The 66,290-nt window shown below is 40.3% G+C and overlaps 1 protein-coding gene across 1 annotated transcript; it reads left to right on the top strand.

Annotated features, from left to right (window-relative positions):
• Nucleotides 1–6,147: 6,147 nt before the first annotated feature.
• On the top strand, nucleotides 6,148–40,165 carry LOC140244397 (fibronectin type-III domain-containing protein 3A-like). The gene is made up of 16 exons (XM_072324035.1): nucleotides 6,148–6,170; nucleotides 9,069–9,261; nucleotides 14,901–15,025; nucleotides 17,392–17,554; nucleotides 20,982–21,068; nucleotides 21,789–21,927; nucleotides 28,168–28,233; nucleotides 29,012–29,130; nucleotides 29,711–29,816; nucleotides 31,205–31,383; nucleotides 35,319–35,507; nucleotides 35,982–36,316; nucleotides 37,164–37,376; nucleotides 38,239–38,405; nucleotides 39,259–39,392; nucleotides 39,751–40,165. Exons 1-16 carry the CDS (start codon nucleotides 6,148–6,150, stop codon nucleotides 40,069–40,071), a joined length of 2,559 nt encoding a protein of 852 aa, XP_072180136.1. The 3' UTR covers nucleotides 40,072–40,165.
• The last annotated feature ends 26,125 nt before the right edge of the window (nucleotides 40,166–66,290 follow it).

Raw genomic sequence — 66,290 nt, 5'->3', positions numbered from 1 at the left:
AAACCTTGCAATCTTACATGGAGATTATCTGTGAAGATACATGTTGCATCCTGTTTTTAAGGTTACATTTTATTCATCTGTCTGTATACAGAATGATATTTTGAAGTGTCATCTGTATTGTACAATATAAGTGAATTTGTTACTATTGGGCCAAGAACACCCCACCCCTACCCCCCCCCCCACCCAAAAGGGGGGAAAAAAAGAAATCAGCTTACACCTAAAAATCAATATTTTTTGAGTGAAAATCTCACAGATGGATGACATCCTCTTAAGGTCCGAGTTTTCAAAGTACCTTTGACATAGTAATATGAACAGTCACCATTGGTAAAGACAGAGGTACTACTAGTGAGCTTTCATGAAGGCATGTCAGCTTACTCCTCAGAAACACACCAGCTAAATTCCTAATGACATTGTTTATAAATGTGTTGCCGATGCAACTGAAGGAGTTAATGGCTGGGAGTCAGGACAGTGCCATCAGCATCAGCCCGTATCTTTGAAAGAGATGGTCATTTGGGAATTCATCAGGATGAGACTGTCGTGATGGAGATGTAACACATTCTGACAAAGAAAAGTCGATTCAGTCATGGTAGAAATACAGATGTGGTAGTAATGATGACAGAAGATTAGAAATCAAAACTGCGTTTAAGTTCTTCCCCCCCCCCCCCCTTAGTATTTACATCTCATTCAGTTTCTGTAGTTTTCATTCACAGAAGAGGAGACAGTGAAATAAGCGCTCTGAAAAAGACTCGTGAAAAATTATTGTACTGGTGGAGGACACAAGAACAAGAAGTGGGTGGTTTCTTGTGGTTGGTTTCCAGTTTATGGAAACAGTACATATGGGGGAGGGATTCTAGACACTAAACTGTAGAGAAAGCCTCATGAATGTGATGCAGGAGATGGGATGGGTAGGGGAGGGGTTGGAGCTTGAGGGAGAGGCAGTGGAGCTCCCAACAAACCAGCAAGCCAATAGGGGTGGTGGAGGGGAAAAGAATTGGGGGGGGGGGGGGAGAGAAAATGAGTGTAGGGAATACTCTGACATTATGGAGAAAAAATGAACATTAGGAGGACGAATGCGGAGAAAGAGGAAGAGGAGGAGGAGGAATTGAGACGAGGGATGAAAACATTTTGATGGCATCAAGAATAGTTTCTGTTTAGTTTGTCTGCCTGTCCAATGTCATGGGGTCGAGACTGGAGCTTTCAGCCTTGACTCTGAGTGAAGGGTGAAGTTTGACCTTTCAACCAGTTGACTCGTCACAAATTCCCACCGGCTTGCTTCGATTACGCTGGGAACATTTATTGGAGCTGGAGAAGTGGGTGGGAGAGAAGAAAAGAGACATAGTGAAGGCTGTTATCGAGGGCAACAAATGAAATGAGGAAAGTGTAAACAGACTTTGTGAAATGTTCTTGAGGGTCCCAGTAACTCCCTGCGGAAATCGCACAATTCTGAAGAAGAAGAAGAAAAAGAATCTGCCTCTTAAAGACATATTATGCCAAGTTTATATACAAGATTCAACTCTTGATAACATTACACATGTCTTGTGAAAAGGGGGACTAGCGAGTCTTGTCTCACTATTATCCTCACTCCCCCAAACCTTCCTCCCCCTGACTCATCCCCCCCCCAAAAAAAAAAAGAGAAAAAGATTTAATTCTATCTCCATGTCAGTTGATCCCACATGTGATCTTAAGCCTTCACTGAGAGTGTTTTTGTGTGTCTGTATGTGTGTTTTCTTTCTCTCTCTTCTTTCAGTCAATTTTTGCCCTTTTCAGAGCAATAATTCCTGTTCCCTGTGAGCTTCTTAAAGCAGAAAATGTTATTTCCTTTCTCTCATAGCACGCTCTCTGTTCCTTTCTAGGTTATAACTTGATGACTTAGAGTTGACGCATTATGAAAACAATCTAATGACATCCCTTCCTAGTCCCTTCCTGCACTCTGCACGTCTTCCGTAAATCTTGAAACCCAAATCGTATTTTCCTGTTCTTTCCTGACGGATTCATTTAATGAGAAAGACAAAACAGCAAAAAACCAGCCGTGAACGAGGGACATCTTTTCTGATCACATGATTTTCTTATTTCTTCTTCTGTCCATTGTTGAATGCTGCAGTCGGGATAACATCAAATCAGCAAGGTCTTTGGCGGGATGTTGTCATTATTTAGCTCATAATGTTGTCGGGTCCACATTATGTCAGATGATTACATGGACAGTAAAGTGGTTGAGCAAAAATAAAATGAGCCATTCAAATATATTTGCACATATCTCTCCATTTTGCCCAAGCACTGAAATGAAAGGAAGTCTACTCTTCTCTGTATGCACTTAGCCTGTGAGTTGACTTAATCAGATGTGTACACATCATTTTATGGTACTAGATTTAATGAGCCAAGTCTTGATGCTGCTTGTAAGATGATTTATATCTTGGCCAGATATTAATCGCCTTTTCCTTATTCTCTTCTGGTTTCCCTTTTTTCTCTCTCTGCAGTAACAGTCTCCATCATACAATATCGGATCTAAACCAGCCACAGAGTACCAACTAAGGTAAGTCGCACCATATGCTACAGGAGATGGAAGAGAGAAGCCGACACGATGCGAATGAAACTAGCCTTTTAGTCAGCCTTTAAATTAGTGAAAGGAGAAGATGATATTATCAGACTATGTAATGAACGAGGCTGTCATGAAATGTTGAAAAGCAAGAACTCTTGTAGTTCAGTAACCAAAAGGAGCAGTTATTACTGTAGTTATTGAACCAGTAAGCCATCACAAAAGGTAGGACATGTATATTGCTGCTTCCCTGATCATCAGTCACTGTGGAAATGTTATGATCACATACCGGTACATTTCACAAAAAATACTATCACCAGTCTGTTGTCCCTGTCTTTGCTATGAAGCCATGAATTTGTAGGATGAAAGAATACATTATAACTGATGTCAGAATTACAACTGAAAGTTTTTGAGAAAGATATGTCCCTTTAGAAAATAATGCAGCCATTCAGAACAAATTCTAACTTTAAGATATTTTGTAGAATAAATCATGCAGTACTCAGCGTAAAATTGAAGTTCTTTGTGTTCTTTGTGAGATCATATTTGTATTGCTTGACCCATAGCATTGTAATAGAAATTTTTGTCCAATGAAAACAACTATTGAAAGCCTGTGTTGGCAAAACAAAGAGAATGCTCATGCCATGACAGGATTTGATAGACCAAACTGTGAAGCCCACGTAGGATTGTGATATATTATCACTTTTTTTACAAGAGTTTTCCATACCTTGAGGAAATGTGACAAGGTGCCAGGTTTTCTTCTGCTTTTGTGTTGCATAAAGGCAATGCAGCGCTGTAGAAGGATAACATTGCATTTGCCATATGGGGTCTGTGGGAAATGCTCAACCCATGCACACTCCGGCATGAGGGTTTATAGGAATGGTAAAGTATTGGTTGAGGTAATTAAGCTTTTTGCAACTTAGAACCACCAAAAATGTTAAAAAGCATACAATTTGAAGAGGAATTCAAAGTTTATTTGTTGAAAATCGTTTTTGAAATGGCTGAGATACCGGTATTCATAAACAAGATAAAACAAAACAGTCCTATAGTACTACAAAGTGGGTCCCACCTTTTATTAGGATTGCTCTGTTTTGGATATCTCGGCCATTTCAAAACAATTTTCATCAAATAAACTTTGAATTCCTCTTAGAATTCCATGCTCTTTCATATTTAAAGGATAAGTTCACCTTCATTAACATAAGAATTGAGAGAATGTGGCAATATTAGTAGAACACATCATTGAAAGTTTGAGGAAAATCAGACTATCCGTTCAAAAGTTATGAATTTTTGAAGTTTTTGTGCAGTCACCGCTGGATGAGAAGACTACTGCAGTGTATGATGTCACATAGGTACAACAATATAAGGAAAATATAAAGAGAATTTCACAAAATTTCATCTTTTGAAAGAAGTACACATTCCCTCGACTCGTTACTGACATATGTTATGGGTAACATTATTCCCATTGCCATTAGAAAGAGGCAAGTCAAGTGCTCTTTTATTATGCGAAAAAAGTGAAAATATGTTGAATTTTCTTTACATTTTCTTTATACTGTTGTACTCATATGACATCACGAGCCTTAGTAGTCTCCTCATCCAGCGGTTCAAACACAAAAATTTAAAAATTCATAACTTTGCATCGATTGTCCAATTTTCCTCAAACTTTCACTGATGTGTTCTATTAATATTGCTGCATTCTCTCAATCCTTATGTTTATGAAGGTGACTTGTCCTTTAATTAGAGGTTTCTAATTCTCTAGGAAAAAAAAATCATCATCATCAAAACAAGTTGAAAACCATCAGCCCCATCTCAACCAAAACTGTATCATCCCTTTTAACGAGCCATATTCCACCAGACATGAGATTAGCGGGGCTTCGCCTTCTTTCCTCATCACTGGATACAGAGTGGGGGCCTGGATATCTGTTCAGACTATCCGAGGTTTTTGGGGGAGAGGAAAGTGGGAAGGAAAAAGAGGCAGAAAGAACGTCAGGAAATCGGTGGTGGAGGAGGGGAAAAAACAACACAAATCTGGTGACAAATGGGTTCCTGTTGTACTCTTCCAAGAATTGATTCAGCCCTGCCCAAAAGTGACTGTAAGCAGCATTACAGAGCTGTAAACATCCTTGTCAAAGTCTTCTTGCAACGAAGAATAAACAGAATAGACCAGAACTTGTATCCTCCGTGAATTTCTGCCACAGTTGACCGGAAAAGGAGCTGTATGCTGTATAATTTCTCATTGATTACTCAGTAACCATTTTCAGTTTGTGATAAGGCAGTAACGTTACCATTTGTAGGAAGAAAATCTCAACAACTTCGAAGAGGCAACTTATTGTTTCGTATCTAACTGAAAGACCAGCTACAACAAAAAGGGATCTTAAAGGACAAGTTCACCTTCATAGACATGTGGGTTGAGTGAATGCAGCAATATTAGTTGAAAACATCAATGAGAGTTTGAGGAAAATCGGACAATCCTTCGAAAGTTACGAATTTTTGAAGTTTCTCCTCATTAAAGGCTGGATGAGAAGACTACTATAGCTTGTCATGTCACATGTGTACAACGATATAAAGAAAGAATAAAGAAAATTCAACATATTTTCACTTTTCTCGCACAACAAAAAGAACACTTGACTTCTCTCTTTCAGAAGGCAGGGGGAATGATATTTCCCTCAACATACGTCAGTAACAAGTCGAAGAAATGTGCACTTTATTCAAAAAGTGAAGTTTTGTGAAATTCTCTTTTTATTTTCTTTATATCGTTGTACGCATATGACATCATGCACTGTAGTAGTCTTCTCATCCACCAGTGACTGCGCAAATACTTTAAAAATTCATAACTTTTGAACGGATTGTCTGATTTTCCCCAAACTTTCACTGATGTGTTTTACTAATATTGTTGCATTCACTCAATCCACATGTATATGAAGATGGACTTGTCCTTTAAATATGCTTCATCAAAACATCATTTGAGATTGAGATACGGTAGAATAGAGCAGGTGTAAATGAAAGTCAACCCCACCAGTAACGGCTGGCTCTACACGATGAAGCGGGTCGTATCTCTCTATCTTCAGAAATGGACTCCTTGCAGTTTGAAGTCAGGGCCCCCCGTACACGTAGCTTCCTGCCCCCATCGATACCACGAATAAAAATCTGAAAGATTACGGTAATTTATCGCTGCCCTGCTTACAGTTTGACTCCTGGAGATTTCGTTCACTGTCACATTCTCTTCCCCTGGTCGTGTTGAGGAGGATGTATGCATTGTGTAATTGCCTGCAAATTAGAGAATAAAAATGGACTCTCCACCTGTATCGAAATCCATAACCCAGTTTCCATGGTAACAATCCTCCCTTTCCACATTGCTCTTCACTCCCCTGCATTAACCTATTGCATGTTTTCTCGTGGGAGGTATCATTCAGACATACAGAGTGTTCAGATGCAAAAAAAAAAAGTAAAAAAAGTTGTACTAAAATGGCATAGTTATACCAAAACGGTAAAATGAACTTCTGTGTCTGAACACTGACTAACAAAACGATGTATAACGTAATGACAATCAGAGCATCATTTCAAACTAGAACTCGATAATGAATCGGCATTCCATCATGTCCATATATGCATCTGAACATATGGCGACCATAGAACGGTACAGGTGGGCGGGGCTTAGTGTGCACGAAAGGTGACCCTATTCTTCTCATTAGCGGCGACGACATGGCCATAAAACATGCGCAGTTGGAAACCGCGCATCTGTACAATGTTTTCTTGAACAGTCAAGATTAGCGTCTGAATGGGCTGACAGCTATATAATGATTCTTTAATGCAGCGTTTCTTTATTGAGTTTTGGTATAAACTGGGTTGCATCTGAACAGGGGGATAGTGTCAGTGTGACAAATTTCTAAAGCAGTTGAAAAGAGCAAAGTTTCATGTGGAGAGCAGCAATGTCATTATCAGTAAAATCATGTGATAGCTCTATCCCCTCTTCTATCAATCTATCCCCCCCCCCCCACAACGCCCCTTCATTCAATAATCCAGAGGAAGCTATTTCAGGAAGTTAGAGCCAGAGGTCCATTTAATCTCCAGTGATTTACGAGACATTGTATATCGAACCTATCACAAAATCACCCCCTGAGATTTCTTAATTGTATACCGTCTATTTGTGGGTCCATTGTAACAAACATGAACAGAGAAAGATTAGGAAGATAACCCCGCCCTGTTTTTTACAAGATTTGGGCTAGTTACAGGTACCTTGACATCAGCTCTGAGACTCTCCCGTAGCTGCTAGGGCAGCGGCAAATATTGTAAATGTGTCATATTTGAAAATCGTCAAAATATGAAGAAGCCAGAGTGATTTATTCATTTGTTGTCATTTTATTTGTCAAACTGCTTTTAATTTCCGGCCAAGACTACGACATTTTAGGCTAAAAATGAAGTGGAGTTTGAGATTAGATAGAGGACAATGATAACAGCAGGTGGAGAAGGGACAGTATCAAGTGAAAGTGATTAAATCTGTTGACTGCAATGATTGAGCCAATTACAAAGGACATCATTTTAATGCTCTATGCTACATTTGCGCGAGACGTGCGTTGAGAAGCCATTGATAAGTTGCACACTCCGTATTGACATCTGCTTCGCCTTGAAGACTTAATCATACACATCATCCTCTTGTAATGTTCAAGGTTGAATCTTTCACACACTGTTCAGTCTTACTTTTTATACCTCTTTGGTCCCCCCCCCCCCCCCCTCAATATTCCTTGTCATCTAGCCAATGCGCTCAATGGTATAACAGAGAGGCCAATCCCACATTTATTTGTACAGTCTGAATATCATAATGTTCGTGGTGGTTTTATTTTCAACAAATATATGTAAGAGTTAAGGAAACCAAAACCCAAAGAGAAATGCGGATTGAGTGAAATCAGCAACCTTAGTAGAACACGTCAGTGAGAGTTTGAGGAAAATCAGACAGTCAATGCAAAAGTTATGAATTTTTAAAGTTTTGGTGTTGGAACGGCTGGATGAGGAGACTACTAGAGTTCATGACTTCATGTGTGGACAAAAATATATTCCAAGAAAATATAAAAGGAATTTCATGAAAAATCATTTTTCATGAAAATTACACATTCCATCAACTTGATACTTATGTATGTTCAGGGTAGTAATTATTCTCCCTGCTTTCTGAAAGCAGTTAAGTGCTCTTTCATTATGCCAGAAAAAGTATAAGCATGTTGAATTTTCTTTATATTTTCTTTATAATTGTTGTCGACACATGATGCCATAAACTCAAGTAGTCTCCTCATCCAGCGGTTCCAACACCAAAACTTTAGATATTCATAATTTTACATCAAACTTTCACTGATGTATTCTACTAACGTTGCTGTTTACACTCAATTCACATTTCTCTTTAGGTTTTTGGTTTCCTTTAAGAGATATTCACAAAGTTGAGCAGTCAAAATGATGCTTCTCGCAACAAAAATTCAATGCATATTGTTTCCATTGTGGTAAAATTGTCATCTTTGCCTCTTTATAACTAAAGGGATGATAATTTTTTTCTTATTCCTTCAGCTTGATTTTCATGTATATACTTAACCATTTGTAGCATTTACATTGTCTTGCCAGTTCTGGTTTGCTACACAATTTGCATGGCTTATTCAGTAAAGTTTGGAACCAATCACTGACGATGAGACCGGACTATTCTTGAATTCCTATTTTGGATCCCTATCTGTGCCCACTAGATCTATGTTTTATATCATGAATCATCTAAATTGCCAATTCTTCAAAGAATTTTATCAGAGGTGAGCATAAATGTTTACAAATGATTCACCTTCATTTGAAAGGCAACTGTTAGTCACATTCCTCTCAGGTTAGGCTTGGAGAAATATTTAAAGGAAGAATCCCTTTAACTCCAAATAGAGAAATTCCCTCTGGTATTAATTCTTCTTTAAGAGGTCATTTTATGCAATGTATGACCAGTAATGTGGATTGGAGTGATGCACTCGCCTAGTTTTGAGTGTAGATTCTCACCTCGGGCATTTTGTTGACATTTTGTTGACATTTTGTTTGACAGGACATGAATTTGCAAAGTAACACTTCAGTAATGACATTAATGCTGTAATAATCAAAATCCTTGTCATTTGTGGAATGTATTTCAGACGTAACTGCAAAATAACATACAAAAATACAAAGTTAAAAAAAAATGCAGTGTAATGATATTCATTGCCTCTTTTAAGTTACAAGTTGACATCTTTTATACTATAGGGAAGTTTCTGGCAAGAATATCTTCCTTTTTTTTGGGGGGGGGGGGGGGGGCTCTTCCTTTTTTCCCAACTGCCCCTTCCCCCTTCCTCTCCCCCTCTTTTCTTTGATGATGTTGATTGTGTATTGTTTTTTGTCGTGGGATTTTTATTCCTTCGCCCGAAGGGTGCCGGAGGCATTATTTTAGGTGTTTCAGAGTGTTATCCACCATTGTATTGCAAAAGTAAGAGCCAACACTGTTAAGCAAGTGGTCGTGACATTCCATTTTTTTTTTCTTTATTTTGTCATTTGTATGCTGCAGTGTGAGTGCAATATTGGGCAATGTACGAGGGGCGCCCTCACCACCGGAGACCTTCAGCACCCTTGGCTGTCCACCCGACGTCCCCGCGGTGCCGAAGCTACAAAGCAAGACCAAGAACTACTTGATCCTCACGTGGAAGGCACCCAACTCCAATGGTTCCAAGATCCACAGCTACTTACTGCAGTGTGACAAGGTAAGGGGCAGCTATCCCCCTGACTTAACTGGTGGACACACCCACCTGTGAATGTATGTATGTGTTTTGTGTTTGTGTGTGTATGTACGTATGTACATCATTGTATGTATTTATGTATGAGTGTATTGGCATTCATTTATCTGTACAATTATAGACTGAAGCAGGAATGCACACATATTCACATCAGACACCCATCTAGTCAGGACCATTCCAATTTCCAAGAATAGGTGAGGTACAGTACATGGTTGGTTTATTCATTAAAGTGAGATACATTGTTGGTCTGTGTATTAAAGTGAGGTACATGGTTGGTTTGTGCATTAAATTGGGGTTTAAAGGGGCCTGAGCTTTCGATCCTAGCAGAATCTTCGTCAGAGGCAAAATTATCATGGCCTTGTATGAGATTGGCAAGAGAGAAGGTATATGCACAAAAAAAAAGAAAAAGAAAGGAGACAACCTGCTACCAAAAATACAGCCCATCTGTGAGAAGTTGACCCAGCGCGGTTGGGGTTCACCCGACAAACTTGACAGACTGTGAGAGGTCATTTAGGGTGAAAGTAGGACAGGACATCCCCTCCTGGTTCTCCCAAGACATTGCACTCGGATCCTTTTTCTCTATCGCCCCTCAACCACTCTTTTGCCCTCCTCCTCTTCCTCCTCCTCCTCCTCCTCCTTCATCTTCTTCTCCTCACTATCTTCCCCTTCCCAAAGGGATGGGAGAATAAGATAGATGGGGCCACTGATGACCTCAGATATCTTTCAGGTGGTGTCATACAAACATCACAGGGAATCTAGAACAGAGATGGGCTCAAAACCATGTTGATAGTCCATAAACCAATTGCAACATTTGATTCTTTTTTTAAGTGATTTTTGGGCACTCCTTGTGTATGGGAAGCAAGACGTAGCAAAAGTTACCCCATGTACTGAAAAAAAAGAAAAATTGACATTTTTGCAGTGTGGAATTTTTTTTTTTCTGTGCATTTTGCACTACCAGAAACTAGCGCAAGATAAAAGCCACAAGTATATTTTGCTTGTTGTATGCCCCACTGTTGAATGTCTTGATTCTATTGAATTAAAAACACACAAAATTTATTGTATCTGGCCTAGCACGAAAAGTTACTTGTGCAAAAATATCCACTGTGATAGTAATATTGTAGATAATCTTTTATCAATGTACCCGAAAGCTTTCTTTGGATATATCTTCCAGGCCCTTCAATCCAGAATGCAACAGAATCAAAGCAAATTTTGATGTAATGTTACCCCCCCCCCCCCCATAAAGAGTAAAACAAACACGCAAAGTGGAAAATGAGAAATTCTGACAGCTTCCCTCCAGATCAATTTTTGTTTAATACCAGAACCATTCCAAGACCTTGATATGACCTCAGCATGGTTTGGTAAGAAAGTACAGGCTGAGCAGGTATCAAGTCAGTATGGCTCCCCATAACACCCCCCCCCCCTTTTTTTTTTTTTTTTTTTGCTCTACCCACAATCCCATTCCCTTGAATCAACATTAAACAGGGTTTCTAAACCTTCAGGGATTAGGCAATATAGGTCAGATATAAAAAGTCAACAGCTCTTCTACTTCTTTTTCATGTTTTCTTTTCATCTTTTTTCCTATTTTCCCTTTCCTGCTCAATCTCCTCTTAGCATTCTTTTCATAAGCTGTTCGATTCTCTCCTTCGCTTTCGAACTCCACCCACATACGTGCACATTTTCAATGTCCATATCAGCAAACATTCATGTGCAAACATTTCCAACACCATCGTTTTCCATCTCTCTAAAATTTTTGCTCTGGCTTGAATTCCCCCCCCCCCCTTTTGTAGTTATGTATAATTGTTCAGTTTTTCACACCCCCCCCCCCCCCCATCCTCTCTACTCTCTCTCTTTAAATGCTCTCTCTTAACCTACTTTATACCATTTTTATTGTTATCCTATCATACATCTGCCTTTTTCGTTTATCCTCTTTCTTCATATACTGTAAAATGAGAAATTTTCACATGCATGAAGTTTTTGCATATTTCGCAAGGAGCCATGATTCACAAAATTAAAATTTACACAAAATTTCTTGTCTATGCTATATGCAATGAATGCCATTGGCAATTCGTGAAAATTTTATGCCGTGAGAAAGGCCGTCGGCTCCAATTCGCAAAAATTTCATGCCACGAATATTTTTAGTTTTACAGTAACATATTTCATAATGTGCCACCTGTGACCACCTGATTCCCTCGTTGAGGCGCCGGCTTGTTTGGAGTCTGCTGTATAAAAATGAATCAAATTGTGAAATGTCAATATTCTTGATATTATTCTTTCATCCCCCTACTGCGTCCTTTCAATATCCGTCCCATCTTCTCAGGTCTGCAGCGTAGCATCTGTTCCCAGTCTTGTAGTGTTATGATTTCCGAACAACCATTTCCTCAATTTTGGTAAATGCCATACTCACCCCCCCCCCCCAAAAAAAAAAAAAAAAAAGAAGGAAGGAAAGAACCTATACATTCTGACCTCAGTTATCCGGTCATCACTTGTCTAGATCTCTCTCTTATCCAGATGTGCACTTGTTTTATACAATTTTCTTCATGTTTTCATGCATTTCAGTGCCAAATTTCCAATAATCATGGACTTTACATTCCTGTGAGTTGATTTGTCTGCGAAACTTTAAAATCGACAAAATTTGTGCGCGCAGTTTGAAGCACAGTCATATTTACTGCAAGAGATGATGGCATTTGATGATGCTGTAGTCAGCTGGCAGTGCACTGCACTGTAGCATACTGTGGCAGTATTCGGCAAGTCGCGATCTCAATCTCATTTTTGGTCAATATCAGTCAAACAAATGCGTCTATGAGGAAGAATATTTTACTCACTAAATTCATTTTATTCCTATATCATCTGAATGATGAAATATGACAACAACATGCAAATAATCATACTACATGTATTAGTAAATTGATAGTAACGATACGTCCAGCAGATTATGCTGGAAAGTGCTGTATTTGAGCCTTATCTTTTTATACGACCGAATCACTTAATGTTGAATGCCCGGCAGTCCTGATATAGCGGGCTAACAAAGATTGGACTGTATTTCGTATTATTTTATGATTACAGGGCCCTTGTCTTGCCTCTGGTCCTTGATCAGCCACTTGCTCAAGTCATAATGCAAAGATAACATGGCATATTACATTGGGCTGAAGGCTGAAGGCCCTGTAAATGTGTACCATTCTGACATGTGCAATAAATAAGGACAATGACGCACTCCAAGATGATGAAATGAAAAGTACAATATAGGAAGGGGGAGGAGGTAGGAATATGTCCCTCATTGAGAAACAGAGTTCATTGTAACAGATTTGGCCACGACCTCCACACAGCTCACAGATGAAGAGATGTGTGCATTCTATTTAGGTTTTGAACTGTGGGATAATAGATTAATGACAGTCTGGTAGCTGGGTCCATGACATTTGCTCCTGCGACAATCACTCCCTTGAAATATCTGCACGCTAAAGCCAAACATAAATTCTACCCTCAAACATAAACTTAACCCTCATCCTAATCCTCACATCAATCTAAACCTAAAACCCTATCACAACCCCAACCCCAAGTTCATGGACAAAATAAGACCGGAGCAATTGCCGCAGGAGAAAATGTCGTGTCACCCTGGTAGCTAGACTACACTTTTCCATGAACATGACGCTGTGTATTGGGTCTTTCACCCTCCCCCCTCCTGCAGCACACAGGGTTACGTTTGACATAGGGTGTAGGAGTAGGTAGCGTGTAGGAGTAGGGAAGACTTGTGTCACTGTCTTGTGGTGGAATCAATGGACAATCCTGACCTGTGACCTCCTTTCCCCGTTCTCCCTGGGAAGTAAATCCCCCCTTCACATATGGCTGGCCCAGTTATTGCCAGAATCATCTTCTTTGTCCCTAGAGAAATGGACGGGGAAGGGGGGGGGGGTTGGGGAAACACAGGAGAGCGGAGACAAGATATAGGACACAGCATGTTGTATGTAGTTTGAGTGGAAAAAGAGGGAGCTTCTCGCGTTTGTGTGTGTGTGTGCATCATTTGTGTTGGGCTGTGGAGTGGGGCTTGGAATGGGAGACAGAGCTGCGGAAACTTTGAAGACCAGGTGCAAATATTAGAAATGGGTCAAGATGATGTTTAAAAAAGAAAGAATGAATATACAGCATTTACCTGTGGCCCGGGGTTGTGAAGCCTTCTTTTTAATCAGGCATATTTTACGCTTCGTGGCTGCTTCCCAAAAGGTGGTGCTTGGGACAGTGAGTCTTCTGTGTGTGTCGCTTTTTATTAGTGTTTTCTTTCCTCCTACTTATTTAAATGTGTATGACAAACTGTGATTTTTTTTTCCACTGGATATTACATGAGCATAGACTTGTTTTCGAGTGATTTTTCATTGCAGCTTATTTGTACACATTTTACTATTTGTTCTTATCAGCATATTTGACCATACATTGCCTAACCCACAATACAGACTGTAGATAACATGTGTAAATTAACAGTAGGCCTAAATATACCTGCTTTCAGTGAGATTGGATAATTTTCAGGTTGATTTGCCTTTTTGAAAGATAGTGCAGTACAAGGAGATCTGATGCTTGAGGGTGTATAATCACATATAGTAATTAATCTTCTCCCAAACCATTTTGTTTTTCCTCTTGTGGTGCTGGTGTTCTCTGCTTCATGCCTGTGAGGAATGTGAAAGTGTGTTCAAGAAAATCCTTTGCAAATTTGTCAAAGCCATCCCAAGCTGCACTGATGCTGCAAAACTTCTAACCATGAATAGAATATGAGCAAGAATTACTTCAAATGGTAGGATAAGCTGATATTACTTTTCCATAATCCTTTTGTAGCAGTTGCTGTAAGGTTTTGAATAAAGTTTGTAAGTTAACAGATAAACAGCAGGTCCTTGCACTTCTAAAAATATGACTTTCTAGCCCATTTGTTCATTTTATACAGGTTTACAAATATAATATATATTTCCAGGGACTGAATTTCTTTTCATTTATTTCAGTGACTTAAGCACAACTAGTTGTAAGTTTGATACTACACTCTGTGCTTTAAAGGTTAGAATTTCTACCTTAAGTTCTTTCCTAAAGTTATGATTGCATATTGCAAGTTTGTTTCTTTGTTTTCTTATAGATGGTACACGTAAATTGTTAGCATTGAAGTGATGCAAGTTAAATGTTCATTTCTTCCAAGGTATCCAAAAGTACACAGTTTCCTTGTCCTTGGACCATTATTATCACCTTTTTCTATCACTGAAGTGGTGCTATGATCTTTCTCTCTCACTCTCTCTCTCTCTCTCTCACACACACACACACACACACTTTTACAAAATGTTATTGTTTCTCTCCTCTTTCAAAATCCCTCCATCCTGCTTTCTTAGCAATTCTTTGTCATTGTCAATTTTTAATTAACCAAAACATCTCTTTATGAAAACATGTTTGTGTATGATTATCACTATTCGTAAACTATGACATTGTTAATATTCGGAGTGCTTTGATAAGATCCATGCCTGAATTTTCTTCCTGTTCTCCACCCCCTTCCCCCCCCCCCCCCCTTAACACTCACACCCTTCCTTTGCTGTATTCTTGTGTTGTTCACTTGGCGGAGGCCCGTTTTGTTCTTTCCCCTGTAGGGCAATGGTTCGAGTGGGTTTGTCACACTCTACGAGGGAATAGACAAACAGTATAAGGCCCAGAAGCTCCAGCCGTCGACACTTTACCGCTTCAGACTTCAGGCAATCAACAGTCATGGATCAAGGTAACCACTCCAGCCTTTTTCATGACAAATAGAAATCATTATAGTAATGATGATCATGATCATGATGATGATGATGATGATGATCATAAGGATAATAGCAATAACAATGATAAGCATTGTTCATTGTTCATTCTCTTACATGTGTGTTTAGCTGATTGAGAGTACATGTAGATACAGAATCATGTAATCTTCATCAAACTGAATTCACATGCATTTTTTTTTTACAATAATATCTCCTGCAGGACCATATTTCATGATATGATAAAGGAGTGTGCACAAAACTTGACATAATGAGAGCCTGCGTGGCATTAGCTCCAATACTCGCGTAAACTCCATAGCTGTTACATAGCTGTTGCCATGGCAATATCAAGTAATACTTAGGTCAAATTATAAATAGTTTTACCATGCAGTCTGCTGGTCTTCCTGTTTGTTGTTTTGGCAAAAACTTTCCTTTTAAAAAGCCATGTGAAGTCGGGATTGTCATCATCAGCAACTTTTTTTTCTTTTTTTTCCCCATTTTGCAAGACGATGTTGTGTCTTTTTGTTTTTCATAACAGCAAGAATTGTGAATGTTTGCCAATTTATGCCAGAGATTGTTCCTCGGGAGGTCTTGGTTAATTGGGCAGACAGTGTATCAAGCTTGGAGAGGGAATCCACTTGATTAGTTCATGTTGACATTGATGAGGAGAGTGAAGTCAAAGAAAAGAACACTAAAAGTTTCTTCCAATGAAATAAAGCAAATTACCATGACATACTGTAAAAGTGGAAATTTTCGCGGTGTTGAAATTTTCGCGCATTTTGTGCAATCAGAAACTAGCGTGAAAATAAAAGCACGCGAATATTTTTGCTTGCCATATGTTCCTGTAGTTGATGTCTTGATACCGCGGAATTAAAAAACACATGAAACTCTTCTTATCTGGGCGAACGCGAAAAATGAGTCGCGTGAAAATATCCACTTTTACAGTATATGGCTTCTTTTATTATGGGGGGATCTCAAACAGTCGAATGATTTTTCAATATTGCATTTGTTTGAATTTACTCTATTTACCAAAGTGAGCTCAAATATTCTGTAGATTTTTTGCTTTAAAGCAAACAGGAATTTTTTTTTATGTATTCAGCCCAGCAAGAGCCACACATGTCATACTGGAGACATCTTGGATATCCCAAGGTTTTCTGGACAAGGTCTCAATGATTGTGGCCCTGACAGAAAGACAAGATATCATCGCAGTGCCCTGATTTGGTTCCTGCACAAAGCAGCAGGGAAGCTGCCTGTTTTTCTCCTTTTCTTCCTGTTCTTTTTAAATTTTTTTTCTGCAAAATTTCTGCAAAATCAGGCCAAGAAATATTTGGCTCACAAGGTCAAAAGATGTACAACTTTAAAGTAGTAGCTTCATTTTTCAGGCAACCCATATTTCCACCAAATTTTAAAATGATTATGGTGAGTGGTAGTAATAAAGATTGTTGTGAGTTTAATATCTTAAACTGCTCCTTTGCAAGAAGGCCTGTGAGAAGTATCCTATTATCTCATTTGATTTTTTTTTCCTGTACATGTAGGGTGAGGCCTTGCACAACCAACTACATGTATAAGAGCTCTATAACATAGTGTTTGATATGTGAAAGGTGATTATAGGAGATTTTATGATCTAGTGGATTGAGGACTGGACTCTCAGTGAGAAGGTACAGGGTTCAAGTCTTGTCAAAGTACTTGTGCCCTTCAGAAAGGCAATTTATCCAGAATGCCCTTCTCTATCCAGTTATATACTAAATATATTAATGGGAGTCTGATAGCAAGTAGAACATTTATGGTGATTAGTTGAATTTAGCATTTATTCACCAGAAATAAGCAACTTAGGTGGAACTGGAGAGGATTTGCAGGTGGGGCAATTTCGAGTTTACTTAGAGATCAGAATTTCAATATGTTACTGTGTGCTGTACATGTATTCACCTCAACATGGGAGAGAGGCTCTCTGTATAATACCAATGTTTTACTGATGAATATGAAATCATTTATTACTGTTATGTCAGTAACATTAGAATTGTTATTATTATTCTTGGTTATATTATTGTTATGATGATGATGATGATGATGATGATGATGATGATGATGATGATGATGATGATGATTATAATTATTATCATTATTATTGTGATTGTGATTAGCATTGGTGTTGCTGTGGTTGGCAACATGATCACATCATCATCATTATCATCATCACTATCATTGATATTTGATAGTAATGTGTAAATGAGCCGTGATCTGTTAATTGTGCCTTCATCAGTTTTAATGTGTCAAGTGCATTTCTCTCAACATGGTCTCCACCCACTGTTTTCTACCTCCTTCCCCCACCCACCTGTCTGCTCCTCAGTGGTTTCAGCGATGAGGGGCGGTTCTACACGGCGGGTAGCGTGCCTCCTGTCCCGGAGCCCGTGGTCCTTCTTGAGGCCCTGGCCCGGAGTCTCAGGCTACAGTGGCAAAGGGGCCCTGGAGACATCCAGGGCTACATTTTGGAGATGGATGACGAAACAAAGGTAAGACTTGGTCTTCCAATGTCTCACAAGTCACTGGACTAGGCCGAGCTGATAAGACCTGGTCTTCCCATGTCTCACTGGACTAGGCCAAGCTGATGAGACCAGGGCCCCATTTCATAAAAGATTTTAGGATAGCAACTCTTTCTGGAATGGCAACTTCCCAAAACAGCAGCCAATCAGGAAGCTGGATTCTTGTCATTACCATGGCAAAGTGTCATTCCAGCAAGAGTTGCTGTCATATCAACTTTTCATGAAATGGGGCCCTAGTCTTCCCATGTCTCACTGGACTAGGCCAAGCTCATAAGACATGGTCTTTCCATCTCTCACAGGACTAGGCCAAGCTAATAAGACCTGATCTTCCCATTCTCACTGGACTAAACCAAACTGAATGAGTTAGCTATTTAAGACTCTGTAGCATGGGGAAACAGGGGTGGTCAGATTGACTTGATCGCCATTTACTACCCATCGGAGTAAATTCAAAACCCATGAATAGCCTCGTCAGCCACAAAATCAGCAAATGTGTGCATTAAAGCGTACGCTATCAGTTAGTAGAGTCCACTCCAATCTAGATTCTTTGGCTGTGTGTGTACTTACATTTAGATCAGTGATAGAGCTGTACACAGTTCGATACAGGGATTCTTGAATATGTCTGAACTGGGCCAGCCTTCCCACTCAGTGGTATCCCCATCCTATCGGGTCTTTATAGCGTTGTGGGCATTTTAATGTCATTTTTTTTTTTTTTTTTTTTTTTTTTTTAAATAGTTGATGAGGCCACACTATAATAGAAACTACAGCTATTCATGCACCATAGCTTGAATTTAAGGAAATATGTCTGATGCTGTAATTTACGGCAGACCTTCCATACTTCCTGTTGTTCATTCCTTGTTTTCTAAAAAATAATAATAATAATAATAATAATGAATAAACAGATAAATAAAGAATGAGTAAGATTATCCATATTTAGGACTAAAGCCACTAAGCCTGCATACATTTTCAAGACCTTCATTTCCAAGGTTGGATAAAATTCCAATCTTGAGTAATGGCATCAGAAGATAAATACAAAAGAGAAGAGACCCACAAGCCAAATATTGGCTCTTTTTGTTTGCCACAAAGATAAATTGGCCATATTCTTATCAGACGGTAAATAAACATCTAACCATTGGTAAAAGTTTGAAGAATAATTAGTTGATATCCATACATTACACAGCCGAAAAGGCGCGCAGGACAAGCCACTAAGAGTTAGTGACAAAGTAGCCATGATGAAGAAAATGGAGAGCCTAATGTTAGTGAGCCAAGATGAGCCGACAGTCAGTCAAAGACATGCAGCCACCGGCTAACAGTAAATGAGAATGATGGAAAGGTCAAGTTTGATTCAGCAGAGGCGTGTACTGTTTCGATAATAACACTGTTGTGGCTTAAAAGAGGGGGGGGGGGGGGAGGGGAGGAGAGACACCCTATGGGCCTAGGGCGTCCCTCTTTACCTCCACCCTGCATCTTGGGGCAACTACAATGTAGAGTGACTGAGAGTCAGGCTAATGCATAACGCATCGGCAACGTGTAAGAGGTTATTTTGCACTGCAACATCTCCCCCATTCCCCCCCCCCCTACCATTCTCACAATTTACCCCTTCCTGCTGGAGAGGTCACATGTGGCAGGTGACCTTTGGGGGCTTCAGGTGCACCAAACCTCCCCTCCCCCACCCCCTTCCCATGCTGTGACATTTCCTTCTAGTGGAGACAGTGCAGAGCTGGAGTCTTAAAGGAAACCCAAACCCAAAGGCCGAATTCACGAAGGTGGTACAATTAAAACCATGGTTTAAACCATGGACAATTTGCATGGAGCGCCAAGTGTCGCACGGCCTATTTCGTTGCGAAATCAGTCATTTTGTCGTCGAAATGATGATTTTGTAATGAAATGATCATTTCTTTAACAAAATGAAAAATTTGTCAATGAAATAGGCCGTGCGACACTTGGCTTTCCATGCAAATTGTCCATGGTTTAAACCATGGTTTCAATTGTACCACCTTTGTGAATTCGGGCCAAAGAGCAATGTGGATTGAGTGAAAGCAGTAACATTAGTGAAAGTTTGAGGAAAATTGGACAATCGATGCAAAAGCTATGGATTTTGTAAGTTTTGGTGTTGGAACCGCTGGATGAGGAGACTACTAGAGGTTATGACATATGTGTGGACAAAAATAAAAAGAAAATATTTTTAAAAATTCCACAAAATTCACTTTTCTAGCATTATGAAAGAGCACTTGACTAACCGCTTTCAGAAAGCAGGGAAAATAATTGCTACCCTTAGCATATGTCAGTATCAAGTTGATGAAATGTGTCATTTTCATGAAAAATAATTTTTTGCAGAATTCACTTTATATCTTCTTTATAGTACCGTCCACACATGACATCATGAACTCTAGTAGTCTCCTTATCCAGTCATTACAACACCAAAAATTTAAAATTCATAACTTTTGCATCGATTGCCTGATTTTCCTCAAACTTTCACTGATATGTTCTACTAATGTTGCTGCTTTCACTCAATCCACATTTCTCTTTGGGTTTGGGTTCCCTTTAAGTCAAGTCATGGGCTTTAGACTCAATGTGTGTGAAACCTGCTCTTGGGCAATATCAACCTCTTGAATTTGAAGCTGTCTTATTTTAGGCCTGCTGTTACTATCTTGGGCATATGTAGTGATTTGTTTGACAGTGATAGATGCACAGCCACATTTTTATGATGTCATAAATGTACATCATTCAGCCAGTGGCTACAGTGCAGCCAATGGCTGAATTCTCTGCTGTACATTACGAGATAAAACAATGTTTTATAGATGAATGTTGAATCTTCACTGAATATTTCTATAAAAACATCCTACCTCCCCACCCCTTATTAAATAGGAAACAAAAGTTCTATCTAGGTATCACATCTCATTTTATATTTTTACTACGAGACAAATGTGACCTCGTGTGGAAAAAAAATGTTACTGTATACTTGTACATAAAAGTTGTAGGACATGATTATCAAAATGAGTTTGATGAAGACTTCTTTACTGCAAGAAAAGTGGAGAGAGGTAGGGAACTTGACACATTCAGGTCAAATTTTGATGATTTTACTGAAGTGAATATCAATATGATAGATATGAGTAACTAGATAGTACAATGTAAGTGATAGAAGAGATCAATGAGTTACAGTGTACCAACTCGATGCTTGGGGGGGGGGGGGTAGAGAAATGAAACAAAACATCACAGAAGGCTTATGTAAACATGTACACTTATCAAACACTCTTGAAGGCTTACAATTCCAAGTAGAAAACGATCCCCAGCAAGAAAAGATTCCAAAAGAGAAGTTAGAGCTGTGATGCTTGTCTTTTACATGCTTTGACCTTCGACCCAAACATTATATTTCTCTCTTTATCTCCATCCTCTCCAGCGTTATGGCTTCCAGGTTGTGTATAGAGGGGATGAGACTACCCACTGTTGTAAAAATCTTGCCAGAAATTCAGAGTACAAGTTTAGGGTAAGTATGCATGAGTGACACAAACTTCACTTTCTCAAAACATGTTGGTTTTCTATTGCTGTAAGAATTGATGTTTTCCAGTGACTAATTTTCACACTCGGCAGGGTAAGAAAAGTTTCGCATGTTTTTAAGTCCCTGGCATAAAGACATTAACTACTGAAACATCATATGGGAAGCAAAAATATTCATGTGGGAAGCAAAAATGTTTCCATGCTTTTGTTTCGCGATAGTTTCTGGTTGTGTGAAATGCGCAAAAATTTCAACTGTGCAAAAATTTCCACTTTCACAGTATGTATTCTGCCTAATCATTTTTCTCTCTTGCTTTCTCTACCATTTTTCTGTCTGTTGCTGTTTTTTCTTTTTGTGTTCCTTGTGTAAAGATTACTTCCTCTTCCATCAGTCTGATGTACAAATTGTAAAGGATGCCGTCAGATTTTGTGCGATGCGAACGTACGCCATCTTTGTTCCTTGGAGTAGCCTCTTCTTTTACCTCCTTATTACATAAAAAGACCTCTTGACGACATGTTTATGTTCTCTTTAATCTTTAAATAGATATCAAATGGCTGAGTGTAGCAGTTTTCCTGATAGAAGTTCCATTGATTAAAAAAAAAAAGTTTCTGCCCAAGTACATTCAATACATCAAATTTTCTTTACATATTCATTCTTCTCTCTGTTCTGCATTTTCTCGTTTGCTGCTCCCCTTGATCTTGCCCCCTAAAGTTACGTGCCTTCAATGACGAGGGAAACAGTGGGTGGAGCAGCACAGTGGCCTTCCGCACGACGCCTGATGCACCGCGAGCGCCTTCCAAGCCAAGCCTAAAGGGCAAACTCCACTCCACCGGCTTCAAGATCACATGGGGTACGGAAATCTTCCTTGCTTGTCAGTACAGACACCACCGCATACTTGAGACAACTTTAGAGAAAGAACCCATGTCAGTTACTTTGTGTAATTGAAAGAAGGGGAAAAGTTTAGTCATGAAGTTCGATGCATGCTACTTGATATCACAACGTGACTTGCGCATGTTTGAATATCACTAACAAGCTTAGACTGCCTGTGTATGTCTGTGCCTTTTAATCAAAGAACGTTTCATACACAGAAATTTTGTGACTGCTATTCAGGATATTAAAACCCGTACCTGTGTTTTTATCGTGGATTAACACAGTTTCATCCCTTGGTAAGATCAACTTTGTATGATGTTTCCAATTGGTAGGAATATCCTAAGAAGAGATAGAAATCCTAGTTGACCAAAGTTTCACTTCATTTATGAGCCAGACATTTCTTTGCAGGGAAATATTAACTGCGATATTATCCCATTCAGATCTAGTTCTTATTCTTTCGAGTCTTGAGTACATCATGGTGACTGTCTCCTGTGTTCATAAAGGATTTGAGTACCTCCTATCAGCTTTGGTTTGCCATTTTGCTTCATCCACTGGGTTGCTGACTTTGTCTACCTTCACAGATTGCCATTCCAACACTGAATATGATTTTATTGAGGATTGCATAATCCTCTTTGCCTCTTTGTTTGTGGTGATTTGTGGCAGATGTTCCACTCTATTAGGTTTTTCACTAACCTAGAGACCAGTCTAGTTGAGGGGAGACCTAACAGCTGAGCAAGTTTGCAGCTATGAATGCTCAAGAGTATAAGTCATTTAAAGGGCAGGTGATTAAAGGGGCAGCAGGTAGCGTGATGTCCATGGCAGAGCAGAGAAAGAGAATGATTAAAGCAAAGGGTTGTCGTTAACTCTTGGAGAATGAGTCCTGAGTATACTCGGGCAAGGGCCTATTGGAAATGTGTGTAATAGCAAAATCAATCCATCCTCAATGAATTAAGAGTTCATCTTTGTGGAGAATTGTTCTGTGAGCGAAATTTAAAGCAGACATTGCTTTCACATTGAAATGTACATGGAGATGGATAGGAAGAGCCTGGCTGTAATATAGTAGAGATATGCTCCAGTGATATCAGATAATATCTGATGGTCTCTGAGGATTTAATGGCACACAGAGTTGTATGAATTTAGTTTAGCTTATTATGGACTACCACATAATCAGTCATGGAAAAATGAAGTATAGTATAATTATCACGTTGGTAATATACTTCACAGAAAACCATTGGGCAAAAAACAAACAAACAAACAAACAAACAAATGACACTCTAAAGTCACTTGTCCATGAAATCCTGAGGAAAACTGGAAGGTCAGAATGACAGTCACTCGTGTGTTTTTTGTCATTGTATTTCATAATATATCACAATTGTCAATGTGAAAATGTAATGATGTCTGCTGTAATGTATTAACATCAAGCAAGAAGTATTCACGGCATGAAATTTTTTTGCGAATTGCCACTGACATCCATTGCATTACATTATAGACAAGAATTTTTGTGTGCATTAAAATATATTAATATATTAAAAATGTACATTAAAATTTCTAGTTTCATAGTACCTGTGTCTCAGACTCAGTCATGCTGAGAATATGTATTTAATATTTTTAGGGGGGGGGGGAGAGAAGTGTGAGTTACTGAAGTACTCTGTTTATATTACACAGTCATTTGACCTCGCCAGCTTTTTTTAGATGCATGAAGGACAGTAAATCAATCAACTTACAAATATTTGTCTGGTTTTCCTCTAGTTTCAGCTTGCCATCCCCCCCCCCCCAACTATTTTCACATTAAACATTTCTCTCAATTGGTGCAATTCTCCTCGAACTGTGAGTTCTAGCAAGAACTCGCCACATTACGTAAGCAGTAGCATGTGCAAAGCCAGCTGGGTTTGGATTTTCCGTAATCTGTTTCCTGTTGGAAATTCATTGCTGCCATCATTTTTAAAATTGTTCAGGAGATGAGCGTGGCTAAGTCGAACTCTCGTACCCCCAGAAATGGTTCCTGAGGTTTCCCTTTAGAGGACATCATCCAAAGGGTTTTGACTTATCACTCCTCTGTAGGGCCATTCTGTGGGAAATAATTCAATTACTGTGGCAGAATTATATTTTGATGATTGAAAAAAAAAGAAAAACCCACTGTATGCCTTGTGCTGTCATTTGAAGAGAAACTTCTACCACAGTCAATACTAGGGAATTCCTGGTAAAAAGATTATGATGACGATGATAATTAGGTAAGAAATACTAAACACACCATATGAGGCAAAAATATTCTGTGGAGTCCTTGTTTGCGAACGGCGATGACAGAGCGGTAATTATCATTTCCAAAAATCTGACTAAACACCCAGACCACTGTGGTTCCTGCAGCCAACCTCGGTTGTCAGTGCCAAGATAATTTGCTACTTTTGTGCCAGTGACCTGCATTTCATTTGTACAGTTTAAAGGCACTATTTACCATTCGCAGATGACACATAAACCCAGCTGTAGTGCTTCAAAAAAAGTTCTAAAATGCAAGTTAGGGATAGAAACAATCAATGTAAAAATGTTTTAGTATAATCAATGTTAGGTATTGTTCAGTATACAAAATGTGAATGATAAAGATTGTTTCTGCAATAAACCATCTACATTTATGGTTTATTGAGAAAAATATATAGTGATATCTCCTTATATTTTAGGCTTAATTGCAAATATTTATATGGTAGGATTTTTGTGATACAACTGATTTACACATATGCATCAAATGTGATTACTCAAACATTTTTTTAAAGATCACTACTCCCAATGGTAAACAATACCTTTAAACTGATACAGGCATGTTGGGGGGGGGGGAATCTCTTTTTCTCTCTCCACTTCCTCCCTCTGTTCCTATTTCTTTCTTTTTTTCCTTATCTGTCTACATATTGTATTTCTCTCACCATCTCCTTTCTATCCATCGCGCTATCTCTCTCTCCTTTATCTCTTTCTCCATCTATCTTCCTTGTCTGTCTCTCCGTCTGACTGTCTGTCATTAGTATTGTGTAATATGTGACAGCACACGTAGCTACAAGTACCTTCTCTTGATTTAAAGCCAAACATGAAGGGCAATACACAGGACTAAGACAAATGACTTGCGATCTGAGACCTTCGATGTGAAGCCAAACATGAAAGGCAATACACAGGACTAAGAGAAATGACTTGTGACCACAAACCTGATATACATAGAACCATGAAAGATTATCTGTCGCCTCGCAGCTCAAAGTCTATGAAACTGGACCACTGACTGACCACTTGGTCCATATGTGACCAGTGACCAGCATGGTAGTAATACATATATGCCTGCTTGCCTAAGGGCAAGTGAAAGTTAGTTGATAGGTTATCTGTCACCTCGCAGCTTGAAGTTTATGAAACCAGACCACTGACTGACCACTTATACCATATGGTTTTTATGTCACCAGTGACCAGCGTGGTAGTAATGGCATTTGCTCCTGCAACAACGGCTCTGGTTTATTTTCTCCAAGGACTTAGATTTAGGGTTATGGTTGTCATAGGTTTTTACGTTTAGTTTGATATGAGGATTAGGAATAGGGTTAGGGTTATGTTTGTGTGTATAAAATTCATGTTTGGTGTAGCGTGCACATATTTCATGGGAGCAATTGTCTCAGGATCATATGTCATTAAAAATCAGTAGTAATACATATTTCTATGCCTGCTAGCTAAGGGCAACTGAAAGTTGGTCGAGGCAAGTGAATGAATGGAATGTGGTCTGTCCAACAGTAAGATCCTTGTCCATATGCCCACTGGAACAAGTGGAGGCAATGTATGCTGAGCATGCGCCCACAAAATATAGACATTTTTTGCCATTCAAATTCAAATGCTGTGTACTATTCCAAGATCATGGTGGAAATTGCTGCTTCATCGGTGCATAAACTGTACCCTTAACTTTTCTCTAGATTTAAGTACTTGTATGTGACATTTGTTTCAGTAATTGAGATGCCTGAAATTACAAGTGAAAAATGTATAGCGTGATCTCATAGCATGTTATATATTTATTTCTGAGACTTGCGTCGAATTTAGGGTAAATCAAGGTAAGCATGCTTCATAATGAACATTCCCCCTCACAAAAAGCCAGCTGTTTTGTAGTCCAGTATTGAAATTATATATATCCAAAGTCAATAGAGGGCAGCATAATGGGTAATACAGAAGTGATAACACATCCATCAGTAGATGGAGCACCGTTGCTCTTGCAGTTGTTCATCCTAAAGTGTATTATGTGATCACAAACCAAAGTGGGTTAGATCGCCAGTAAATCAAGCCTCAAGGACAAAACCTTCTATTGATTAGGATGGAAAAAAAATAAATTTTCAAAGATTATTTCATTCATCCATATCTTTACGTAAAAAATCCTGAATGTTGGCCAGCCCAACAAGAGGGTACAGCTACAATGGGTCTTATTGTTGCTTTGCTTAAAGGGTGTGTACAGTTCTGGTCGAGGTGAAGATTTAGCTTTTAACGTTTTGTGAGATATTCAGAAACCACTCTATGAGATGTCAAAGAGCATGCAGTTCTAAGGGGTATCAAAAGTTTATTCGATGAAAATCGGTTTTGAAATGGCTGAGATATCCAAAAACAAGATGAAACAAAGAGATACTAATAAAGTTGGGGCATGTCGCCTTTTATTATTAGCACTTTTTTGGATATCTCAGCCATTTGAAAACCAATTTTCATCAAATAAACGTTGAATCCTTCTTAAGATTACAATGCTCTTTCATATTTCATAACAGGCTTTTCATTATCTCACTTAGGATTGTTGAAAACATGAATCCTTACCTCAACCAGTACTGTACAGTCCCTTTAACCCTATTCTAACTGGGGGGGGGGGGGGGTCAAATTGACCCCCCCCCCCTCGACGTTTCGCACTATGATTCCGCAACGCGCAAAGATTTTGCCGCGTCGTTTCATGATTTTTTTCATTCGAGTCTCCCGCATATTTTGAGACCAAATTTGCGACGTCCGGGTACACCGTTCTGAAGTTATGCAATGTTTTGCATATGCATGTCAACCCGAAAAATGCTCGAATTCATGATTTCGTGTGCAAATCCAATGCAAACTGTGTTTTTCTGTTTAATTGATATAAATTAGATTATTTCAACTTTTAACCATTGAAATAAATCAATTCTAATGTAGATAAGCTTGAAAAAGTGCCTCCAACAAATTTTGGCAAAAAAACAATAGAAAACAAAAGATCGAAAAAACAATAAAATACATAAGAAATTAACAAAACAATAAAAAACAAAAGAAAATGATTTTGATTGCGCTATTTTTTTACTAGAAAATTGTATGATGTGTCTTGAGGAACTCTGACACAAAAATTTAATAATCCTTCAGTCTTTTTGATGGAGTTATAGGTGAAAATATGATTTCATGCGTTAATTTGCATAATTAATTTATTAAAAAATATGAAATCATAATTTTTCTATTGTATGACCATGTAATCTTGTAGTTGACATCCGGCTCTATGTTCAGGCAAAATTTTGCGGCGATCGGCGGCCGAGATCTGAAGGGGGGTCAAATTGACCCCCCCCCCCCCCCCCAGTAAAAACTTGGTCTCAAATAGCCCAGTTAGAATAGGGTTAAACAGTAGTTCTGCTGTGTACACAGTCCCAATGGCATAATTCCACGTTAGAGTGTAGTCTGGTGTGACTAGTCCCAGTGGCATCATTCCATGTTAAGCCGTTGAGGAGGAGTCCCAAGTATACTCGGGCAGGTGTCTATGGGAAATGCCTGTTATAGCAAAATCAGTCCGTCCTTGATGGGTTAAAGTGTAGTCTAGTTTGACCAGTCATACAGGGCCTTGAACAAGTATCCCATGCAGCGCTCAGGGGCTCGGTCAGAGTTCAAATTTGGCTCAAAATTCTGTGCCTCTCAGATTTTGGGACATTGTTCAGGCACGCCACGTAACATTCAGGCATACTACCTCTTACACTTTTGCTAGCTATAAAATCCCACAAAGATGATCATCTCTGGACATGGACCATTTTTGTGGGCAGAGATTTTGCTGATTCTGTTGTAAGTCTATGGCCTATAAATAATTTCTAGGGTCATCCCATCAGCCAAATATTGTGGATGATACATTCCCACTAGGTGCTGTATTCCTCTGTACACACAGATTTTCCTGTTCTTATTTCTCTGCAGTTGTTTTGAATTTGCTTTCATGGGTTTTCTTACCTCTCATCTTTGCCCACAGATCCACCCAGGGATTGCGGAGGCTCAGAAATCACGTCGTATCTACTAGAAAAAGCTGAAGTTAGAAGTGAGTATCTCCCAGAATTTAGAAAATACAGATCTCCCATTCCCAATCTCATCAAAGTATTTCTTTATGAAACTAGAGATGTCATATCAAGACTCAATATACATATTTATATCAAATACAAACTGTCCTTCACCCATCAGTATCAAAACTTCTCTATGACATTGGACATGTGGATGTAGCATCTTGCCTGTAGGATATTTAAACTTTACAAGATTTTCTGCCAAGACTTGACGCTTGAATGTCCATATCCATATCTCCTTGACAATACAGGGGTATACATCTCGCTTAGCAGCAAATGTTTTCAAATGTAGCAAATTTTAGCGAATTTTAGGATTCGGCAGGGTTCGTAAACAGTTGCAATCAAATTCACCAACAGCTTTCATTGTCGCAAAAAAAAAAAAAAAAATTCTTGTTGCAAAGAAATTTTGAACATGTTCAAAATTTTTTTTTACAAGTTGCGACAAGAAAAAGTGTTTGCGACTATGAAAACTGTTTTCAACTGTTTATGCACCCTGACGAAACTTAAGATTTGTTACATTCACAGACATTCGGCGAGATATACCCTTACAGTGTTCGATCAATCATAAAGTAGCATTGTAACAAGAGGCCATTATTTGGGTGTGGACAGTAGTGAAGAGTTGATGAACTTTAACATGTGTTCCCTCTTCTGTTTTGTGGTATGTGTTCTGAGAGACCTTTTATCTTTGACTTCTGACCTCTGACCCCTGACTTCTGTACAATATCTACCTCCCAATGCTGTCTCTTCACCCAAAATCAGACGGTCCATTTACGCCGATATACCGGGGCTTGGAGAGGGAACACCAGTTTGACAACCTCAAGCCCGGCTGCACGTACTATCTCCGAGTCGCATGCTCAAGTAAAGGTGGCACAAGTCCGGTAAGATACTCCTTCATGTGTCTCTATATTGATCCATCAGGTCAACAGGTAGTTCTGTCGCAGAAATTGTCGTGATTTCATAAAATTGGCAACTCTGAATGTGCACAAAACCAGAAAAATGGATTTGAAAAATTGCTTAACATGGTCACCTAATAATATGTTCCCAATTTATGAATCAGGCATAAATTTAGGAATTTTTAGAGCTTCTGATTTTCAGCAACCTAAATACACAAATGTTAAATGATGAAAATAGAGCTAAAATGAGAGGGAAGTTTTTATTCTACCATTTCAAATCTGATCCATTGGTTCCATTCACTTCTTTCACTTCCAGAATTTGTTTATTGCATGCTTAGGTTTACTATGCAGTGTGTTTTAGTTGGCCATTTACCAGAACAGCCAAAAAACAAAACAAAACAAAACAAACCAAAGGGAATCAAAGAACTTAACTCCTGAAATATGGTAGGCTGTCTTGAGAAAAATTGTGGAGAAGGACTTCTGTATGAATTAAAGCAATGTGAGATTGAATGAAGGTGATGTCGCTTTGACCCCCTCTTCTCACAACCATGTCTACCCTCTTCAGAGTTCTGATGTCCTGAGCATAACAACGCTTCCCATAGTTCCTGGCCAGAGCCACCCGCCGAGGGTCCACGGTAGACCCAAGGCAACATCAGTGAATCTCAGATGGGGTGAGTACGCACTGACATCACGTTACAAGAAGAAGTTTCCTGAACATATATCATCGCTGGGGTGACGAGACCTCGTATCTCAAATTTTGGTGAAAATTATTTTTAAGGATTAAAAATCAGTTAAGTTGTGTCCAGTCCAAATCCTAGCTGTCTTACCCCCAAAATGAAGCCACCACGGCATGTCATAGGGAAGACTATCTCATTTGACATGCTCGTAGTGCATTGGCTGTCATGTTTTTTAGCTCTCCAGAACATTCAGCATTGACTTGTTTTGGAGAAACTGGGTTAAGTGCCCTTTGGATATCCTACCAAAATCAAATTTTAGTGAAATTCTTTTTTTTTCTCTCTCTCTGTATTTTCTCACTACTGTGACATCACAAGCTGTTGTGCAGTTCTGGGGGGGGGGGGGGGGGGGGGGGGGGGGGAGGACACTGGTAATTAACAAGCAGTTTTTTTAATTGATTGTCCTTTTTTCTTGAGCGTTGCCTTTTCGTTGATTTTCGTGAGTAAAAATCATGCAGTGCTGGTATTCTCAGACTTAAGAGCAGAAATTTCATTTAGCTGAATGTGCTAGATTGAACTACCCATGTTCATACTTACAGGAGGAAAAAAAAAAAAAAGCTTTTTATGTCATGAAGTCCTTATGATGTAATTAGTGACATTTTGCCCTACAGCCTCCCCCCCCCCCCCCCCCCCCCCTTTCCCCCATTTGGGAGAAGAAGAGCCATCACTTGAAAAGTTCTGTGATATTTTCTGAGTCACCTGTTGCTGCCCTTTATTGCTTGGTTTTACCAACTGGTCGTGTCTCTCTGTGAGTAGTTGCTGCTGCTGCTCAACAGTATATAACACCTTCCTCTACTTTCTGAATTAGTACCCACCCCTAAACACCACCCCTCTCCCATAGCATTTAAAGGGAAAGTTTCCTCATACATAATTTGGGACTCAGTGACTGCAGAATGACTAGTGAACCCTTCATCGAAAGTTTGGGAAAACAAGGAAACTGGTTTAAAAATCTGTAATACAAAAACTGTAAGTTCATGCCATGTGTCACCCTCTGATGAGAACTTTGCAACAATTTGTGATGTCACAGGAGCAGAAAGATACAAAGGAAGTAGAAAGGAATTGGACAAAAATTCATTTTTCTAAGGACATCAACAGACCAGATGACATGATGGTTCTTCTGGAAGGCATGGGGATTTCTTGCCTCAACATATCTCCCTTACAACTCAAGGGAATGTGTTGAGAATTAGATTTGTTTAATATCTGTATTTTTCTTATATATCGTTGTAATAAATCCATCTATACACATTCGTCGTTGGGGGAACTTCCGCTTTAAAATTTCCCGTCAAGTGAAGTTTTTCTCTGCCTTCTTTTTTCCACCGGCCCAGGTATGCCAGACTACAATGGTGGCGCTCCCATCACTGAGTTTTCCATTGAAATGACTGCAGCTGACAGCATGCCCACAGAGGTCCATCGGGCATCGGCCGAGATCACCGAGTGTCCAGTCGGGGGACTGCTGCCGGGAAGGGTATATGACTTCCGGCTACGGTCAAGCAACAGAGTAGGGGTAAGGACAATTCCCCCCTCCCTAATTTTGCCCCACATCCTCTGTCTTTTTAAATACTCTATTTCTAGACTGGGTGGAAAGAAAAAAAAAAATCAAGGTACATCAACACCAGTAACAACTACTCACATGTATCACAATTTTGCAATGCAGATTGAAAATGAAGTTAGTTAATGGAGTTAGTAAATGACTGTTATCATTATGTTGCAATTTTTTTGAAGTAAAAAAGATTAATGTGAGAATAAGCATAATTTCAAGAGTGTATGCAGAAGATACCCCTTTGCCTCTTCAGTCAAAATATACACAGATCACGCACAGCCCTCCATAACTCAGAACACTGCAGCAAGAATTAAGTTGTGTTCTGTGATAATTTCCGGTATTGGAGTTGAAAGACATGCACACCTGAAACATTCATCTTCTAAGTTTGAGCACGTTGCCTTGATCATAATTGGGTAGTTCTGTTGAATCGTCCCCGATGTGTGGAACGATAAGTATAGTCATGTTAATGCAGACTTGATAGCTAAGGCCGCCTTGTAGCGTACTGCCTCCTGTACAACTTGAAGAATGTTAGAAACAATGCTCAGAGTGAATGCCCTCCAGGCACCATGTTTACATTTCCTCACGGACAAAATGGTAAGAGTGATTGGACTTGACGCGTCTGTTTGCCGTGTCCCTTGTATGTATGTATGTCTGTCTGTGTAAAGAGCAGTTGGAATGCGAGGTGGAGGGCCCCCAGCGTGGGCTAATGATGTCTGGAGGTCACGCATATTTCCCGTCACTCAAAGGGGGATTTCCCTTCTCCTGCTACTAGTTGTCACCTTTCAGACCCCATTTCTCCATTTTCACTCATGCCATGTTTGAATACATGATTATTTGTTGTTGGATTCTGACCAAAAGAAAAAAAAAATGAAAGTATTTTGACATCATAACATATGGCGTGGAAGTGGGTGTCATCAGACCGTCAGCTCTTACGATTTGATGTCACTGTTACTTCTCTGTCAATTCCATGGTTACTGTGTCACACAGAAAAATGGTACAGCGACACAACCGAATGTGCGTTCAGATATACTGACTCAAGAGATGGTCATGTAAATAACGACCAAATATTGATAACTTATTCACAAAGATACATTTTTCCGTCATGCCGTATAGTGTCAGACTATTGAACCAAAAGACCAAACAAATTTGCCATTTTCTTCATTTTTTTTCTACAAATAGTTATACCATCCGGCGATTGCAAACATGCTAGTATTACAAGACTAGAGGGTGTAGTATGTTCTTGCTTCTGACAGATGAGAATACAGCAAGAAAATTCATGCATTCTAAATTCCAGTTAGTGGGAGGTAATTGCAAGACATGAAGAAAGAAAAAAGTTGGAACAAGCCAGAAGAATCTCGCTGCATGCCAAGACCCCAGTGGCAAAGTCCTGGCCTTGTTTTGACAAAATGATGCAACCACAAGACTTTTGTAATATACAGGTCACCAAGGAATCAACGTATTAGTATTTCAAGCAGCTCTTTAGGTAAGGGGATCACCATGACAACAGACGTTGTTTTTCTGTCAGAAGCATTGCCAATAGAAGCCATTAACTGCCATTCGTTGCTCAGAGCAGGGTGAATCATTTCATGGATTTAAACAACAACAGAAAATCAAGGAGGGATGTTGGGTTTCCACAACGAGTCAGATCATTTGGATGGCAAATTCTTGCAGGTTCTTTGATAAAAGGCAAAGAGAGGGATGTAAGAATCAAGCAGCAGTATTCTTTTTTTTTCTTTTCCATTGGGAGCAGGGTGGGGCACCTCCCCTTATGCTGGCATATTTGTGCCTGAAAAAAAGTGTTTGTGTCTTAATTTGTAAAATTGTAGCAAGGGATGGCAGCTTGCCAACTGTGGAGTGTGGGGGTGGAGTTATTTCATTGAATATGTATCCATTTAGTATATTGTGATTATGATGAGAAAGCCACAACATTCACTATTATTTCTTCTCTATAAAGATTTCCATCGCCTTGGCTATACCTACAATTGTACCTACCCTCTCTAGAGTCTAATTCAGATGTCATTTGGATTTTAGAAAACTTTTTCTACCTTGCTGTAACAGAAGTGAAATAATGACAAAGGAAAAGAACTGATAGTGAAATTTTGAAAGGAATTTTTCCTCTCTTTTTCCCCTCCTGTTTTTGCATGTTTCCAGTCAGCTGATTTTATGATCAAAGTGGGACAGATTGAGGCTAATGTGCCAACATTTCATTGTTCAGAGGAGTTGAGGGGAAGGGAGGGGTTGGTTGGGGTGAACTGGCCTGACATAAGATAAACCCAGCGGGGTGTTATTGTAACGAAGGAGAGTTGTTTGTTCCTGTCTTGGCATCGGTGCGATGGTGTCCCCCATGCACTCGCTGACTTTATTTATTGAAACTTCCTACCTCACAGCAACCTCTCGATCCGTGGGGAATTTTGCTGGGACGTTGCTGGGACTACCCGCAAAGAATTCCAGCTGGCATATTTTCACAAACATTTACCATTTCATCTCAAACAACATACTGTATTCCCTTGCCTGGCTCGAGCACACACAAGTATAGCCACAAGTCCTGTCCAGAACACATGGCAGCACTGCACTTTATATTTCCAAGATATTTTCTTGAGTCATTCAACTTTAGGGACTGGCTGTAAGAGAATAATGTCTTAAATATGAAGTTAACTAGGAGGAAGATAGGGAGTTATAGTCACAATGTCACTCATCATTTAGTTGCCTTGCTCCTGAACAAAAAAAGAAGAAGATATATTTTTACTTGCCATAGGCATACACACAGGGTTAGGCAATGTCATAATCATAGAGATGCACAACAAAGCAATGTCTTTATACTGAATTGGGCTGAAAAGTGAGTCAACCTAGGATCTTCGTGTATCAAGTTTTTTTTTTTTTTTTTTTTTTTTTTTTTTTTTTTTTTCAAATTTGATATTGTTACTACCTAACAGCTCAATGTCAGCTGAGTTTGATCTAATAAACTTTGTGATGGAAGGTGTGCTTGTGTAAACATATTACCAGTGTTTGTGCGTGTAAATTTGAAATTTTTTCAGAAATTGAGTGTACATGATGACTGTTCTTCTTCAATAGCAGAAATCATGTGCCACTGAGTATGACAAGAAATCAGAAATAAGCTATTTTCCCTTTTAATTCCAAAACTTGAACATGCTGCTTACAGAAATGCTGTTTTCTTTAAATTTATATTTTTTCTGATGTTCAGACAATGTCAACTGCACAACTCAGTGCAAGAAACTTGCAAAATGTTTCAAGGGTGTGTACAGTTCTGGTCGAGGTGAGGATTTAGCTTTTAATGTTTTGCGAGATATTCAGAAACCACTCTATGAGATGTCAAAGAGCATGCAATTCTAAGGGGTATCAAAAGTTTATTTGATGAAAATCGGTTTTGAAATGGCCGAGATATCCAAAAACAAGGTGAAACAAAGAGATCCTAATAAAGTTGTGGCCTGTCACCTTTTAGTATTATCACTTTTTTGGATATCTCAACCATCTGAAAACCAATTTTCATCAAATAAACATTGAATCCTTCTTAAAATTACATGCTCTTTCATATTTCATAAGAGGTTTCTCATTATCTCACTTAAGAATGTTCAAAACATGAACCCCCACCTCAACCAGTACTGTACAGTCCCTTTAAGTCAAAAGTTTGACTTAATGAAGAATTTATTTCAGTTGCAAGTAAATATTGTACATTGAGCTCTTATATCTGCAATAATAGCAGGGACCTCTGGTAGAACAGTGGCAACACTGAAGAGGCTACCCTGGGTAAGAAAGATGTTGTTGTTGTTGTTGTTGTTGTTGTTGTCGTCGTCGTCGTCGTCGTCGTCGATGATCATCATCATCATTATTTTGAAGGTTGATACATTACACAACTCTCTCTCTCTCTCTCTTTTGGACAGTATGGTCCCTACTCTGAACCACTCCGAGTCAGCACGGGGGCAGGACCACCTGACGCTCCCACGGACCTGTCAGCAACGTGCGTCACAACGTCTGTGGTCACACTAAGCTGGCAGAAGCCCTGCTGCAACGGTGCAGACATCACCGAATATCGGGTGGAGAAGGCGTCGGAAAACGGCACTTTCTCATTAGTGAGTTTGGCTGACTCTACATTTTTTCCTGCTTTTTTTTTTTTTTTTTTCATGTGTGTGCTGTTTGATTAAAGAGTGAACAAACAATGAACCAATCTTTGAATTACGTTTTGAACATGATTTTTTTTTTTTAAAGCTTATTCTAAGTTACTGTTGCATATAATGCTTTATATAAAGTATGTGTGGGTGGGTGGGTGGTTTGTTTTCTTTTTGGAAAAGGAAAATTTTGAAGAACTTAGTCAGACTAACTGTTTCCGGAACATTCTTGATCATGTCAGCAAGCACAAATTTGACAGTTAATATTGGAAAAGAAAAAAGAAAGAATGTGCAGAAGGCTGTGAGTGAGATACTCATACTATTTCAATCACTGTGAATTATATCTTTTGATTTTGTTTTTTAAATTTGTATGTAACTTTGTGAGCTCTAAATTTCTGCTTTGTCTTTGTCCACCAATCTCTTGTCTCAAACCACCAGGCGTACAGTGGCTCTGCCACGACATGTGAAATCCGGGCCCTTCAGCCAGCGACTTACTACTACCTTCGGGTCCAGGCCCTGAACTCCGCAGGCCACGGGCCCTTCAGTGTGGTGGCCACGTGCCAGACGCTGCCGTCGTCGCCGGAGGCCGTGCCCTCGCTGCGCGTCGTCTCCTCCACGTCGGACTCGCTGCTGATCCAGTGGGCGGAGCCCGAGGACTGCGGCTCGGAGATCATCGCCTACAACCTGGACATCGGAGAGGGCCAGCCCGTCTTTGTGGAGGGCAACGTCACCCAGTACTGTGTAGACCAGCTCGAGCCGGACACCAGATATAAGTACGCATTTCCCCTGCCTGACTCGATTCTAATAGCATTCTTGTATTCTTTTACATCAGGTCCTGGAAGCCACCTGTCTAGTTTGATGCTTCCTCTCTTTGTGTTTTAATTTTCATTGCTCCTTCTGAGTGTTTTGTAAGATAGAGTAAAGAAATTTCATTCATTTACACCTTATGTTTATACAAAACCTGTAGATGATGATTTGTTTCCGTAGCTGAATTTTCAAAGTCCTCATATTATTGCGGAATTTTTATAACTGATTTTTGAAGTGATAACACATGGCAAAAGACGAACGTTCTTGTTTCACCTTAAGATTGGTAATTTTTATAAATCCCTAACCAGATCCATCTAAATCACTGTCCTCATAAAGATATGTAGCAAAAGTTTGATTTACCAGTTCATATAAGACAAGATGATAATGTAGCAAAAATTATCCCATGGCTTGATGCATTAGAATGTCTTGCCCGCTCCCCAGACCCCACACACACTCGTATTTATTTCAGGACCTGCTGCAGACTTCCCCTCCCTAGATAACACACATTTTTTTTTTCAGACTCTTGTAGAACGGTAGGAAACAAAGGAGAATAGATTGTAGTCATGAGGCTTTCTGGTATTGCTTTTGGTGTCTCTGTAAAACTAGAAGAAGCAGCAGCAATAGTAGAAGTACAAATGTAGTAGCCATATCATCATCACCATTAGTGGCATCAGCAGCATTCTCATTGTGATTTCCTATGCCTTCTGTATTAGTTTCATAGAAAATGTATACATGGCTGTATCTATTATTTCTTTGAGTGTTCCATTGATAACAACTAATCCTCACTGGTTGGACTCTTGCCTTCTTCCTCAGAATACGAGTGCAGGCACTTAACAGCATCGGTGAGGGACCGTACAGTGCTGTTCTGAAGGCAATTACCAGGGCCCTCCCACCCTCGCCGCCCCGCCTAGAGTGTGCCCTCTACAGCCACCAGTCCCTCAAGCTGAAGTGGGGGGACCTCAATCGAGCAGTGGGTGATACCAAGTCACTCAACTTCACCTTGGAGATGGAAGACAAGCGAGGGCGGTAAGCAGCCAAAGTTTCTTGATTTTTTTCTTCATCCCGGTCTAAACATCCTAAGTCAGTCCATCACAGGTGTACAACTTTCTTAGTAATTTGATGCCTCAGCATTTTCAACTTATATTTGAAATCACCGATTACTGTGTGCTGCTGCTTGACAAAAATATACTTCTGAGGCACTTTTTCCATTTTGGTAAATTCTTTAAGTAGTCTTTGTTTAAGGCTTTCAAATCAGTAGGCAGTGTACATCCAGTACCACATTGGAAAAAAAGTCATGTCAGCTTTTCAGTCAACTCTACGTAAGTCAATCTTGATGGGACTGATCAAAACACATTAACTTCGGTGATATTTGTGTTCTGCAAATACCGTATTTATGGGCAAAGTCGGCCTTGCGGGTAAACTCGGCCACTAGCGCCCTCATTACAAGTGGCCGAGTTTACCCACTAGGCCGACTTTACCCATAACTATGGTACATGGGAATAACATACTAGGCCATGAATTTAAATTGGGACATTAATTTTCATCGCCTTTTAGCCACTTATTTGACATAAGTCTACAATTTTTCGTGAATCAGGACTTCCTGACAATTTCGCGAGTGGTTAAATTTGCGATATGTAGAGCACAGTATGGAATGGAGAAATGTCTGCGTGCTTGTCACATTCATGTCAGGATCAGAGTTGATATTTGTGCGTGTTTTTGAATTCGCGAATAGCATCCAATTTGTGAAATTCGCAAAACATAAACCTCGCAAAATATTTGGCGTATATAGTATGCACCATAGACTAACATGGAGTTGACTGTAGATGATGTTGAATCAAGCTAGCCATTGAGGATGCTGACATTAGACCTGTGTTTCCGTGGTTTTCAGGTTTGTCGTGGTCTACTCCGGCATCAACGTGAGTCACAAAGTGACGCGGCTGAGCGAAAGCACGGCATACAAGTTTCGAATACTTGCCAGCAACGAGGCGGGCACGGGTCCCTACTCTGAGGAGTTTGTCTTTGTCACAACCAAAGCCCCTCCCGTCACTCTCAAAGGTATGAAACGTACTTCGAATTGACAAGTTTGGACAGAGCTGATCTTTCTTTCCAAGTCTATGTCTATTCATGTCAATTAAAAGAGACAGACTGACACAGACAGAGAGCAAGAGAGAGAGAGAGAGGTCTTAAGCTGTGAGATTTGGAGGATAACATACTTGTATTGTGTATACCGACACTCCTAGAATGCTGACTTTTGGGGAATTTTTTCAAAGTACGACTGGTGCTAGAAATGTAGAATGTGGGAGCCGATCTTGAATATACCCTTAGATCATTCTTCACTATGACCTTTATGCTTTCCCAGTTTCATGTTTATGGACTGAGGTAAGAAATTTGCAGAAATCATCCGATTGGTAGTGAGAATTACACCAGCCACCAGAGACTGGGTGAATTAGTACCTTTATCATGACTCAAATCTTTTATGTGACTGGTTCTCTATCTAACAAGATGACCGAGGATCAGTATCACAGACAAGCATTGGATGTACATGTAGAATCAGTTTTTTTGTGTAGGAGGGTAAGCAAATGACTTGACCATCCCCACTGCACATCACATCACATCACATCAGATTTGCCAAGTCTCCGTAAGTTTGGAGGAGGCACCCTGAAAAATTAGCTATCACTTCTCCTCCTGACCAAACTGTGGAAGAATCCCTGATTTTGGAATCCTTTATGCCCAATGAGATGCATGTAACACACAAGATTCTCCCTGATTTTTTTTAGAACCTTCCTGATTGTTTTTGTTTTGTTTTGTGTTGTTTTTTTATGAGTGTTGGCAGTCCTGCGTCAAATCTTCAGCACCATTACATATTCATACCTTTTTCTGTGCCTCAAATACGTACAACCAACCACAGGTCCATTGGTGGAGCCAGCCGAGTCCGAAGATTCTTGCCAAATATCATGGTCTGAGGCCACACTGCACCAGCAGGATGATCTCATGATCTACCAGTGCCAGTACCAGCGAGTCCGGGATGGGGATACCAAAGTGGTAGGTCCAGAGTCTCAAATCCTCCCTATCACATATACAATGTATTTAAACATTAACATTTCATCACTAGCATTCAGGTCCATAAGCTGGCCATACATTACTTACAATTGAATGAGGTGATCTTACACACCCATGCGCAACACGCGGAGGTCAAGTGAGGTCACACTTTTGATGTTGAATTGTGCACTTCCCGTAATGCAGGGTCACGGCATTACTGAGCTATAGAAGATTATCAAGATGTCCTTATTATTTAATTTATTTTTTCCTTGTTAGAAACACGATTACCTTTCATACTGAGTTACTGTCAATAAATTGAGAAACGAGAATGACAACCCTGCATGATGCGCTTTCATCCTAGATCTACCGGGGCTCCGAGACCTGCTACAAAGTGGACCACCTTGAGCTGAACACGGAGCACCGCTTCCGCGTGCAGGCCATCCGCGTGCCCAGCGACGGCTCACCCGAGCTCCAGGGCATCTACAGCTCGTGGACCACGTGGACGACGAGCTCGCCGGACGAAGAGGAAGAGGCGCCGCTGACGGAGGTGGACGGCGAGGGGGTGATGGACACGGAGAAGAAGTCATGGGGGGACAGTCAGCTCGCCGGTATCATCATGTTCTGCATCTTTGTCATAGCGATCCTCATAGCTGTGCTACTGCAGTGGTATGTGGGCTCGTAACACCGCCCTCAAAGGCTGGTCATGCACTTGTCCTTGAGGATGTGCTTTTTGCTCCACTCCAAATAGCTGCCACGCCCTTCTACCGACACACATACACACAGACATACACTCTAAAATACAAACAAACGGAGAGACCAATGAAAGAAGTGCAAAGAGAAAATGTCATATCGCTATCCTTTCTTTTTCTTTCTTTCCGTAGATGCTCGAAATGTGGTTGTTATCGAATGAAGAAACAACTAGAAATATAAAAAAGAGTTCTGCTGGTCATATTTGTTTGAAATTATTTGCTTCAACCACTTTCAGTCCATGAATGTATGCTAGCTAGGTCCCAAGGGATCTGTGAAGCTTGGACGTAGTGTGATGTCAATAAGAAGGCATTTCTATTTCAGTTCCTGATTGTCATTTGTTGCTAAGCAACGAATGCAAGGGAACTCTTTTTTTTATGCCTCTGCAATGAAGGGTACCAGAGGCAGTGTCTCTTCCCCTTCATGCTGGGAACTTTCTCAGGGCTCATTTACACCTGGAGTAAATTAACAGTGGGACCACAAACCTGTATGAGAAATGAAGTTGCATGTTGCCACACAATAATTATCCAAAGTCTTGAGTGAAGGAGCGTACTGCTGTGTGCAGGCAGCATGTCTCAGGCAGTGCTAGGGGATTTCCCTCTCTTTTGGTTGGTCTACATGGTATTCAGCAACACTTCTCATACTTTGGAGTGATGCAGTGAATCCCTTGCATCTATGATAAACCTCAACACGAAATGTATCATTTGTCACTGCCAGTCATTGTAAGTGTCTCTCGTGCGACAGCGAAGTAACGGTTGCTGCTCAGACAGCTGCTCGAAGACCAGGCATCTATTCATTTTCTCCTTTGATAATATGAACTTGATGAAATAGGACGTTATATCTCAGCGTGTGGGTGCAGTTTTGCTCATATTTCCAGTGGAAAGGGAACAGAGCAACACGATTACTTTGCCCTTCGCGTGGAAAACCTGTGACAATAGGACTGATGATATCGCCATGATGATGGCCTAGTTTGTGATGAAGACTTTATAAAACAGAAGGCGAGTGACCTGCCTGTTGTGTAGATGGCTTCCTATGTAAGATGACCTCAGTCATTCAGGGGATAGTATCACAAGCTCTTCTGTCAAAGCTTTCTAGGGAAGGGTGGAGTTACACCGAGATGCAATAGAACTCACAATAGAAAAGCTTATCCTCCTACAAAAGAAGAATCCACCGGCACTGGTGACATCATTTTTTCGTCCCAGACGAATGGGGGACTTTAAGGCACTGTGTAATAGGGTTGTGTAGTTGTCTAGCTCGTGTGGGATAGAGTTACTTGCTATGTTTATTTATTATTGAGTAGAGTCTGACTGCGAACAACAGGCGTCAGTGGTGGTACGCCTGAGTGGTCACGTGTCCAAGAAAGGGTCACAAGAAAGTTGAGTTTAAGCTCTACCTTGGTGGAAGATATGTTTAGGAGAGTTAGTGCTGTTCATCGGGGGTACCCTGACTCGGTAACTGTCTCTGGGATTTGACGGGCCTCTTATTTCGTCTCAATTATAGCAAAATCTTAAATTTGATATCAGTTCTGTGAATGATTACTAGACTTTGCTGGTTACAAAATTGAAAATGAAATTCAGTATTCAATACAAAATTGTAGTCATATATACACAATTGTCATTTCCTGACAATTTGCATTAATGCATTTAATAACAATGGTATTTTGCAATTTCTGATGAATTGTCCAATTTCTCGATGGCCAGGTGCACCCCTTGCGCTTGACAGTTTTTGAGGAAGTCATCCTCGTCCTTGAAAATTTCATTGATAAAGGTCAACATGTAGTTTGAGGTTAAAATGATTAAGGCATGGATCAAATATTTCTAGCACAAAGTTGATACAGATTGTAAGATTTATATTCAATGAATTGGAATTTTTTGCTCAAAAGAGAATTTGTGAGAGCAATGTAAGTTGAAAGATGAACATGAAAGGTGGTTAAGCTGTCTTGGGCCAAGCTGAGTTGTATGATAGTGGTAATGCTGGGACAGTAATTGAAATTCATCTTGTTATCATATTAGGGAAATCTACCCGAGCACAAAGAAACTGATTTCATTTTTATGGAGCTGTATTTTTATGAACCCCAGAAAAATGGACAATCAAGGGCAAATATGCCAGCAATGATTGGTTTGTTTGTTAAATGTCATTTGCTTCATCACCTGCCAGTTTTGACGAGGTCTGTCGACTTCCTGAAAGTGATCTCGTCGTATTTGTGTAAATTCATAATGTGAAGAATTAACTCTAAAGAAAGAAGTTCCTCTCATTCTATCTCTCATTTCAGCTATTATTCAATTCCTTGAGAAATGCCATTAGCATCTTTTAGGAGGCAAATTTTGGTGCATTTTCAGTTCTGGTGTCACCTACCAACTCCTTCATTGGACAAGTAAAAAGCTGATTTCAGACACTCTGACAGAGGTACAAATGTGTTCAGAAATGTAATTTTTATCAGGCTGCATTCCTGTGAATGCAGAGATAAATTCTTTTGTGGTTATCCCAATCCAGAAGGATTTCAGATAATAATAGGATTTTTTTTTTTTTTTTTTTTTTTTTTTTGGGGGGGGGGACAAATTTATGGAAGAAATTAATTTTGTGGAAGTCATCAAGTATGGAGAATAGTATGTGCAAGGCCATTTGATTTGTCCTGACTTCAAAGATTAGGGTGAGCTTTATCTTATCTTTATTTTTAAGGCTCTTTATTAAGACAAATGAGTAAATCTAAGCCTAAGATGTCACTTGATGCAGTTTTATTTTGTGGTGTGACCAGAAATAGACGAAAACCACCCCAACCATACAGTCGGAGGCCTAAGAATTTGAAAGGATATAAGAACAAATATGCAAAAATTCTTTGAAATTCCTCAACACTTATTTAGTGTGATGTGAATTGAGAATATGATATCTCCAGTGTTAAGGTTTTGTCTATAGAATATGGTAGAAATTAGAGGGCTTCCAGACACAATTTCTTGGAATTACCAGAGTTTGTTGGCAACATATCTGGAGAAAGGAAAGCGATTCAAAGACAGCACAGATGCGACCCTAAGAACGCTGTCACTCCTTGTGCATGTACTGTTTCTGACAGCTTCTATATTCCTGTTTGTGTTCCTGAAGCTGAGATTTTTTCAGAACTCGGTAGTCTCCTTGTCAGTTGTTTGCATTTGTTTCTTGCCGTCGTGTAAGAAGAGGAAATTTGTTTCTTGCTGTCAAAGTAAGAAGAGGAAGAAAAACACACTGATGCTGCACTTGGAGTCATCAGATTGTATGTCACAAAGCTTGGGGTAAGGCTGAATCTGGGGGAATCTTCCAAAGGTCACATGACATAAGGGGTGATGGAGAGTTTTGGTCATCATGGGTTTGTGATAAGAAGGCAGTCTTAACTCCAGAGCTCCCTAACCTAGGGTGCTACCTCGCTCTCTCTCTCTTGAGCTCTGCTATGATTTTCATGGGGGAAAAAACTTTGATTTGATTTCAGGAAGATAAAAATGTTTGAAAATATGTAATGATTGTATCAGTATTAGTCTTGCCTAAAACATTGTTCAGGCTATGAGAGGAATACAACACTGCTATTTAGCAATCAGTAGGACTAATGGAAATATGATAATGTCTGGAAATGTGCTTAACATGTTGTGATGCATTCATTATTGCATTACCTTTTGTTTCCCTCTGATGAACTCATTCAGGGCCAAATTCTAGTTTACAGGGACGATGGTTATAGGGGTTGTGCATTCTCCATGTTATTCAACTCTATGGAAGGGAATACTTACATAGTTACCATGTACTGTGTAGTTCTACCCATTCATATTAAGATGTTATTTTTATGATGTTAACAACAGAAGCAAGAATAGGAGCTGAAATGTTCTTGGAAATGGCACATGAAGGTTGGTCTGAAACCAAGAGTCCTATCCGTATCGAGCTGTTTTCTTTACTCAAGGGTTTACCAAGAGAATGGCTGTAAGGAGAGATGGTTTGCGAGGGGATATGATGGTCACAAAGCCGGTCAGTATTAGAGTGATGGACTCTTTCCTAGAATGTGCTGTCTGTTCCAGAGGGACACCAAATACCTCGATGCGAGGCGCTTCTCTCTCCTTTCCTCGTATATTTGTTTGTTGATGCATCATTTTATTTTTTAAATGTCTGGCTTGCCTATGTATGAAGGAAAGGAAGAAACTTTTTTGCGTTCTCCCATAGTCTCGGGGAGACAGGAGAATGAAGAGAACCACATGCACTGCAGGCACTGCTCAAAACTATGTACGGTGTCCAAGGAGTATTCTAAGTCTAGGTTGATTACTTCAGTGCATTTTTTTTTTCCTTTGTTGTGTTTCTTATGACATCTCAACTTAAATCATCTTTACATAGTGTAATTACATAGAAAACAAAGAAATCAACCACTACATCATAAAGATCTATTTTTTGAGATATGGTATATTATAAATTGTATGAAAGTCAGGCTTTTTCCTTTCTCGTAGTGCTGTATTATGTAAACGAATGTCACCATATGGCTGACACTCTTATGAAGTGCTTTGTACAGTGACGCTCTTGTGTATATTGCATTTAAGTGATGGAGAAAAACAGATAAGTATTAAGACTAACATCAAAGTAAATATATATAAATCTATCTATAATATATATATGTATACATATCATTGTTTCAGTATGGTACTGTTGTCTCAAAGAGTAAAGCTCTAGGACGACTGAACGACAATTCAAGTATGACCGCTGCTGCTTCTACAGTGCGCCAAACGTGGCGTGAGAATGTTTGGCGAAGTACGTACTCAGCTGTCCAATGACACAGGCTGCTTTAGTTAGCATTCTCTGTTTAAGCCAGCACGCCACCATCCAGTCGAAAATCTTCATGCAAGGGCTTTTACTCTTTAGAGGGGGAAAGCTACCAGAATGTTCAGAACATGTGACTGTCAGATCGCTCTATTTTTGCCATTATTTATTAACTTATTCGGTTCAGCAAGTAGCCGCTCTTTGTGTTCTTATGAGTTCTAAATAGTATATCAGGGTCGTTTGGTCAGTGCGTAGCCCAATCAAGCAAGACGTGGTAGAGGACCTGATACAAAATGCCGCCTTAATGATCATTCTATGCGATGTGTGTATAAGTTTGACATAACACTCAGTGTTGGTGTTGACAAGTTATTATATATTTTTTTGATGGAAGCAGATGAAAAGAAGTATGCATTTGTTTCTTGAGTCATGTTTGAGTCATGTTCACCTGATCTATAAGCTGTAACAAAAAACACACACATGGAAAAACAGAGTATTCTTGGTCTGTTGAACAAAGCGAAATCAAAAGTGAATTACAGATCAGTCACAGACCACCCAATTTGGAAAAGTATGAACAAGAAAGCTAACTTTGCAAACCTTTTGAATTATGTAATTATGAGCATACAACTCGTGCATTTATGTGTGTGTATAGGAAACATGACAGTTTGCTATTTTCGCCTAGAAGAAACTGTGTGACTTGAATGAGAACACACGAGACACAACATTCCGAAACAAGTTTTATACCACATATTGGTAACCAAATTCTGGCATTATTTAAGCAGAAGTGTAAAGAGAAAAGAATTATTTCGTCACAAGTTTTTCTCGTTGAAATCTTTGAATATTGTGAGTAGTTCTGCTTCATATTATATGCTCAGCACTCAGTTTTTCCTTTTTGTAGCATATGTAGAGAAATTATTTTTATCTTTGTCACACTATCTATAGGACCAATATTACTGTTTCCTTTTTAAACTGTATTTTGCATTCATTTATGTATATGTATATCAAACATGTCATTGCACAGTGTACTAATGAATTTATAATGTAGATTGTACCTTCAATATCATATTTCATTTGAATGGGGAAAATTAATACCAACCCATCCTTACTTTCTTATAGAGCTGTGGCATCTTGGCTGCCATTCAGTCCTGTTAGCATTCTTTAGGAGTAGAGTGCGATATGTATTATTTTTCCTTGATCTCAAGTATTTGTGTGTTTGTACAGAGATTTCATTTTTTGTCATGTGTCCATTTAGTGTAACACTACTTGTAGTTCCCATGTTCTGGCATGAAAGCAAGACTAGTGCAAGAAGCATAAGAGAGAGATTTTTCTTTTTTTTCCCAACCGTTTGTTTCTGTTTTTGTTTTGTTGAAAATTGCACTTGAATATTTTCTCCGTAAAAGCGCATTTGTCCTTTTTTTAAGTGATTTTGCAGAGATTTGTCAGGAGACAACCGATAATCATAAGTCTTACTGACCAAAACCGATGGCCAATCAAGTTCTGTATGTATTCCATCCATCTGGACTCTGGACATTGAATATACTGTATAAGCCGAAAATTTCGCGAGGCTTTTATTTTCTCGAATTTTGCGACGCGAGTCAGGTGCTATTCGCGAAATTAAAGACACGCGAAAATATTGACTCTGATCCCGATGTGAATATGACGTACGCGTGTACATTTCTCCGTTCAGTACAGGACTCCACGATCGCGAATTTAACCACTCACGAAATCGTTGGGAATTCCCGATTCCCGAAAATTTAGACTCGCGAAATATATGGCGTATACAGTAGTACCTCATTTCCCCACATCTATGTTGTGATATTTTTCTGTTTGTTGGCAGTTGTCATTTACAATATTGCTTGATTTGATAGAGTGTGGTCACTGACAGATGGTAGATGTTCAGGATTTTTTTTTCAACTCTTTTGTCAGTCAGTTAGTTCATTTGGCCACACCCGAATTAATTTCACACTGTTGCTGCTGTTTTACCACTATGCCCAACAATGAGTGAGTAGCGCTCATTGTTTAGGCTCGTATCTCATTCGCGATACCGGTACTGTACTCTGAAATGACATGAATATCTTGTGACGAGAAGCAAGACCAATTTCCGTTTTCCAAATTTTAATTGTTTCATCCTTCTGTGCTGCAATTGTGATATGGTATTCCTCAAACTTCATCGTGTTGATGCCCGAGAATTTCTTGTCACTATCTCTTTTTTTTCCCCCTACTTTTTAGTGGTTGTTTCTAAATGCAAGAGAAGAGAGAAAAGACATAAGTTGTGTCATGCTTTACATGTGCTCTAGATATGCAAGACACTACTTATACATGGCATGTGCTTGTTATATGTGTGCTTTGGTGTACGAAAGACCCTGAAGTCTATTATGTAGAATGCAACACTCTCGGCGTGAATCGTCACTTCCAACTACATAGTGCTATTCACCCCTTTCTTTATTATGTGTCAAGAAGAAGTGTAATCTGTTATGTGATATATGACAAACTTTAATTAACTGGAGCTGTTACTCTGGTGCACGTTCCTCCAACATTCTCGAGTCTTTTATTCATTAAAAAAAAATCTCAGGTTTGCAGACGATTCTTAGCCTCTACTGAAAAACATATTTGAGTGTAGTGTCATGTACCTCCCACTTTGTATAATATTTTTATGTCTGTTTGGAATCACTTTTATTCCCGTTATGTCACATTCACTTTAAGAATACTAATTTATCATTAAGTTGTTGGATAGAATATGATGATTTCACTAACTTAGGCTTGGAGCATTGAGGTTTAAATGAATGCATAGGATGGTGGTGTAAGCCAAAGGGGGAAAAATAAAAAAACAATCTTGTTTGATTGCACGGAGAGAGAGAGAGAGAGAAAGTCAGTACCAAAATGGAATTTGATCTCCCATAAACAGAAGACAAAATTTGTTGTTTGTGAGGTTTCTCAACTGGTAGCAGTAGAAGAGTTAAGAGTTTTCTCGTAATGGAGAAAGATGGTAACGGCCTCTAATCATCCTTAACCCCATCTTGTAGCTCCAAAGTTGCTGTGAAACCTTCAGAGAAGAAAGAAAGTTGTCAGTAGGCATTATTTTCGATTTGCTCGACACCGAGATGAGAGTAATGTCTCCTCTGGATAAGTCCTCTTTTGAACAAATAGTACTCTGGGAGGTGAAAGGACAACGGAGAATGCGATTAAGAAAGGGACAGTGTGTAAAATCTGTTGTTTTTTGTTTGTTCTGTTTTTGTTTTGTTTTTTGTTTTTTTACATCCACGGTGGATGGTGTAAATCACGCAAGCAGTGCCCTGCAGAAAGACTTGAGAAGTGAATGCAAAGGTTGTAAACTTTAAGTGAATGTTGTGTTGCTCTGAAAAAAATGAGTTTTGATGTATTTTTGTTCCTCTCTCTTATTTTTCGAACTTGCTTCCGTCGATATTACCCCATTCTGCTTCCTCTCTGATGTTCCAGTAATGCAATTTCGAATATTATTTTGTGTAACTAGGTATGATGATAAATCGGTGAAATGATAGAGTTCTATTTTTCTCAGTTTTGTTAGAATTTAGCAAAGAATGATCTATATATTTACAATACTTCATTTTCTCATTTCTCATTCAGTTTATCATTTTTTTTTCATTTGTTTGTGATGAAAGTCACATCTGTTATCATGTACACCAAAACATCTTTGTAGGACAGGCACGCTGCTTAGCCAATTCATGTTCAGGCTTTCCGTTTTGTGCGAAGTTGAAATCCGTCTGGTAAAATGTGAAAAATCATCACTTTTCATTTAGTTTCGTGATCAAAATGTGCCTGGAAAGATCCAGTCACAAAGGAAGTCAAGCCACTCATGATGGGACTCGGAACAAAATGTGAGAAATGTAGAAAGATGAAGACATGGAAGACATCAGAAATATTTAATGTTATTTTTTTTTCTCTATATATATATCACAGTCAGGTCAGTATTCAAGCTAGAAGACAAAAAAAAAAATCTGTTGTCCATTTGGCTTTAGGTGTTGATAAACTTTGAAGAGAGGTCGTGTAAAGTTTAGTATGATGGTGATGCATCTGCAGTTAAAATGCCTTGACACCTTGTAGGGAGAAAATGTAACAATGGCCACGGTGTGATTTTTTGCAAGAGGATTCTTTTGTTTTTTGATTTATCAATGCCTTATTGTCAATGCGAAAACATATATTTAATCAAATTTAAAAAGTATATATATAGATATATATGAATATATCTATGAAGATATTGCTTATTTCGTGGATGTCATTTTTTGATTTGTTGACTGCTAAAAAAAAAAAAGGCCATACTTTGGTACGTAGAAAAGTTTTAGATTGATTGTACTGTGTATCATATATACTAGCTGAACGGTTTAAAACAAAGTGCGTGTCCGTGGAAAAATGCTAACAAATATGTGTTGAAGGAAAAAAAAAGCTCACAAAAAAAAACACATCAAAACTTGACAAATACGTATGACTAGATGAGTCGAAATGCATTCATCGTGATTGGAAATCAAATTAATGTGCTCATTTCATTTTCCGTGCCAAACCTTACGAAAAAAAAATAAACAATATACCAATATATCTTACAGTCTAATAGTATGATATTGAAAAATAAAAATATCGTCTTATGGCGCTTACATAAGCCAGAAGTATGTGCACTTGTTCTTTTGTGTGGCGTTGCGTGTCCATGTGTGCAAGTAGCAGGATTGTGTGTGAATTATTACATGGAGACCTACTGAAAAGTTTTATGACTCTATAATCAATACAGTGGTTTGAGATAGGAAACATTTTGCTATAAGGTTATACCATCATTGAATCCTAATATTATGGTAAGAACACTTATTCCTCACCTGCAGTATTTGTGAATTCATTATCATATGTCATGAAGACATATTGGCAAGTGAGAATCCTTTACAAATGACATTCTCCACCACTCTTTCCAATTTCAACATGTTGACAGTGGGTGTGGCCGCATGAAAGTCCCAGCACAACAGTCAAGCTTGGTAACCTTACCTTGGAAAGGACATAAAATGGAGGGCCCGTGTGTGAGAGAGTCACAACTCATGCACGTAAAAGATCCCACTTCATTCATTCATCACAAAGAGCAGGGTGCCAACCCAATGAAGTCACCCACACAAGAAAAGTGACAAGTGATGCCGCCCCCTCATGGTTCACCCAGGCGACTAGCAATAGTCGGCAATCGGTATCAACCAGGCACACTGTGCTGAACTTGGAAATTAATAAGTCACACATACAAAAATCAGGCAAAGTTTAGATTAGAAGATCATCACTTTAACTTGCCAATCTTTATTGAGCATTAATTCTGTGTGGACATAATAATGTACTTGACAATACAATGACGTGAATGTATACATAATGCAGTGATTGCAAACAGACTGGACTTTCTTCACAAATAGACTGAAGCTCATTAATGATAATAATATTAATTATAATAATAATAATAATAATAATAATGATAATAATAATAGTAATAATATTATTATTATTATTATTATTATTATTATTATTATTATTATTATTATTATTATTATTATTAATAATAACAATAATATAATAATAGTAATAATAATACATTGTAATAATGATGGATGCATTAACTTTCCAATTCTGAATCAACACCACCTTTGATGGATCAACATAACTCTATTTTCCTCATTTCACATGAATTTCATAAATATTATCATGTCTGAGGATATGCATGTATATCATACAATGTTATATCATCATTGGACTTGCTAGTATGTAATACAGTATATAACAGAACTGCATCTGGGGGTCTTTTATGCAGATTATGTTTTGTAGTTTTATTTTTCATTACAGCAATAAACTGCAAGTACGTTTTCCTTTTACCATCACAAGATACATTCCGTGGCAATTTGAGCATTTACACAATCATATCCTTTGCTAATCATGGTATCAACCTCAAACCTTGCTTCTTAAGATCAAGGTAACTTATACATAAATCAGGCGATCCCTATGTATAATTCCGACATGAAATCATACTATCATCACTTCTTATTCCTGTTGGACTGATTGCCTCGTCATTTGCAAGTATTCTCTAGTGACCAATACAATTTACAATGTACATGTAGCACTGACAAGCTTTCCTGCATTCACAAAAATGTCATTGTTACATCGTCTATAAAAACAGGTTCCGTTAAAATGGTCAAATACTCCAATAAGAAAATGAACATTTTGTCTTGCCTGTATCTCATGTTATTTATTTCAGATATGAAGCACATCAAACCATCATCGTGTGTTTTTTTCAAATATTCCGCTTCTTAGCACCATGGATTTATCAAATTGAACTACAGTGTTGATTAAGCTGCATTTCCATGTAGAATATTCACTGAAAGCTATAATATGTTCTTGCCTTGTAATGGTTTTGATATCCAACTATACAAAATGCACCAAGAGCATGATTGATGTTCTTAGCCATCTTCCTGGAGTAGAAAACAAAAATTGTAAGGAGACAGAGGAACGGTGATTCAGCAGCAGATATATAGTGAGATATACATGTATAGCGAAAGAATGAGAGAGAGAGAGACATTCTGAAAAGAGAAAGCAAAATAATCATATTGAAAAAATATGCAAGCAATATGTTCCAGACACATGATTGCAGGTGTGTTGGCGCAGTGATTGTGAAGATTTTAAGACGTTGGAAGATACAATATTTTCAGGTGGGCCTGCATGGTATCAACAACTGCAGTTGTTATTAAGCTATTATAGTACTACATGTATTTATCTTTTTTATTTTGTGCGGTTGTTTTGTTGAGCATCAATCAATGCCATGCTTTTCATTGACATTTCGCTCTCTGGCTTCTAGCCATGACAAGGTTATTTCAAGAAAATATGTTTTAGTCAAATTCTGGATTCCGAACTAAACAAATCAATGTTATTATACAGATATATATGTATATATATATATATATATATATATATATATATATATATATATATATGTGTGTGTGTGTGTGTGTGTGTGTGTGTGTGTGTGTGTGTGTGTGTAACATTCCAAGGCTGCTGACCAGCTGTGGTGAGGTTTACGCACAACATATCACTTGGCATAATGCGATCTAAAACATACAAGTGTCTTTGACGTCTTGGTGATTATGATGTCCTCTCTCCTTTAAAAGGCCTGACTCTAGTTTCTAAAACCACGGGCCAATGACTTAAGATTATCAATATCAGTGGGCTTACTGTGATAAAGATAGGATTGTGCCAGTACGACAGTACCATGCAACGTTTTGCAGTCAAATGATCACATTTAGCCTACCATGATTTGTAGTTCCTCTGGACTTCTTTCAAGATTCCATCTTCGAGCTGCTCCTCTTGAAAGTAATTGATATGTTATTGCCATGACAACCACTGGCAGTGGAGGGAAGATGATTCAGTATATACGATATTTACTGTAGGCAAACTTGTCGTCTAATGCACTATGTGATAGGCACATAAACAATATAATCAGTTTGCATCTTCTTTCAATTCTATCAAATAATATTCACACTTCTAGCTGCTACTACTCGAGTTTGGTGGCGATGATGTCCGAGAAGATGGTGGTGATGATGTTCGAGAAGATAGTGGTGATGATCCCGAATCTTCTCTCTTACCCCAATTGGCAAATATATCGCCGATACGATTCCACTTGGATGGACCAGGTTTCTTATGGTCTTCGTCGCCAGTATCGTCACTGCTGTCCACTTCGGTATCTTCAAGGACAGAGTCACTATCCTCCTGGCCACCACAATCCTCCTCGTACTCATACCCGTTGTCGTCATCATCCTCGTCGTCTTCCACCTCAACTTCCTCTCCTTCCTCCTCTTCTTCTTCGTAGTAGTAGTCTTCATAATCGGGTTGAGCATGTTCTAGAAAATGACAAATGCACGAGTTAGCTGACCCCTCCACCTTACCTGAAACCTTTTTATCGGGTAGCCCAGCGGGGATGATGACAAGCAGAAAGAGAGACTTTCAAGACAAATTGAGGATGTAGAATTAAAAAAAGCGAAGAGGAAGATATGGATATACAGGGTATACTCACGCCCTGGTCCTCCAAGGACACTTACCAACGTGCAGTCTCACCCCACCCATTTATTTGATGGATCAACAACTCTAATTTCCTGATTTCACATGAGTTTCATACATATTACCTTGTAACGAGTACTTGCGTTCATAATTTATACAATATTACTGTACATTTATCACTTGACTTATACTGTACGCCTGTACATATAACTCGGTCCGGGTTTTTATGAAATGCCGATTGTATGCAATTAGTTTCATTATTCATCGGAGTCATTAAATGCAATCAGATTCTCTCTGCAGTATCACGAGACATTCAGCGCAATTAGAAAATTTATGCAGTCTTAGCCTATGCATTATCATGGTATCCTCTTCAAATCTTACTTGCTAGGCTGCACATCCCTCAATCCCAATCTTTCTCTGGAGAAATGCACTCAACATAGTCGAATTTGATGTTCTCATCAAAACAGGATAAAAAAAAAAGCAACTTAGGCCCTAAATGATAAAAGTCCTTCAACAAGACAAAGAAAGTTTGCTTCAATGCACGAAGCTACACGACAGGATATAAACTATTTTACTGCCAAAACAAGATAAAGTTGCAGGGTATCAATTTTCTAACTGATTATTTAAGCTTCTTTAGACTCTAAGCTTTCCTGTAGTCACTTTTCTTTTCAATGATTGCTAGAAACCTAATACCACAACATTGTAAAAACCAACGTCACGATTGATATGTTGTGTTTAATGTGGAAACAAAGTGAATGGTATAAGTTTTTGCTAGTCGTCGTTATCCACTTCGTCATCTTTGTAGGCATACTCACCATCATCCTCATCATCGCCAACCTCCTCGTAATGCTCATCGTCATCATCCTCATGATCTCCCGCCTCATCTTTCTCTCCTTCCTCCTCCTCCTCCTCCCGTTCTTCTTCTTCTTCCTCTTCTTCTTCTTCTTCTTCTTTTTCTTCTTCTCCGTGGTCTTCATCATCGGGTGGAGCGTGATCTAAAAAATGACAGGTACACAAGTTAGCTGCTCCCTCCACCTAACTTTAAACATTTTCAGCGGGGATGACAAGCAGAAAGAGATTAGAGTTTGGGTTAGGTTTAGGTTCAGGATTTAGGTTAGGCTCAGGGGAAGGGTCTGGGGTAATTGCCCAGGGGGTAATTGCCCTAGACCCGTCTGAAAACACTGTAAGAGATTGTGTTGGCTGCAAAAATGACTTCCCGACCTGAAGATATTGACGGTAGATCCGTATACGAAGGGCTTCTGCCTTTTGCTTTCGTCAGACTGATAATGCTTTTGATTAGACCCATAGGCTTCCTGAGGGGACGATACTGCCTAAGGAGATCTATTTGAATTTTCTCTAGTCTCCGTCTGCATTCTGGAACTGTGTCTTTGTTGAGACTTGCCAGGAGGCCCAAGAACCGAAGCTAGTGTTGGGATGTTGCATTTTGTTTGGCTAGTCAGAATGGAGAGCGGTCTCGCCTAACATCCTATTGGACTCCATGGAAGACCAGCTATTGCTGCTGAATATGGGCTATCCAGCCATCTTTCCATATGGAAATGAAACAAGAAAACAAGCAAGTAAGCAAGCCAGCAAATGCCATTTGTCTTCCTCTTTGTATCCTGTGTGGAAATGGTCGTGCTAGTTGGTGCTGCAGATCCAGTTTTGCGCCTAAAAATTCTGGATCCGTTTTGATGCAGCTGAGACTTCCTGTGGATTATTAGAAAACCGATCTTGGTGAGGAGGTCTACTGTTAAGTAGACCTGTTTGAGTCAAATGGGTAATACACTTCCACGGATCGCATCACGGTTGACCACGGATCCTCGATCCTGGATCATCCGTACTGTTTCCGGCATGACCGTGTTGACTCCGTGAAGTCATCCGGCATTATCCTTGATCATCCGGCATGTCCGCGGACAAAATTTAGCTTGCTTGATTTTTCATCCCGGACATTACAGATGAAAATCAATACGAACTCTTCCTTGTTGGCACCGTGTACTCTGTGGTGCCTCCGTATTACTTCCTTGTAGGCACCGACTACTCCGTGTTGCCTCCGTACTCATTCCGGGACAATCCGTGAATTCGAAGACATCGGGACGTTCGTATTAGCATCGGTTTCATCCGGGATGAAAAATTCATGTACAAAGTATTTTGCCAATACAGGCTCATAAAGTCCATGAAATTTGCTCACATCTTCCCCAATCAGTACAGCCATCGACCCCTCATACTGTTCGCATAGTGGTCGCCTGAGAAGCTTCAGTGATCCACACATATCTCTTGCAGTTGTTTGTGTTTTGATTTGTTTTGTTTTGTTTCGCTTTGCTTCTGTCATGATGTTCCCGCAACAAAGAAATTTGCCTTATGATGTCGACAAGCAGAGGCGTATGTAGGATGCTGTAGATTTCCTATAGTGTGCTTGTTATATTTAACTCGTGGAGGCATGTCACCCGAGAGTGATGAAGTGTCAAAAGCAAAAGCAAATGTTATCTGTCAACATTTTGGGGATATCCGTGTAAAGACTGAGAAGGGACCCAGTTGCATCCGTGCTCTTTCTTGATATCCGTGTTAGCTCCGTATCCTTTCCGCTGGTACATGGTCCGCAATCATTCCTTGTCTGTGTGTTATGCCCCTGTCACACTATGCCGGATAAGGCAAACGCATGGGAACCGAACGTCGATTTTTGGCATCCGTTGCATGATATCCGTTAAAATGCGTTTGATGTCCTTTTTATCCTTGGATGGACGTTTGTCTTCCGGGGATGTTCGTCAGAGCGGTCAAAAAACTTTGTGCATGCACAAAGTTTTTCCTCGCCAAAAACAAAAAGCGCGATACTACCCTTGTCCTATAGTTGCACGTTTTCTCCTGTATCTGTACTGTACTTTGTCGCGTCACTTTCCTCTCGTTTTGATCCGCTAGGCCTCCCGTAGAGTTCGTTGCTGCAGAATGCCAACATGGCACTCCAAAAGTATATTGACGCATGGAGGAGGGAAAGTAAGCAACAGAGAAGGCAGATGCGGTCCAAGAAGTGGCAAAGTGGTCCTGAGAGAGACAGGCAATTTGGTTTGTATGACCAATTGTCATAGACACAAAGTCGAAACAAAATCGAGCTACTTTTGCTAAGTCTCCCCGAATTTACCAAGCAAATGTTGTGGTTCAGGTAAAAAGGTGAGAGGCACATCAAAAAGAAAGCAAAATGCACCATATGTTTCAAGGTCGAAAAGACCATCATCTGCTTGGGGGGTGGGGGGTACTTCTTCCCCTCTGTGACAGGACAACAAGTCTTTCGGAAAAGCAAGATTTCCAGTCAGTTTACTATATACTGAGGAACTGCAGAGATCTGAACCAAATTTATGGAAGCATGCATAACTATCATCACCTATAATACACTAGTTGTAGGTTTTGCCAGCAAAAAGGACAGCCTTGATCAGATTTGCTATCATGGGGCAATGAAGTATATTCGATATGACTGGGCTTCGGCTGAGATAAACTGTTGGGATATTCACAGGTTGCAAGTTATGAAGGAATTTTGACTTGAGAATGAGCTGTTTGAGAGAAAATAGAGACTGCTTCAAACCTTGAGTCAATGTCCAAATTTGAAAAATGTATTGCTGACATTGATATTCTGAATGTCAAAATAGTGTATCATGACTTCATGATCTTCAAATGCAATGGATGAGTTCAATGAAGAATATTATGTGCCTTTACTTGAGAAAATCAAGACAATCATCCGGCTGTTAATCATTATAAAGAACATCTGAAAAAAAATTCAATAAGAAACAAAAATAGAGAAGGTTACATTTGTGAAGTAACATCGGGTATGAATGAAAGTGATTTTGTGTAAAGTGAGAAACTTTTGGGTAAATCTGCATGTACGTGATATTTGGGACCAAAATGAAGAAAGCGGTGTCAAAGTCTAGCAACAAGTAGCCAACATATTGAGAAGGAGATGTCAAGTAGCCAACATATTGAGAAGTCTTGGCCTTCGATCCCTTGGCATATTGATGGTAGCTGATATGATATGTGAAGTGAAGTGTACAGGTAGTAGAAGCAGAACTGGTCGAGTGGTGGACGCTCCAAATTGTATATCCCGATAGCAGTCACGTCAATGGATATCTGACGTTCGATGTACGTCTCATGCGCCACCTATTTGTTCCTCGTGCGTTTTGTCCTATGGGCAAGCTGTTCATATTCGTTTCTGCTTCGTTTGCGCACTTTTCACTGTCCTGTACACAATCGCCTCAGGGTCGTTGTTTCTTCGTTTGGTGCGGCGCCTATACCGTGCACGTACGCTCCTCTAAAACGGAAACTTTGCACTTTGTCCACCGGATTGACGATTTGAACAACGGATGAGCAAAATATCGCCCGTTTTGAGTACGGCGGGTCTATCCAGCAAAGTGTGACCGGGGCTTAGCACCTTACTTGACCGTGTAGACTCCGTATTTGTCCGTGTAGACACCCAGTTGGGATCGTATTCACACCGGTCATGCCGGCATTGAGGGGAAAATCAATATTTTGCATGCCGGAACATCACGGATTACGATGCGTGGTCATCCGTGAAGCAATCCGTGAAAGTGTAAAAGGGGGTGAAGTGCTTCAGTAATAGTCCCGTAAAAACGAGCCAGCAGGTTCGGAGCACCCTGCCAAATCACAAACAATGACACTTGGATGAATAATTTCTAGGGGTAACAGGTGTGTGTCATATTGCTCTTTTTCTCGTGATTACTTTATTTATCCCTTTGTTGTATAATTTTACCTGGTTTGTTGACTCCTGCTTCGGCAGACGATGGAGACTCAGTTGCCTCCCTCGTTGGGTAGAGAGCTCTAGGCGCATCTGTAAGCCCACTTGTCGATATCATGTCGCATGACCGGACCTCTGGCGTGTTGGGATCATCTCCTGCGAAACCGATAACATCACCATCACAATGAGAAATAGGAACGTATACTGTTTTCAAGCACAAAATTTCACACCAGCGTTTGAGATGCTCGCAGGGGACTGTGTTAAATAGAACCTTTGGATGGTACTTCTGTGGTACTTTGTGCGCCAGGATAGCATGGTCAGGGCCGCCTTGCTTGATTTGTTACCTTGTCATTGAGAGGCATGACTACCGATAATGGAGCCCTTAAAGGCAACCGATCGTCATCCCTAATGGTATACGTAAACTCCGAACGACCGAAGTTTGTGCATGCAATTGCGCAATGCCAGACTCGGTGCTATATCCATAAACGTGTGGGACAATGCTGCCACTGAGACACGTGTGTGTGTGTGTGTGCGTGTGTGTGTACGCATCATACACAAACATTGTCACCGCGAGCTGCGGTGATTGGAGGAGAGAGGCTAGAAGACGCGTGGCTCTTTTGGCCTTTCTGCATGCGCATGCGCACTGAGAGTATGCGTCCATTCGGAAGCTCTCGTGGCTCGCTCGGACAGCCATTTTGGGTTAGGAGATTAGCACAGAGAGCTCTCTTGTAGCCGAGCGTTTTGTTCGCTGACCCATTGAGCCAGCGCTATTCTCATTCGGGGTCACTACATTTGATACAGAATCGGGGAGGCAGCGTGTTGCGTTCGTCTCCGTGCCGCACAAACCACTCGCCACGATTGAGTGCCTTTAGAAGGGATTACAGCAATTCGGAAGAGAACATAGACAATACGAATTTAGAGGGTTAGAAATAGACTTTGTAGTAGTCGTAAAAGCGACATTGAAGTTGAGTCGAAAAAGGATAACGGTTTTATCATCGGGCCACCGCTCAGCTGTCCAAGAACTAATGGGGAGATCCGAAACGCATAGTACCGGCAAAAAAAATGATGAAGCATGTGTGCGGAGTGTGTGGTCTTATACAGCGCGGAAATGGGGCTTCATACGATCGGAGTGGTTGCCTTGGCAACAGGTTTCACAGAACTTTTTAAGCTAGCGGAGTTGATCCTGACGTAATTAGAATGGTAAATATTAAGTGACTAAGTAAGTAAATCAAAATGACGTAGATACATACAAAACTACATACTTTCATCTAAAAAATGCCTACAAACTTAAAAAGAAAGAAATTCATTGCAATATCTTTTGCCGGGGTTGACGCTCAGAATTAAAATCGATACATTACTGATGTAAGAGAGAGCGATATATCCTTGATCCCTGCAGTCACCTATAGTTAGAACAAATTGTACTTGCATGCGTGAGAATGATAGCTAGTCGATACCTACCGTGCGTACGCGCTTGAACTCAATACCCTACTCATACTGTATTACCAACACAGTGGACTCGATGATTAAGATGCACTGAGCAGTGGCCATGCTCGCATCTTTCAAAAACAAAGACAAAAGTCAAAGAAGGTCATACTGGATTAATTCCGTAAACGCCGTATTGTTCCACTTTTCTCTTCACGATAAGCGAGGACATGTTGCAAATATTTACTGACACGTATTTCATAGCATTCATAGCAACAAGACATCAACAAAGTTTTTCTTAGCCTGACAGTAACGTTTGAATTCAAATCATACACAACGCTGACACCACTTTGCGGGTTTCCCCATGATACTGCAAGGCAAGTTGCTTGTTAGAGGACAAGCAGTTAATTATGCAAGAATGAGGAAATGTGCTCCTGCCTTCAAGCGAGGCAAGAAAAACTTGTTATGCAATCATCGGTCGTAGTTATGATGCTGTGTGGAAAATGGCTTTAAAATTCTTGAGAACTTCTGTTGTTCACAGTTTGTTGAGACTTGTCTGACTAAAAGTTAAAAAAAAAACACATCAACAGTTCCACTGAAGTTGAAAGCTAGAAGTGCAGAGGGTCAAATTTTCCACGCCAAGACGGTAACGTCTATGGAAGGCCACCACAAACATAATACATGGCAAAGCATAACGTAGATGAATCTCTCCTGCTCCAGGTTTACCTCCCCTCCACCACTAGACGACACTGGCCCTAAATAATCAAATTCATCCTATTACACATCCGTGCAACGATAAGCTCTGCAGTCTCGAGGACATAACCGATATCTTGTAATAAGTCTCTAAAAAGTGCCGGTCGATACATGGTAAGGGAAACACTATATTTCACAAACTGATTTTTGTACTTATTATTGAAGAAAAAAAAAAACTCGTTGTTTATTCAGACTTGTGTCAACCTGGCCAATAAATGGCACTTGTATGAATTTCTGGGGGAAACAGGTGGATGTCATATTGCTCTTTTACTCAAGATTACTCGGCAGCATTATTCCTCTCTTTGTTAGATAATTTTACATGGTTTGTTTACTCCTGCTTCGGCAGACGATGGAGACTCAGCTGCCTCTCTCGTGGGGGAGAGAGCTCTAGGCGCATCTGTAAGCCCACTTGTCGGTATCGGGTCACATGACCGAACCTCTGGCGTGTTGGGATCATCTCCTGCGAAACCGATAACATCACGATGACAATAAGAAATAGGAACGTAATGTTTTCAAGCACAAAATTTTACATCCTACGTTTGAGATGCTCGCAGGGGACTGTGTTAAATAGATCAAGAGTCCCTCTAGTAGTTTTTTTTTTTTTGGAGGTTGCTACGGGATAGATAATATTCTTATTGTTTTTTCCGGGGTGAACAAAGAGGTATAAGGTTGTGCAGACAATAAATTCCTCATATTTTTATATCACCTTGGCTGGATTCAGTTGCCGTTGCACCATCTGCCGCCTTACTCGCCATGTTCGTCGAGGCTCCTTCGGCCGTAGACGTGGTAGCCGTTTCCTGCTCCGCGTCACCAGCCTTCTGCCGCAACGCTTCCTGCGCCCGCTCGAACGCCTCCTTGAAGGAAACAGCCGTGGTGCTCTCTTCGAAGCGGATCGCCAGCTGCTCAGAGACACCCTCCGCGTCAGCAGCATCCATGGCGTGCCACACCCACGCCCGGTTGCTGTCCAACGTGGGCAGCATCGTCATGGCTTTGGTGATGTAGTGGTTGGCACAGATTGTGTTTACCTGGTCGCGGCGCATCACCACGCGGTAGGCATCCGATTTCGGCGCGTGCATAATCTTGATATCCCCGACGCCACGTTCCTTCCACGAACGCGAGGCAGAGTGGAAGCGATAGAGTCTGCCACGAGCCGAAAAGACGGCAACCTCCCCTTCCTCACCGGTAACAAGGTCGACCTTCTCTGGCGGCTGAACGATGGGGTCGAAGTGGTTGTCTCTCTCCTCTGGGTTTATCTCCTCTCCACCAGTAGATGACACCGATTCTACACAATAAAATACCATCCAATTAATTCTATGACACATCTTAATTATTGGAAGAAAGCCTGAACAGCGAAAAGCTCAGCAGCCTGGCAAGAATATAAAATCTAAGTTTCTAATTGCGTATTATTAATCTTTGACTTATGATTTCGAAAAAGTAAGAAAGCAAAGCGGGGTTAACATCTGTTCGCATATCAACGATTCCGTTCAATCCAAAATTTCTCAGAGTCACATGAGCAGCAAATAAGAAGAGAAATCTTATTTTTATCAGAAAATATTCATATTCATGATTGCAATATCGCCCCAATTTCTACTTGTTTTGTTTTTAATTCCTATCAAAATGGAAAACAAATCTGAATGAAGGTTTCCAGACGTGCAGACAATAAATTCCTCATATTAAGCACCTTGGCTAGAGTCAGTTGCCATGGCACCATCTACCGTCTTACTCGCCGAGGCTTCTTCAGCCGTAGACGTGGTAATCGTCTCCTGCCCCTCATCACCAGCCTTCTGCCGCAATGCTTCCTGGGCCCGCTCGAACGCCTCCTTGAAGGAAGCAGCGGTGGTGCTCTCCTTGAAGCGGATCGCCAGCTGCTCGGAGACGGCCTCCCCGTCAGCAGCATCCATGGCGTTCCACACCCACTCCCGGTCGCTGCCCGACATGGGTAGCATCGTCATGGCTTTGGTGATGAAGTGGTTGGCACAAACTGTGTATACCTGGTCGCGGCGCATCACTACGCGGTAGGCATCCGATTTCGGCGAGTGCATAATCTTGATATCCCCGACGCCACGTTCCTTCCACGAACGCGAGGCAGAGTGGAAGCGATAGAGTCTGCCACGAGCCGAAAAGACGGCAACCTCCCCTTCCTCACCGGTAACAAGGTCGACCTTCTCTGGCGGCTGAACGATGGGGTCGAAGTGGTTGTCTCTCTCCTCTGGGTTTATCTCCTCTCCACCAGTAGATGACACCGGCTCTACACAATAAAATATTATCCAGTCTAGTTCATTCTATGCCACATCTCAGTTATAGGAAGAAATCCTGTACAGCAAAAAACTCAGCAGCCTGGCAAGAATATAAAATCTAAGTTTCTAATTGCGTAATCTTTGAATTTTGATTTCGAAAATGTAAGAAAGTAAAGCAAGCTTATCATCTGTCCGCAAAATTAACATCTGTCCGCATATTAATGATTCCGTTCAATCCAAACTTTCTCAGAGTCACATGAGCAGCAAATAAGAAGAAAAATCGTCTTATTTCTATCAGAAAATAATCATTATTCATGATTGTAATATTGCCCCAATTTCACTGTCTTGTTTTTAATTCATACTAAAATGGGGAAAAACATCTGAATGACGGTTTCCAGACGTGCAGACAATAAATTCCTCATATTAAGCACCTTGGCTGGAGTCAGCTGCCATGGCACCATCTACCGTCTTACTCGCCGAGGCTTCTTCAGCCGTTGACGTGGTAATCGTCTCCAGCCCCGCATCACCAGCCTTCTGCCGCAATGCTTCCTGGGCCCGCTCGAACGCCTCCTTGAAGGAAGCAGCCGTGGTGCTCTCCTTGAAGCGGATCGCCAGCTGCTCGGAGACGGCCTCCCCGTCAGCAGCATCCACGGCGTGCCACACCCACGCCCGGTCGCTGCCCGACATGGGGTGCAGCGTCATGGCCGTGGTGACGTAGTGGTTGGCACAGACTGTGTTTACCTGGTCGCGGCGCATCACTACGCGGTAGGCATCGGGTTCCAGCGAGTGCATTATCTTGATGTCCCCGACGCCACGCTCCTTCCACCAACGCGAGGCAGAGTGGAAGCGGTAGAGTTTACCACGAGCCGAAAAGACGGCAACCTCCCCTTCCTCACCGGTAACAAGGTCGACCTTCTCTGGCGGCTCAACGATGGGGTCGAAGTGGTTGTCTCTCTCCTCTGGGTTAATCTCCTCTCCACCAGTAGATGACACCGGTTCTACACAATAAAATATCTAATCTAAGTTTCTAATTGCGTATTATTAATCTTTGAATTATGATTACGAAAATATAAGAAAGCAAAGCGGGGTTAACATCTGTTCGCATATTAACGATTCCGTTCAATCCAAAATTTCTCAGAGTCACATGAGCAGCAAATGAGAACAGAAATCTTTTTGTTTTTATCAGAAAATATTCATATTTATGATTGTAATATCGCCCCAATTTCTACTTGTTTTGTTTTAAATTCCAATCAAAAAAAAAAAAAAAAAAGATCACCTTGGCTGGAGTCAGTTGCCATGGCACCATCTACCGTCTTACTCGCCGAGGCCCCTTCAGCCGTAGACGTGGTAACCGTTTCCTGACCTGCATCACCAGCTTTTTGCCTCAACGCTCCCTGCGCCCGCTCGAAGGCCTCCCTGAAGGAAGTAGCCGTAGTGCTCTCCTTAAAGCGGATCGCCATTTGCTCGGAGTCAGGCTCACCGTCAGCAGCATCCATGGCGTGCCACACCCACCACCGGTCGTTGTCGGACAAGGGATGCAGCGTCGTGGCCGTGGTGTTTTGGTGGGCGCGGACTTTGTATACCTGGTTACAGGGCATCACCACGCGGTAGGCATCCGATTCCGGCGCGTGCATAATCTTGATGTCCCCGACGCCGCGCTCCTTCCATGAACGCGAGGCAGAATGGAAGCGGTAGAGTTTGCCACGAGCCGAAAAGACGGCAACCTCCCCTTCCTCCCTAGTAACAAGGTCAACCTTCTCTGGAAGCTGAACGATGGGGTGGACGTCTCTCTCCTTCTCTGGGTTCACCTTCCCTCCACCGGTAGGGGACACCGGTTCTACACAAGAAAATATCATCCAATAAATTGTATGCCACATCTCAATTATAGGGTGAAAGCCTGCACAGCGAAAAACTCAGCAGCCTGGCAAGAATCTAAAATCTTATTTCTATTTTCATTTCATTTAACCTTTGAATTGTGATTTCGAAAATGAAGAGAGCAAAGCGAGATTAATCATCTGTCCACAAATCAACGATTCCGTGCAATGCCAAAATTCTCAGAGTCACACATGAGCAGCAAATCAGAAGAGAAATTTTCTTATTTCCATCAGAAAATATTCATATTTATGATTGTAATATCGCTGCAATGTCTAGTTGGTTTTGTTTTTTAATTCCTATCGAAATCATAAGCATCTGAAAGTACGATTCCAGTTACTGTTTACCAATAGTACTTTCATTAATTTTAAACAAGTATATGGGGTACGCTTGCATGAATACTTAGAAATAAAAAAAAAATTGAGTACAACAATTTAGAAATAAAAGTGTAAAGAAATTAACATCTGAGATCTGGCTCTACTTCTGCCATACTTTCATTCAACAGAAGCTGCTGTGGATGTTGGGGAGTCTTGGGCAGTGTGGCTTGAGTCGTGGGTTGTGTGGTTGGAGTCATGGGGTGGGTGGCTTGAGTCGTGTGCTGGGTGGCTTGAGTCATGGGCTTGGTGGCTTGAGTCGTGGACTGGTTGGTTTGAGTCGTGGGCTTGGTGGTTTGAGTCGAGGGTTGTGTGGCTGGAGTCATGGGCTGGGTGGCTTGAGTTTTTGGCCTGGTAGCTGGAGTCATGGGCTGTGTGCCTGGAGTCATGGGCTGGGTCGCTGGAGTCATGGACTGGATGGCTGGAGTCATAGGCTGGGTGGTTTGAGTTTTTGGCCAGGTAGCTGGAGTCATAGGCTGTGTGCCTGGAGTCATGGGCTGGGTCGCTGGAGCCATGGGCTGGGTTGCTGGAGTCATGGACTGGATGGCTGAAGTCATGGGCTGGGTGGCTTGAGTCATGGGCTGGGTGGCTGGAGTCAAGGGCTGGGTTGCTGGAATCGTGGGCTGGGTTCCTGGAGTCGTGGGCTGGGTGGCCGGAATCGTGGGTTGGATCGCTGGAGATGTGTGCTGGGTGGTTTGATTCGTGTGCTGGGTGGCTTGAGTCGTGTGCTGAGCGGCCTGAGTCGTAGGCGAGGTGGCTTGACTCGTGGGCTGGGTGGTTGGAGTTGTGTGCTGGGTAGATAGGGGAGCCCCCTGGTTTTGGGGCGGGACGATGGGCGTGGTTGGAAGTCGCATGCCGATCACTTCTTGCTGGAGTTTCATTTCCCGAAGGTCTCTCTGGTCACACAACGAAAACAAACTTTCCATGAAAAGTAAATACTATATGAACAGTCAGTCAGGGATAATCTGACCATCAATTGGTATTAAAAAACGACAACAATAACTGTCAAGAACAAAAAGTTTGTAAAACTGAAAATTCGGCATTTTTGTTATTATCAAGTTCACTGTGATTCAGAAAGGGTAACGCATGTCAAACGACATGGCATCATAGGTAGATTAAATAATGCAACAGATTTAACTTTCAAATTAAATAGCTAACAGCCACTCTAAAATACTGGGTTGCAAGCGAATTGTCTTGATACATCCGTTCGAATTACTTTAATTGAATGAAATTTTCATAGCGACACCTTCATTTCAACATACCAACCATAATCATGTATGTCCTCCACAAAATGTTCTTTCATAACTTGGCAGTTATTCAAACATTAACATCTTCCCAATTGACTGCCAGCTCAAAGAACACATAGGTTGAAGATTAAGATCAAGCAGCAAACAATATTGTCATCACCACCACCATGGCAGCAACAACTGCACTCATACAGGCAGAACAGCAGTCCGTTGCCATGGAAATGATACCAAAATACCGTGAGCTGGAGAACTTGTTTCATGAGCTCCTGGACTTGTTTCATGAGTCCCTGAACTTGTTTCATGAGCTCCTGGTTGGACTCCAGGAGTTTCTCCTCCCTCTGCACCAATCGCTGGTTCTGCTCCAAGAGGAAAGTGCGAAACACCGTTGGATCCGGGCTCAGCTGCAAAGGATAAAGAGCATCAACATTTTTTTTTTCAATTCCTTGTGGGAGGGCTTTTGGCAAGGATAATTCTACCCTGCACAACTTTGCGGACCAAACAACACTTTAAACTGCTTTTTTATTTCTGGAAAAAAAAAATATATATATATATAAGGCGTTGGCGTTCCATGCCAAAGACCCGGGTTCGATTCCCGGTGGAGACCAATTTTTCAACTCTTGCGCTTTGCCGAAAAGGAGGAACAGTAAGAGGAATAATGATGTCAAAGCTACGCACCGATTTCTCCTTTCTTCCTCTTATCTCATATATGTATATATATATATATATAT

The sequence above is a fragment of the Diadema setosum genome, chromosome 21, assembly GCF_964275005.1.
Source record: "Diadema setosum chromosome 21, eeDiaSeto1, whole genome shotgun sequence".
Taxonomy (NCBI): Eukaryota; Metazoa; Echinodermata; class Echinoidea; order Diadematoida; family Diadematidae; genus Diadema; species Diadema setosum.
Note: the sequence above shows the minus strand (reverse complement) of the source record. Positions and strands in the feature narration are given on the sequence as shown.

Bases quoted from the DNA above. Each gene is read 5' to 3' on its own strand.
- LOC140244397 (XM_072324035.1), top strand. From the start codon at position 6,148: ATGGCGACCATAGAACGGTACAG. The intron at 21,928-28,167 runs GTACGGAAATCT...CTTTGCCCACAG, and splicing joins CGGCTTCAAGATCACATGGG to ATCCACCCAGGGATTGCGGA. The intron at 29,817-31,204 runs GTGAGTACGCAC...CCACCGGCCCAG, and splicing joins ATCAGTGAATCTCAGATGGG to GTATGCCAGACTACAATGGT.